We start from the raw sequence: 72,089 nt of genomic DNA, 5'->3' as shown, positions 1-72,089 counted from the left end.
AAATTCTTCGTTTTAAGTCGGGTTTCAGTGTTCTTTATATGTACGGAATCCTTGTGACATATACTGTAATTTGGTTAAGATTATTTATTGTAAATAATCTTCTATCAAAAAGTCATTTTTAACGCTTATTATCTTTAAATTGATTAGCCCGAATCTGTGGGTGTTACAATTATCTCCCACTTAGGATGATTACGTCCCGAAATCATCAACAAAACAAGGCTTGTATAATGACTCCATACTTTATCTTTTCATCCTACGAATTTGTTGGGTTATAAGCAAAACATCAATCCCATGGTGCACATGCAAACCCTAAAGCTTTGGATCTAGGTTTTTCTATTTGTACATCCAATAAGCATCCAAAGCTCTAAAACCCTAAACTAGCATACAATAAAATCGAAATCAACATAAATAAACTAGTAAGAATGTTACCTTTGATTGTAGCTTGAAGATCCTGAGCTTTTGAGAACCTAGCACCTAAAATGAGATGCCTATAATGAATCACAAATACCAAAGCAAATTGGATGATCTCGGAGAGAGAGGGGGAAGGCTCAAAATCGGCTCTATGATCTCTAGGATTCAAGTGGTAGCCGAAAATTGGAAGCCAAGGGGTTCCTTATATACGTGAGGAATTAGGGTTTCAGTCAAAGACCTCATCCGATTGCTTAGGCTCTAAGCAGCCCACAAGAATCTTCTAGAACCTAGCCCTTGGACGAAATCCTTATGGGCTCCCATATAATGACATCCCCCTATCATAAAATACTGAGCAAATCCTTAGCCATAATCTTGCATGAAATTCTCATAATCATATCACATATCATAATAAAAATGTATTGGTATTCTGGGAACTACGAACTTGAGCTCGACCGATTGCACACATCACACCCCTTTCTTTGATTAGAAATTCCTTTTTAATTAAATGTTTACTTTGTAAAAATCTTGTGACCAAATCCTCAGTTTGAGTTCAGGTACACCCGAAAGTATGTCAAATCCCTCAAACCAAGGCTCTGATACCAACTTGTAACATCCCAAAAATCGAGGCTAAAAATTTCATTTTTAATATATAGATTCAAACATCCTTGTACATTTATCCAAACATTAAGGTATTCCAAATTAAAATAATTATCAGAGTACTTCCCAAAATCATAAGTTACAGAAAAACATAGGTGTGTGCTTTGCGATCAAGTCGGTCCCTTCCCTTGCGAATCGGAAGTACCTGAAACCATAAACCACAAGGTGTAAGCACAAAGCTTAGAGAGTTCCCCAAATACCACATACCATACATAACCATGAGCCAGACATATCAGACACATCCAATCAATCAATAAAAGTGCTATGTGCCAACCATAGTCTTGACATTATGCCATAAGCCGCCTTGTGGTCTTCCTTGCCAGGCCGGGGGCCACAACCTTGGGTCTGACAGACAAGTGTCAGGATCCACCTCCGGGTCTTCCATGCAATCATCACAAAGACAACTAACATACAATATACAATACATAACTAATTAACTGTCAGAGTTCAGACTCTGGACTTGCATATAGTTTGCCAAAAGCCGCCTCCTGGTCTTTCATACAACTACCAAGGGTTATCCTCGGGTCTTCCTACTATACATAAACCAAATGGGTCGACATTGGTGCCTTCGACCCATATAACATAGAGGAAAATCACCTCAAATGCAGAAGCTCACTGAAAGAAACCCCTAGCTGCTGCCCTGACGACACCTTCGAGCTATCAGATCAAAATAACACCCAATTAGCAATTGGGTTCCATTATAAGGCCCATCATCCATACTTGGGGTAAAATGACCATTTTACATTTGACCCAATCATGAACCAAAACTGAGGCCCAAAACCAAAAGATCCATAAAGGCCCATTGATGGCCTAATTTTCCAAATTAGGCCCAACCCCATGTGAGCCTTATCCTAAGCCCATAATTTCTTTAGTTACAATTCAGATTACCACAAGTACCCCCTTAGGACATACTTGGTCAAAGACAAAATTCAAAAGTCAGGATCAACAATCCATGTTGACCCAACACGCCGTGTTTCTCCTTCAACTTCGAATCAGGAAAAACCAAGCCAATACGCCGTGTTTGCCTAAGACCCAATAGCTTAATGAGATCTAGACCAAAATAAGCTCCAAAGTGTCGTGTTTGCCTAAGATAAGTTGCCTTCACCGAATCCAAGAGCTCCAAAACTCAGATCATGACCAAAATGAGATCTAGAAGGGTAAAATTTCCAACTTTACCCCTAGGAACCACCGAGATGGGTCCAAACCCAAAACCTAGACTTAAAAGAGTGAGGGCTTAACCATTAAGCACTTAATATTCAAAGACAAAGCCTCAAAATGTAGATCTGACACCCTAGAGTTGGAAGACGATGTAAAGTTGCCAACTTTACATTCATGCATGCCTAGAAAAAGCTCAAATGCTCAAGAAGGGCTTAATAAGGGACTTAATGCATATATGAGGCTTATAATCTCTTAAAGCTTGCACCTTTTTTCCAAAGGAGTCTATGAAAACCCTAAATTTGAAAGGATAGGTCTTTGGGATGTCCTAATCCCAACATCCATCCGAACCATGGCTAAAACATAACAATTAAACCCAAAAGAGAGATCTAGGCATCTAGCAATCTGTTGGGTTTTATGTACTCTAACATTCTTATGGTGTACATACAACCCTAATGCTTTAGATCTAATTTTTCTCTAATTATACATGTAATAAACATTTTCCAAAGCATGAAGCCTAAACTAACATGCAAGGTGATATTTGAATCATAAAAACTAGTTAGAATATTACCTTGTGTAGTAGCTTGAATAACTTGGCCTCAAGAAAGCTTAGCAACCCAAGTGTGATGCCTCAAATGGAATCACAAAACACCAGGAACAATTAGGATGAATACGAGAGAGGTTATGGAGATTAGAAATCGGATTCTACTTCTTGAAAAAATGCAAAGTATAACCGATTTTAGCTTATGAATATATATATATATATATATATATATATATATATATATATATATGTGTGTGTGTGTGTGTGTGTGTGTAGAATATCAAGGGTCATGTGTAACCCTAATCCATACCCATAAGCTTATGATCCACCTATTTGATTTGGATAAATACTTCATGGATTAACCCATAAGCTCATCACAAATCAAAACATGGATCATTAGCCCAACTCATATGTATCAATTTAATTAGTCTCTTTTTATCACTAAATTAATCCTTAAATTAATTCTTGATCAATACTAATTAAATAATATGAATCCTCAATTAATATATTATACTTATAATATATCAATAAATCATAATTAACCTCTTACTCAAATATCTTTCCTAACATATTGCTTTGATGAATGCAACCCAAATGAACCATGCTACTATCGGGTCAAGTACATACCAATTATAGTTATGGGCTTAGACACCTTTTCCAATAGTCTCCTACTTGGATAAGTCTAATAACTATAATTGGCAATGTGACTTAAAATCCTATTAGCAATCGTAGCTCTCAGAAAGCCGTTGTCGAACTCTGACGCGTCCATTCGATAAGGGATCATATATTCCTCCATTCTACAAGATATCGTATGAACTGAGGCATGGATTATAATCATTCTCTCTGTTCATGTGTTGTTTCCCGATTCCCGATTTATAATGACCGACTAATTGAACAAATCAAATCAGTCCACGCTTGTCCAAACGCTTAGGGTTGTCATCACTAAATCATCAAGGGGCCCACACATATCACTTTTATTCCATATTGGGTAAAAACTAATATGCTTGTTGTACTTACTCATCCAATCACACACGACAACACGTTTTATAACACCGAGTTACTGGTGCGTTTACGCATCATCAATATGCAATCGACATGTAAAATACAACTCACATGTCCTGGTTTCAAGAATATAAGATATTATCGTCTCATGATCACTCGTGATAAAATCCATGAAGTGATTCAAATGAGCGTGGGTTTAGTCCAATACTCAAATCTTATTACATGAGTACTCATGAATATTGCTTCAAACTTGTTCTATGTCTAAACACCTTTAGACAATCTACAGACCCATTTAAATCATCAAGGGGCCCACACATATCGCTTTTATTCCATATTGGGTAAAAACTAATATGCTTGTTGTACTTACTCATCCAATCACACACGACAACACGTTTTATAACACCGAGTTACTAGTGCGTTTACGCATCATCAATATGCAATCGGCATGTAAAATACAACTCACATGTCTTGGTTTCAAGAATATAAGATATTATCGTCTCATGATCACTCGTGATAAAATCCATGAAGTGATTCAAATGAGCGTGGGTTTAGTCCAATACTCAAATCTTATTACATGAGTACTCATGAATATTGATTCAAACTTGTTCTATGTCTAAACACCTTTAGACAATCTACAGACCCATTCATGACAGTGTAGCTTCAATACCTACTTCCAAAGTATGATCGGCTGTGGATAGTTTGAATAATCTAGTTATTCGGGAAGTCAAAACATTCAAAGTGAAGCAAAAGAATAATCGAATCCAATATGGTCTCAAAACTTTTGAAAATAAATAAAACACCTTTTATCTAATCACCATATTGACTACACATTATTCATTGTATATTGTTTCGATTAATCAACTTAATACTTGAATTAAAACAATGGTTATACCATGCCCCAAGTATGCACACTATGTTTACCTATGGTCCTTTCTTTGTGAAATAGATCAATTGAAAACATTTCCAATGATGCTCATTTCAGAATTCCAAATCCTTATCATAAATGTAAGAATACCAAATTCTTGCCATTTACTGAAATCTGTTAGATTCTAAACTTATATGCAATGATCCTCTTGTAATGACTGTGCAAAAAAGTCACATAGATTTGGAAAAAGACATTACAAAGCATTCCAATGGAGAGAAATTCCATGGAAATGAAGTCTTATATTCAAAGTGCATTCATTTGAACATCCTTCTTGCATTAAGTTTTCTAATCTTACACATATTTAAAGAATAACTTCCACTTATGGAAACATTTCCATATTCCCATTTTGAGTATCACATCTGAACAAGAGTTACCTCTTCTCAGAGTATGTCAATATGGTTCTTCCAAAATTTACACTATACTTCCAACTGTCCATAAGCAATCAATCTTTGGTAAACCTCAGACATTTCCATATTCTCATTTTGACTATCACTTCTGAATAAGAGTTACCTCTTCTCAGAGTATGTCAATATGGTCCTTCCAAAATTTATACTATACTTCCAACTGTCCATAAGCAACCAATGTTTGGTAAACCTCAGATTGTCCTCGATAATTGCTTAACCATTTTAGTCACATCTCGTTCTAGTCCTTGTTCCCTTTAATGCCCCATGCATTTGGAAAATTAGAACAGATTTATTATAGCATATGCAATCGATCAAAAACATGATACTTTACCAGTCTCTTGCTATAACATTTCCATATATAGAATTTCCTTATGTCAAATCTTTTCAACATGACATTCATATATATCCTTGACTAAATTTGATTAAAATATCAATCTAAGCTTTTAGATTTGAAATGAAGTATGAACTCCTCTCCCTTAATTATAGCAAAACAACTTTTCAAACCCAGCAACTTTGCGAATTAAAACTTTTGTTTTCTATAATTAACATTGCTACCTCGCAACACTTAACGTAATAATTGTGCTCCTACTAGCATAATAATTACGTTCTTACTAGCACAACACTTATGCTCCCACTAGCTTTGACATGTACCCAGAAATCAGCTGGACTTCTAGAAAACAATACTTATTGACTTTTATTACCAAAGTTCAGATTTCTGATACGAGATGATTCGATAAGACTTTATCCAGGCTTCTCAAAATCATACACCTTTCCTTAGGTAACTCATATGGGTGTCTAAACAATTTTAGAACTTACAACAATAAGTCTCAAATGTTTAGACCTTTTGCCATTTCTCATAATTCGAACTATGAAGAGGGATGTCGTACTCATAACCGAATTTGAGAATGCAAATATCACAATTGCTATCTCCTTAAAATCTAATCAGTGAAAGTGTTTCCTCACAATCATTTTCATGAATTGGAGAGAAACCTTATGATACTTAGATTTTATGGTGTATGTGTTCCTATCCATGTGAATTTTTCATAACCATAATCGCAAGACAAGGTTAGTGACAAATCCAAACTCATATGGATTGAACTTGTTCAATCTTAATTTCTTGCCACCTGGAAGCACAAGGCCTACCATTTCTTCCAAGTTGTTGAGTAGACCACCCTTATTGATCAATGAACTTTCACCGATCAAGATGCTTTGCCTTATGCAAACAAATGAGAACTCATAGAACTCACCTGCATAGTCAATTTTAACTAGAATGGGCACAAAAACAAGAATATGTCAATGTGATAGGTTACAAACCTCAACTGCTGCTAGTGATTAACAATAGGTTTATTCTTGATTAATTCTTGAAGCTTTTCAAGGTCATTAAGACTCCCACTGTCCTCTTGACATATAAGATTTTTTGGTAGGAAACATTCCTTGACAAAAAAATATTCAGGAGTTAGTGTGGATTCTTATCAAGAATAACACTTCATATATTTGGTCTTAGTTGGTCTTCGTTTTATCTAAAACATCACAACTACTAATTTTAAATGTGCATGAGCATGAACCATTTCTTACTCCATATTTCATGATGTGTTCTAAACCTACTTAAGATATGTCACTCAAGTCACAATCTTGGAGTATGACTCTAAGACTTGATTTTGGAACGAAGTATGATTCACCTTTTGATTTAACCATTTCAACAATTCACGATTTCTCTTCTTAGCCATATAAATGCACTAAGATGTCCTTAGAGGATCAATTGTGATATGTTTCATAATCACTAAGATAATCATAAAACCACGATACTCAAGTACTCTCCCTTCCTTTCAGATTGGAGAAACTTTTGTCTTTATACCTAATTTGATTCTTCTTATTCATTCTGCTACACATTGAAACTATTTTCAACGATTCAGAGTTATACTTAATCTTGTAAGTTTAACCATATTTACTAAACTTTTAGTAAATTATGACGAATAGTCTTATCGTTCTTTGTGGTGGACCTGACCAATGCACAACCAAGTGTACCCGATCCCCTAGTCCTTCACTTGACTCACATATACATGTGAATAAGGAATTAGTCTTAATTTCCCAAAGATGAAGATTCTCATTCATCACACAATACAAGTTACACGATTCCAAGTTTCTATCCAACTGAAACTTTGGGTGATGAGAATCTTTCCTTATTTGGTAAATTTTAACATTACCACAAACGAAAGAATCAAATCCATTGCTTAAGAATAAAAACATACAAACATCAATTTTCACAAATACTATTGCAAGGATAAATATAAAATAAGATAAAAGTTAAATTTTTTCTTTATTTATAAAATGTGGAAAACTTGTCCTTACAATGCAATTCCAAATTAAAACTATGTTATTACATATTCCTAAGCAACCTATCATAACTCCTAGTAGCAGCTCACATATCTGATCATCGAACCATGCGATCGAAATCCATCTCTTCACGACCAGACTCAACTTACTCTTCCTTTAAGCTTCCTTCTTTCTCTTTTGTTTCTGAAGTGGAACCATACAATTTGATTCTACCATCTCTTAGATCTCTCAGGTAGTCAGGGCAGCTTCGCTTCCAGTGTGCCTTTTCTTGGAAATATAAGCAAACAGACTCTTTCGGAATGGTACATGGGACAATCTCAGACTTAGTCTTTCCCTTTCCCTTGGAAAGAGAAAACTTTTCTCGACTTCCAATGTTTCCATTGTCAGTGTCCATGGAAGTTTGGGAAGTAGATCTTCCAATCAGATTTGCTTTACAAGTGCGCCAATTTATTGCTGATTCTGCAGCAATAAGCAAATAGGTAATATCGATAAGGGTCACATCGCGGTTTGTCATATAGTAGTATTTAACAAATTGACTATATGACTCAGGAAGTGACTGAAGAACCAAGTTAACAGCCAACTTCCTTGGGAACCTGTCAGTATGCAGTTTCATGTCCAAGACGTGAGCACATACAGACTTTCCATCTTCATGTTTACTTGCTAATAGGGCTTGAGTGACCTTGAACTTTTCAATTCTATGAACATGTGGGTCAGGAAGAATAATTGGAGGAGGTGGAGGAAGTGAAGTATGATTTCCAGATCCTTGATCAAAACATGGAACATCATATTCATGTGGAAAGCTTTTTCCACAAGATTCAGGAAGACCATAGTTGTCTGAACTAGACATCTACACGGGAGAAATTCAAGTTTAGTTGATTTAAGTCCTTAATATAACACCCAAATGAAAGATTAAGGCAAGGACCCAACACAATAATTTACAATTCGGAAGAGGAATGCCGTAATTCAATTGCAAATTATTTGAAGGTAGGTAAATGACGATTTACCAATTTCCACCATGAAAAACGATAATGAATTTTAGGTTTTAAACGAATTGAAATTCCTAGATTCTTTGAGATTCATTGAACTTTTCAATGGCATGTTTAATCTCGATTATGCCCTTCAAGTTTGTGACTGGAATGTCGAGGATCACAAACAAGGTGTGAATAACCATGCAAATTAGCTTGGTACTCTCGATGTTACATATCACCTAATCAATGTGTTGGTTAACCACACACGCTCCATTGATCCATGATTAACATCAAGCTACCCTTTTCCACACATTGTTAGTCCCAAATTAGTGTGTCAGTTAACCACACACGCTCCACTAACGACTTAACAAGATGCAAAGTGCAATTTCATGGGTTAGCATCAATTCACATTTTTCCTAAGTAACTAAGATTGAGAATTTATAAGCGTTTAGTTACTTAGTATTTCATTATACTTTTAATGCAAGTTTAGTGTCCTATCCTACCCGTTCGGCTAACGACCATCCACCAGTCAAGGAAGTGGTGGGTGAGAGTGGATACCCATTAAATCACCATTTTATAGGCAGTAACCTTATACCCCTCTTATAGACAGGCTACATACGTGAATGAGGCCTACTAACGGTAAGACAGACTTTTTAATTATACATATATAATATATTAAACTTTTAATTTTATATAGTATAACGGTGTATTTTAAACATTTAAAATATTAGGTGGTTTAACTATTAATTAAACTAGACTTTTAATTTAATTAAACCCAACCCATATAATTTTGGATTTATTAATACAATAATACTCTTTAATTAATCTTTTAATTAATTATCAACAAAGCCATAATTAAAACTTTTAATTCTAAACTTAAGTTATGAAGTCAAAAGGTTTAATATTTACTATTTCACAATTAAAACCTTTTTAATCAAATTTTAAATTCCAAAACTTGAAGGGAAGTTTTGAAACTTTTGAAAAACCCTTGAGTTTTATAACTTATAATTTACATTATATTAAAAAGACTTTCCAAGTTCCATAACTTGAGGACAAGTTATGAAACTCTTCAAGACCTTTAGACTCCAAAACTTGATGGCAAGACTTGTAACCATCAACACTCTTGAATTCCATAAATTAAAGAAGTTAATTTGTTTTATGAGTGAGGCTTTTCATATCCATAACTTATGGAGGTTTCATAAACTATTTAGATCAAACTTTTAAACTAATAAAATAATCAATTAATTTTATCTTTAACAAATTTGACCCAATTCAACTCATATATCAAAATGATCCTAATTTTACAAATAATTAGTTTTTCACAAAATCAAATAATTATCTTAAAATTTGACAATCATCATGTTATTGGATGGGGATAAACACTACCATATCAGAAAAATCTGTCACACCCCAAAACCACGAACGGCGGAAACGTTCAGGGGTGGAGGACATCATGTATAGTATCACAACAGTGTAATATAATAAACAAGCAACAACATCATCCATTGAATTATAGGTAAAGTTTAATACATGTGTGTTCTTTCATTGTAATAAGACACCAAAAATATACAATCAAAATAAAAGACGAGACTTGTCTGCTTCGTCTTCTCAAAACCTGGCCTCCGTACCTGTCTACTGATGACCTGAGAATACAAGTTATTTTGAAAGCGAGTATCAGCTTTAAAGCTGGTGAATTCATAATTATATAAGTGTCATTGCCTTGTTTGTGAAAATCTGTTATGAAAGCCATGTAAACCTTTAAATGAAAATGTTGTGTTAAGTATGAAATCCCTAGAAAAACCCTTATTTTCTATAAGTATGAAATGTAGTCTTCTACCAAGACCCGAATGTTCTGTACGTATGAAGTGTAGTCTTCTACCAAGACCCGAATGTTTTGTTATGACTATGTAAAATGATAGTTTTTCCTTTCTATTGACTAGTACCAAAGTACTTAGTCTAACTCCTCGTTTATGTGAAAGATATCACAAAATAAAGTAAACAGGAAAAATATAATCATGTAAGTATTAGCCGGAGGTACTGGTGCTAACAAGACGAATGTAAATGTTGACCCGAGGTACTAGGGCTAACATATTACATATAACCTAATGGACATCCGAAGATTGTCCAATTGTCCTCTGTAGCAGCAGCAGGTGGAAGGAAGGGTTAGTCCCTGTAAAGGTACTCCTAGTATAAGTAATAACCGTAGGCATCCGTAGATGTTCATTACCCACTGTTGCTAACAGATGAGTTCCAGAATGGTTAGTCCCATACTTATATCCCAAGGTACTGTGGGATAGAGGCCCATCTAGGTTTCCCGAGGTACTAGGGATAGGGTCCTGTCTTAGATATTCCGAGGTACTGTGGAATAGGCAGGAAGATTTACACAGAAGGTACTAATAAATCATCCTCGCAATTCGAGATACAAGTATTCATGTTAATGTACACAGTTAAGTGTATCTACGTAAAGGTACTCATGTAATGCGTTCATGTAAACTTGTTCATGTATCATGTAAGTATATGTAAACATATTCATGTATCAGGTAAACATCTGTAAGTACTCATGTATCAGCTAATGTACTAGTATAGACTCATGAATGAACTGACTCTTGTGTGACTCCTTGTAATAGAAGTAATGTTTGATATCTTCAAATTATCCCTATGATAATCTACTGTAATATAACTAGTTGAACATGTAAGTTTACCCACTCTTACTACTCAAGGGTATGGGAAACTAAAGGAAAGATGCAAACTATAACATCAATACATATATAAGAATATAAGTGTATATGCATAGTTGAGTTCAAGAATGAAAAATGGTTTTTGTAAGACATATTATGGGTTTTGAACAATAATTAACAATGAATTGATGTCATTTTAATAAACATTTCAGAGGTAAAACATTTGGTAACAATGTGCTTTTAAGATGTAAAACCATTTCATGTATCACATTTTGTAGCATGTGAAATCTGTTAAATGACAAACACAGTTATAAAATACATATCAATGATTTAATAACATGTTTGTTTCTACTTGTATTCCCCCCCCCCCCATTAAAGCATTTAAAATCATTTAAAACATTGATTAGGGGTATGAACTCACCTGTAGTTGGTGATTGGAATGAACTGAACGGTATAGGATGGCTAGGTGTCAAGCGAGGACTTGTGCACACACTACGATCCTAACGAACATATAATCACACATATATACACTCAATTAGACTCAAATGACTAATTGATAATGTTTAAGATATCCTAGACATAATTAACACTTTATATAAGTGTTTTAAGCCTTAAGGATTTCATCTAAGCTATTGTGGGACAGGGTATTTGTGTTTAGGGTTGCCAAAGGACCCTATATGAGAGTTTACTCTCCATAAACCATCACACATGGAGTTTACGGTTGTAAACTCTTGAGTTTATGGCCGTAAACTCCCAAACATGTGTGTTTGGTGTGTTTTGAAGTCCCAAATGCTTTCTAGAATTATCCTAACTTAGTGGCTAAGTCCTTGGAAGGGTTTAAGGTCTAGAAGTACTCCAAATAGGAGTTTACGGCCTCAAGGCCATTCCCCTTGGAGTTTACGGCCGTAAACTCCCTTGGGGTGTTGTTTTTGTTGTTTTCAAGCCTCTTGCTTTTGAAGGACATATTCTAGACAATTGTTTAAGGCAAATGAGGACCCTAGGCACACTTTGGTGCCATTCTTTTGAGTTTACGGCCCAAGAGCATTCTCTTGGCCGTAAAATCACTTTGATAATTGATTTTGGTGTGATTTGGTCCTTCCATTAAGTGTGTAACAATTTCTTGTAAAGGTCTAGGGCTTTAGGTGTCATGAAAACACCCTTTTGTCCATTTTAATGGAGTTTACGGCCTAAGATTCACTTGGGCCATAAACTCACTTTTGTTTGTGTCATTTGATGTGTTTAATACCTTACACTACTTGGGAAAATAGTCTAGATGCAAGCCTTAAAGTCCTAGAGTCCTTAAATCACCATTTAGTGTTAGAAAATGGAGTTTACGGCCTATGAGAGTCTTGGGCCGTAAACTCCCAATCTTGGGTGGATTTTGGCTTGTTTTCTTGTCCCTAACATGCATACATAAACATCTAAGGCCTTATCATAACACAAGTTTCGGTTTTGGCTTCGTTTCGGGAGTTTATCGCCCAAGAACACCTTGGGGAGTAAACTCCTAGATCTAATGATTTAGCCATCTAAATCATGTTATAAGCATCTAATAAGTATTCTAACACTACTAGAAAGAGTTACTCACGTTTTGGTATAAAACCCCGAAGATCCGTCAGAGAGAAAATGGCTTTTCTCTAGTTGGAAATGTGAATAATGAATAAATTTGGTTCAGAAAACTATTTATAGTCCTGAAATATTTTGGCAGAAAATATTTTTATTCCAGAAATGATCTCTAATATAATAAAGTGTTGGAATAATAGTGTTGCACAAAACCCTAGTGCACCCACTCTCCTGATATTTCCTGAAGTGTAAACCTTGAATTACTCAAACTTATGTGAAAAAGTCTGAAAGTTAACAGTGACACTATAACTTCTATTGAAGTGATATAGATTGTACATAATGGAAATTTCGGGTTGTCACAAAATCAAATTTTATGAACCAAAATAGTTTGTGGTAATAATCCTAATCCAAAACATGCCAAAAACTCGAAAAATATGCGAACATGCTGCCCAACTCGTCGAGTCTGATAATGGACTCGTCGAGTTTATGAACTTATGAGCCAACTCGATGAGTTCATTCATGGACTCGTCGAGTCCAGCAGTCAGACATCATTTTTCTTATTTTTTTTAACTTTAAAAATTAACATAGTTGCATCAATATAATAGAAAACAACCCATGGCTCTGATAAAATTGTTGGGTTTTATGTACTCTAACATTCATATGGTACACATACAACCCTAATGCTTTGGATCTAAGTTTTCTCTAATTATACATGCATAAACATTTTCCAAAGCATGAAGCCTAAACTAGCATGCAAAATGATATTTGAATCATAAAAACTAGTTAGAATATTACCTTGTGTAGTATCTTGAATAACTTGGCCTCAAGAAAGCTTAGAACCCCAAGTGTGATGCCTCAAATGGAATCACAAAACACCAAGAACAATTAGGATGAATATGAGAGAGGTTGTGGGGACTAGAAATCGGATTCTACTTCTTGAAAAAAGTGCAAAGTATAACTGATTTTAGCTTATGAATACATACATACATACATACATACATATATATATATATATATATATATATATGTGTGTGTGTGTGTGTATGTGTGTGTAGAATATCAAGGGTCATGCGTAACCCTAATCCATACCCATAAGCTTATGATCCACCCATTTGATTTGGATAAATACTTCATGGATTAACCCATAAGCCCATCATAAATCAAAACATGGATCATTAGCCCAACTCATATGTATCAATTTGATTAGTCTCTTTTGATCACTAAATTAATCCTTAACTTAATTCTTGATCAATACTAATTAAATAATATGATTACTCAATTAATATATTATACTTATAATATATTAATAAATTATAATTAACCTCTTACTCAAATATCCTTCCTAACATATTGCTTTGATGAATGCAACCCAAATGGACCATACTACTATCGGGTCAAGTACATACCAATTATAGTTATGGGCTTAGACACCTTTTCCAACACAATCAAGATAAGAACTTGTGTAACGCCCGTAAATCCGGGCTAGTCAATTTAGAGATAATAGGGGTCAAAAACGAATTTTCGACAAAAGATTATTTAGAATAAATAATATTAACCAAGTTGTAGAATATGTCTCAAGGGTTCCGTACATATAAAGAGCGCCGAAATCCGAGTTATAACGAAGAAGTTATGACCCGTCGAAGTTTCGCGACGGAACCGGCACAACACCGGGAAGACGTAAATAGTGAATTTATGATAGAGCGACTTTTAACCTTAGTAATCTAAATGAAAGTCATAGAATATGTTAATCTGAGAGTGTCCATAAAAAGAACGTCCAAATCTGACTTTGTATGAGGATGTTATGATTTTTCTAAGTTTCGGCTTAGTAGTGTACAACCCGAAGTTCGAGTACTAGATCGAGCGGTTTTTAGCCGACACAACCTAAACGAGAATCGAAGATCTCATTATTAGTAGCGTAACGATAAAAAGAAAAACGAAAATGCACATCAAATGAAGAAGTTATGAGATTTTAACGGACCAATCCTGTCCCGGTCAGTTAAAAATATAACTTTAAAAATAAAGTCAAAACCAGCCGACGGAGTCTAAACGAAAGTTGGAGATTACGTCTCCACCTACACGTGGATATAAATAACGTCAAAAACGGAGTTCGTATGAACGAGTTACAAATTATAATAGCATATTAATGTATTAAAATAAAGTATAAATCATATATATATACACACACACACACACATATATATATATATATATATATATATATATATATATATATATATCATTAGAAAGGTATCGACGATGCGGTCATTATAAGACTAATGTTGAGTTCTTTCGACATTAGTTTAGTACAAATATCGTTAAATCTATTTAAAATAGTATTATAAATGAGTGTTTAGTTGTTTATATAACTATAAGGTCATTAAGTAATTATGGAGGGTAGTTTTTGAAAATTCAATTACTATAAATAAGAGGCTTGAGCTCTCATATTTCTTGCACCATTCTCTTGATTCACGAGTCTTTCTCTTCTTATCCCCCGAGCATTTTGGTCCCTCGTGATTCGACTTCTCTTTCTGTAGTTTTAGTATAGTAAGGTGAGCGCTGAAGTGCTACACGAATCTTTCTTAGAAAGATTCAGCGACAAAGTTCTGCCCCTGCAGAGCCCGACTCCTAGCTAAAATCCCCTTGTAAGTAAGTTATGCTTACCCTATTTTAAATATAGTTTATATTTAAAATTAGTATTGTTATTATGAACTTATAATAAATATTTGAGCTATTATTATGACTTATATTGTAACACCCAAAGTTTGGAAAGCCAAGAAAAGAAAGGAAACCCCAATTTTAAGGGGAGACTCGGCGAGTCCAAGGAGGGACTCGGCGAGTCCGAGCGGGATCCGGGTTGACGTATAAGCGACCGACTCGGCGAGTCGGCCAAGGTGACTCGGCGAGTCTGGTCTGAGCAAGGAAAACCCTAAATCCGGGACTTGGAGCTTATTTAAACGTCTCATTCTCTCCCCTAGGGTTCCTTTACTGCCTCTCTAACACAGAACACTAAACCCTAGCCGCCATAATCGTTTTGGAGCAAGATCTACCCTTAGTGAAGCTTTTGGAGCTTGAGAGAGAAGTTAGTATTTGTGGAGCAAGAAATGGGCCTTGGATCCAGAGTTGGTGGATCATTTCTAAGCATTTAAAGGTAATAAATCGTTACCTTCCCTCTTTTGTTTAAATAGATCAACCTTGGCTATGTGATTTGGGGATTTTATGCCATGCTTAAGAACTATTTCGAGTTAGAAGCCTAGATCTGAAGTTGCTACTTCAGATCTGAGTGTATCTTGGCCTAGAAAGTCATAAAGCATTTGTTCTTGGGTTGATAGTGAAGCCTCTTTGTCTTAAACCCTAGTTTGGATTGTTTTAAGCCTAGATCTCTTGATCTACACGTAAAGTTTGCCACTTTACGTGGGGGATAGGCCTTAGAAGTATGGATCTATGAGTTGGAAGCCCTGTTTGGCTCAAAAAGCCACTGCATGGATTAAGGACTGAATAGACTCGGCGAGTCCTTCGAGTGGACTCGGCGAGTAGCTTGAAGATGAGAAGGAACTCGACGAGTGGGATGAACAGCTCGTCGAGTCGGATGAAGTTAGGCATGAACTCGGCGAGTTGGAAGAACAACTCGACGAGTTGGTTGAAGATTGCCTTGGGCTCGGCGAGTCTATTCTTGGACTCGGCGAGTCAGGTCGCGAAACCTCAAACGCTTCGAGTTGAAACTCGAATCAGTGAGTCGGGTGGAGACTCAGCGAGTTGGACAGGTCAGGACTCGAGAATAGTTGACTCGGCGAGTCATGGACTGACTCGGCGAGTCGAGTCGCGAATAGAAAGACCCTGAGCATATGAACTCGGCGAGTTATTAGGTGGACTCGGCGAGTAGGGTTGACCTGAAAGGTTGACTTTGACCAGGAGTTTGACCTTGACTAGAGTTGATTTAGTTGACCTTTGGAGGCCAGTTGGACTAAGTATTATATTGATATTGGTAGCTCGAGGAGCTAGTGGAGCAGCAGTTCGGAGTCAGAGGTCAGGTAGCAGTCGAAAGGATTAGCAGCATCAGTTCAGCAGTCTCAGGTGAGTTTCCTTCCAGTAGGAACGGGTCTAAGGCTACAATGCCGGCCCGTTTAGCTAGTAGTAGTTTCCGGATTTTGATCTGATGCAGTAGTTAGTATGTTTGATGCCTTCGTGGCTCAGACAGGATTTATGTTTTATGTGTTCCAGGCTACGGCCCGATGTAGTATGCAATATATGTGTGTTCATGCTAGTTGATATGTTTATGCTATGTTCTGTTCAGTTAGCTCGGACTTCGGTCCGATGTAGGGGATAAGGTCCCAGTTAGTCTGGACTTCGGTCCGATGCAGGGGGAAGGCCCCAGTTAGTCCGGACTTCGGTCTGATGCAGGGGGCAAGGCCCCAGTTAGCCCGGACTTCGGTCCGATGCAGGGGACAAGGTCCCAGTCAGTTTCCGGACTTCGGTCCGATGCAGGGGACAAGGTCCCAGTCAGTTTCCGGACTTCGGTCCGATGCAGGGGGCAAGGCCCCAGTTAGTCCGGACCTCGGTCCGATGCAGTGGGCAAGGCCCAATATGTGCTTTATATGTTATTGCATGGTATGTAGTAGATTGGGGGAGCTCACTAAGCTTCGTGCTTACGGTTTTCAGTTTTGGTTTCAGGTACTCGGTTTTCAAAAGAGGAGCTCGGGAAGATTGCAGTGCACACACCATAGTCAGTTAGCCTGGGAATGTTTGACTCTGATAATGATATTATGTTTTGAATTAACACTCGAGAAATCATGTTATGACTTATGATACAGTTTTTATAAATATGATTTAAGTAATGTTTATAAAGAAATTTTTTAGATGTAATTTTTGGGTCGTTACAAGTTGGTATCAGAGCCTTGGTTTGAGGGATTCGGGCACACTCCCGAGTGTGACTGAACTCAATCTAAGGAAGTGGTATAGAGTTTTCAAAAGAAAAACCATGGTTACAAAAGAATTTGAGAAAAGAAAACAATTTTAGAAAAATTATAAAGAAAAGAGTTTTAGAAAAAGAGAAAAGAGTTTTGAAAAGAGAAAAAGGGTGTGGTGCATGCAATCAGCCGAGCTCAAGTAAGTACTCCCAAATTACCCATACAAGTTATGTTATGATTATCAGTATCAGTTTCAGTTTCAGTTTTAGTTTCAGTTTCAGCTTCACTTTCAGTAGAACAACATGCTAGGATAGCACTAAGGATCTAGGATGATGCCTTATGTGCCTGCTTTATGTGTTTCAGCTTGATAAGAATTTCATGCTAGTAATGAGTAGACAGTAGTAGGAAAGCATGTGTAGGTTATGCCTGATAGTATGAGCTTAACATTGTATGCTAGTACAGTTTCTTGTTAGGAGAATAGTTTTGCCTGAGTATGTTTCCTTTATCCGAATGCTGCTTGCTTTGTGCTTTGTGGGACTCTGAGTGATGGGAGTTAGCCATTAGGTGAATACGTCACACCACATGTGATCAGGGTTGAATAATCTCATAGTGCTGGATTTGGCCCTATTGCGCAGCTCTTGTTTGAGTCCAACCATTGTAGGGATGAGTCTTTTACTTGAAGGATTATCTGAGCCTCGTCACATGTGATGGTAATCAGGTGGTGGCTAATTGGCATTACAAGGAGGCCTTCAGCAGCTGAGGATTGTTTGGGTGGAGTCAGAGGTTCCCTAGGGCAAGCCTAGGATGAGAGTAGCAGAGATCAGTAGAAGAGTAAAGGGGACTTGGTGGAGTTGAGGTAACTCTTGAGGAAAGTACGGATAGATGTGGAAGGTAGTATGGGCCCGTACTACTAAAAGCAGAGGATCCGTACTCGATTCAAGAGGGGCCAAGGCAAAAACCAGGGAACTAGTAGAGTGTGTGAGAGATTCCGCAGCAGTAGTGTGTAAATTGATCAGGAATTGTTATATTTTCAGCATGGTGACATTGCGCGAGCTACCAGTTAGCAGTTCAGGCGTCGAGGAGTGATCTGGCTCGGGCTTTGGAGCCGGGCAGCTTGATGATCAGATGAGGGATTTCATTTCCGCAGAGATCATGCGCAACATCATTGATCAGACTCTAGTGATTTTCGGTTCGGTTAGAGAGGCCATTGTGGAGCTCATGGACAGTCATCTTGAGGCCTTTAAGGCCGGGATAGTTTCAGGACAGATTGGGGCTCGTCTAGGTCCCGATTCTTATGGAGTTCAGGGATCCATCAGGGAGGGAGATCCCATTTCTAGTTTTTGCCATCAGGGGATAGCAGTGGGTGGGGCATCCTGTCTCCAAGAGAGACCTCTGCGTGATTGGATAGTTGAGGAGGTTTCGCGAGCCGTTCACGAGGATCTGCCCGACATGGTCGTGAGGATCACTGATAGATTGATCGGGAAGCTCCAGGATCAGACAGCTGTTGTTCAGTCGACGGGCGATGCCGATGGGGTAACGCAGGAGCGAGAGATGGGCAGGGAGTCGGAAAGGAAGAGGAAAACGGATGAGACTCAGGTAGCCACAGGTTCGAGTAAGAGGCTCAAGGGTTCAGATTTGAGGACGAGGAACTATCAGAGCCGCAGTCGATGCGGGAAGTGTGGTAGGTCGCACTTGGGTGCGTGCAGGAGTGGTAGTGGTGGTGATTTGTGTGACATCCCCATTTTCACGGCCAGAAAAGACCGATTTTTGTTTATGCTTTATATAAATCAGAGTACTTCATTTTATAAAAATGTTGCGGAATTTGTTCCCAGAAAAACATGGTAGATACGTTATTAAAACATTTTCGAAGAGACGTATTTATTTCATTTTAAAACGTTTGGGATGTCATCGTTAATACAAAAACATAAGCATAAACAGAACTTACAATTATTTACACTAGTGATCTACATCTCTTTAAATCTCTTAGTGTAATGTCACTTCATATCAACACCTGTGATATAAATGAACTGAGTGGGTCAGGTTGGGAAACTTGGTGAGCACATAGGGTTTTCAACCCACAATAATATAATTATTATTTTCAAACATCAAACAGTCAACCCAATTACCCATTCCCGTTATCCTCACATTACGTCCCTAAAACATCTAACACAAGGGACCTAGTCAAAGGACTATCATTGGGATGGAGTATACCTGGTGAGCACACAGTTCACACAGTTCGAATAAACACACAGTTTGAATAAACACACAGTTCGAATAAACACCTACAGGTTGCGAGCCTGCTAGTGTTCCACTGGACTGTATAGAATAGTCCGTGGTCGTCATCTATACTCCGCTAGATGACTAGATCATCAAGAACAGCTATAACGAGGCCTCTCATTGTTTTATTTTGTCACACAACAACTATTACATCTACCCATGTTTTACCCAACACATTTTGTAGATATAAAATACATATACAATTTAAATCTTTGAAAACATGTATAAAACGTTCATCCAGCATAGATAGCAAGTATACAGATAATATACACACACAACACGTAATTTGTATAAAATACTTCATATCTATGTGTAAGCTGAAAGTAACTATGCACTCACCTGAGTAGGTGGTGACTCAACACTTGAACAACGCTTCGATACTCTCAAAACGATATTCCTTCGATAAAACCTAATACCAATACCACTAGGGTTTAGTCTAACGATAACCGCGACAAATTAACTAGTCTGACTATTATTAAGCGTTAATAACATTCAATATAACTCATAATAATAGCCCAAATAATTATTTTAAGGACCTAATAACATTCCAATAATTATTTGAAAGCTATATAAAAAATTGCGTAATCGTAGCACACTTACAACGAATTTTATCGAAAACCGGAACTTAATTGGAGCAGCGTTTCGAAACCGAAAAACTCTTTTTTCTTGGGACTCCGGGAGCCTCGGGGCTTCCTTCGGGTGCTAGGGGGTTTACCTAGGCTTTAGGGGGCTTAAGGAGGCTTAGAGAGAGAGACTAGAGAGAGAAAGTGAGTTTGGGAGGTGTGAAGAGAAAGCTAGACCCGACACCTCTATTTATAGTGCAAAAATCTGATGGACTCGCCGAGTAGGGGGGACCTACTCGCCGAGTTGGTCCATGTGGTGGCCTTCTGGTGGTGCCACGTCACCCCCTATCGCGTATCAGCCTTCGAACTTAGAAAAATCATAACTCTCGCATACGAGCTCCGTTTTCGACGTTCTTTATATCCATGCGTAGGTAAAATCAAGATCTACAACTTTCATTTAGACTCCGTCGGCTAATTCTCGACCGATCTCAAATTTAACAGTAGGAGGCGTTTAGACTGTTAAATGACCACGAAGAATTTGTAACTCCTTCATACGAACTCCGTTTTCGTCCATCTTTTAACCGTTGAGTTCCTATTAATGAGATCTTCAACTCTCATTTAGGTCACGTAAGCCAAAAACCGCTCTAACTAAAATTCGAGTTTCGGGTCGTGCACTGCTAAGCCGAATCTTAGAAAAATCATAACTTACTCATACGAAGTCATATTTGGGCGTTCTTTTTATCGACGCTCTTAGTTTAACATATTCTACAACTTTTGTTTAGATTGCTAAAGCTAAATCTCGCTCTATCGTAAATTCACTATTTACGCTTCCCGGTGCCGTGCCGGTTTTGCCGTAAAACTTCGACGGGCCATAACTTCTTCGTTATAACTCGGATTTCGGCGTTCTTTATATGTACGGAAACCTTGTGACATACTCTAAAACTTGGTTAAGATTATTTATTCTAAATAATCTTTTGTCGAAAAGTCGTTTTCGACCCCTATTGCCTCTAATTTGACTAGCCCGGATCTACGGGCGTTACAATTTGGGCTGCTTCAGATGCGGCCGAATGGGTCATTTCATCAGGGATTGTACTACTACCGTCGCCCAGGGACTTGAACCGATATGTTTCCATTGCGCTCAGAGAGGCCACAAGAAGGCCCACTGTCCAGGTGTGTATGCAGCAGAGCAGGTGATAGCTCCTGCGTCTATGTCTTCGAGTACCACCAGCGGTTGCCGGGGCCGGGCAAGGGCGCCCATGGCTCGAAGCAGATTGTACCGGTTGATTGCAGCTAGGGTTCGAGCAGCGCTGGGTGTTGGAGGTATGTATCTTTTACCTTCCTGTCAATTATTATTCATGATATTATTGTTATGTTGCTGCAGCGATATTTATAAGCGTATGTATTGGGGTATCATATTACCTGCTTGTGACTGAGTGTTATGCCATCTGCATACCTTGGAATTAGAATGGTGAATTGGAGGTCATTCCATCTAGATCAGGTTACTTCAGATGCGGTGACTGTAGCATGTATGTGTAAGATTCAGTAGTGCCTTACTACCTGCGGAAGGCGTTAGTCGGGTAATGATCACTTATATTCTCAGTAGTGATAATCTAGAGTTTTTAGTGGAGTAGCTAGCGGTCAGTAAGGAAGTGGGTTGGGGATGTGCACCCCAAACGCAGGTTCTCGGGATGTAGTCCCTAAAGCAAATACAGTTAAGGATCGAGGGGTGCTCAGTCAGATAGCAAGAAGGGTGAGGATCTGGTAAGAGTTAGTTGGAGCGCTGGCAAGGGTAAACGTCGGCGGACAGCATATTGCCCTTTTAATGGAAGGAAGGTTGGAAATCCTTTCGACCAGTGAGCAATAAGGAGCTAGCCAAATCCAAGTGGGGGAGAACCCTCCGAGTACACAAGGATAAGAGCCACGTAGACCCAGAATGAGTGCGCGGCCTCTGAGAAGAAATGATAGTAGCATAGTGATGGATGGATTGAGAAGTTCAGAATTGGGAGTTCGAGGACCTTCCCAACAGTTAGTTCATGTAATCAAGATGGTTAGAAGCTGGTTGGGAATCCAGGATTGGAGGACCACCTGTAGGGGCTCAAGTGAGTCGGAATGAGGATCCTGAGAACGGTTAGCAAGAGATGTTTTCGTATTAGTAGCCAGTGACAGAGTCAGCATGCAGGATTGTGTAGATTCAGGAGTTGGGAGTTTGGAAACTTCCCAACAATAGCTTCTTGTATCCGGATTAGTAGACGGTTGGTTTGGGAACCAAGCCGAAGAGTTCCTCGACGAAGCGCTAAGTATATCAAGGATATAAGATGTCGAGGATGATGCAGTATTCAAAGACTGAGGGCTGGTTTTGAGAAAGCAGGATGAGGAATCGCTAGCGGGACTAGGGATAGTCAGGATGTCCTCGGGGTAGTAGTAGAGTGTTGTAAGTCTGCGGGGGTAGCCGTAGCATTCACTAGCAGTCAGATAGTAGTAGAGTGTTGTAAGTCTGCGGGGGTATCCGTAGCATTCACTAGCAGTCAGATAGTAGTAGTAGTGTTGTAAGTCTGCGGGGGTAGCCGTAGCATTCACTAGCAATCAGATAGTAGTGGTAGTGTTGTAAGTCTGCGGGGGTAGCCGTAGCATTCACTAACAGCCAGGTAGTAGTAGTGGTGTTGTAAGTCTGCGGGGGTAGCCGTAGCATTCACTAGCATCCATATAGTATTAGAGAGTTGTAAGTCCGCGAGTGTAGCCGCAGCCTTTATCAGATTGGTAGGTAGCATGAACGCGTTGTTGGACGCGGGAAAGCAGTAGTACCCACCAGTTCGGGTGCAGTAGTGAGGATATGGGAATCCACGGGTTAGACTTCGGATTTCCAAGTATTTCAGTTATGGTTAAGTCGGCGATTTGTCAGTAGATCGTCACCTCAGTTATGAGATCAGAGTAGTAGTGGACCGTTGGGGTTCGGGTATGTTAAGGGCTACCATCAGTCTAGGAGCCATCATATTGTTAGTCGTGGAATTGATGATGTCAGGATGTGACGTAAGGACCTGATCGGTGGATCGGGAGGTGGTTAAAGTTGCAGTGCCAGGATGACTGGTGGAAACTAGTTCCAGAGGAAGATTCCGTTTAGAAGTTGTGGGAAGCAACCATTCAGCCAGTTCAGTGATTCAGCCAGTTCGGTGTTTCAGTCAGTTCAGTGTTTCAGTCAGTTCAGTGTGTTTCAGCCAGTTCAGCGTTTCAGCCAATTCAGTGTTTCGGGTAGTTTAGTGTTCCTAGTAGTTCAGTATTGCAGGCAGTTCAGTGTTTGGATAGTTTCAGAGTTTTGGACAATATTAGTATTTGTGTTGGAATGCAGGTGCTGACGGTATAGTTGGTTGGTTTGGAAACGACAAATCCCTCTCAGCAGAATCAGTTGAGCCCTTCTGCCAAGTATAAGTGATATGTAAGGATAGCTAGGCAGGTAGCTTTTCTATCAGGATGAAAGGCTTGAGTTAGTAGGAGTTGAGTAATCAGGTGAGAGATAAGCAGGCTGGTTCCAGCAGCATCGATTCAATATGGATGGAAGAATGGATAGAACAGTTATAAATAGTCGAAGAATCTTGCGGAGTCGCTGGGAGCGACTAGGAGATTGCAATGGAGTGTAGTGACCGGTAGGAGTCCGGTAACTCAAATATTGACATAATAGTTGGACCAGGGAGGTCTCAGTGCATCCGGTAGGCGGATGAGGGGTAACCGAATTCTCATTCGGAGGAAGTAACGTTAAGAAAATTATGGAAAAGAGAAGGATTCAGTATGTACCAACAATAGTGACCAACACTGTAAGTGGCTGGAGTGATGGACAAAGGGGGGTGTTAGATTTCCCAGGCAGAGAGTTGGAGGCAGTTCGCAGGACAGTTGGTCATAGCAAACTTCGAGGACGAAGTTTAATTTAAGTGGGGGAGAGTTGTAACACCCAAAGTTTGGAAAGCCAAGAAAAGAAAGGAAACCCCAATTTTAAGGGGAGACTCGGCGAGTCCGAGCGGGATCCGGGTTGAGGTATAAGCGACCGACTCGGCAAGTCGGCCAAGGTGACTCAGCGAGTCTGGTCTGAGCAAGGAAAACCCTAAATCTGGGACTTGGAGCTTATTTAAACGTCTCATTCTCTCCCCTAGGGTTCCTTTACTGCCTCTCTAACACATAACACTAAACCCTAGCCGCCATAATCGTTTTGGAGCAAGATCTACCCTTAGTGAAACTTTTGGAGCTTGAGAGAGAAGTTAGTATTTGTGGAGCAAGAAGGGGGCCTTGGATCCAGAGTTGGTGGATCATTTCTGAGCATTTAAAGGTAATAAATCGTTACCTTCCCTCTTTTGTTTAAATAGATCAACCTTGGCTATGTGATTTGGGGATTTTATGCCATGCTTAAGAACTATTTCGAGTTAGAAGCCTAGATCAGGAGTTGCTACTTCAGATCTGAGTGTATCTTGGCCTAGAAAGTCATAAAGCATTTGTTCTTGGGTTGATAGTGAAGCCTCTTTGTCTTAAACCCTAGTTTGGATTGTTTTAAGCCTAGATCTCTTGATCTACACGTAAAGTTTGCCACTTTACGCGGGGGATAGGCCTTAGAAGTATGGATCTATGAGTTGGAAGCCCTGTTTGGCTCAAAAAGCCACTGCATGGATTAAGGACTGAATAGACTCGGCGAGTCCTTCGAGTGGACTCGGCGAGTAGCTTGAAGATGAGAAGGAACTCGACGAGTGGGATGAACAGCTCGTCGAGTCGGATGAAGTTAGGCATGAACTCGGCGAGTTGGAAGAACAACTCGACGAGTTGGTTGAAGATTGCCTTGGGCTCGGCGAGTCTATTCTTGGACTCGGCGAGTCAGGTCGCGAAACCTCAAACGCTTCGAGTTGAAACTCGAATCAGTGAGTCGGGTGGAGACTCAGCGAGTTGGACAGGTCAGGACTCGAGAATAGTTGACTCGGCGAGTCATGGACTGACTCGGCGAGTCGAGTCGCGAATAGAAAGACCCTGAGCATATGAACTCGGCGAGTTATTAGGTGGACTCGGCGAGTAGGGTTGACCTGAAAGGTTGACTTTGACCAGGAGTTTGACCTTGACTAGAGTTGATTTAGTTGACCTTTGGAGGCCAGTTGGACTAAGTATTATATTGATATTGGTAGCTCGAGGAGCTAGTGGAGCAGCAGTTCGGAGTCAGAGGTCAGGTAGCAGTCGAAAGGATTAGCAGCATCAGTTCAGCAGTCTCAGGTGAGTTTCCTTCCAGTAGGAACGGGTCTAAGGCTACAATGCCGGCCCGTTTAGCTAGTAGTAGTTTCCGGATTTTGATCTGATGCAGTAGTTAGTATGTTTGATGCCTTCGTGGCTCAGACAGGATTTATGTTTTATGTGTTCCAGGCTACGGCCCGATGTAGTATGCAATATATGTGTGTTCATGCTAGTTGATATGTTTATGCTATGTTCTGTTCAGTTAGCTCGGACTTCGGTCCGATGTAGGGGATAAGGTCCCAGTTAGTCTGGACTTCGGTCCGATGCAGGGGGAAGGCCCCAGTTAGTCCGGACTTCGGTCTGATGCAGGGGGCAAGGCCCCAGTTAGCCCGGACTTCGGTCCGATGCAGGGGACAAGGTCCCAGTCAGTTTCCGGACTTCGGTCCGATGCAGGGGGCAAGGCCCCAGTTAGTCCGGACCTCGGTCCGATGCAGTGGGCAAGGCCCAATATGTGCTTTATATGTTATTGCATGGTATGTAGTAGATTGGGGGAGCTCACTAAGCTTCGTGCTTACGGTTTTCAGTTTTGGTTTCAGGTACTCGGTTTTCAAAAAAGGAGCTCGGGAAGATTGCAGTGCACACACCATAGTCAGTTAGCCTGAGAATGTTTGACTCTGATAATGATATTATGTTTTGAATTAACACTCGAGAAATCATGTTATGACTTATGATACAGTTTTTATAAATATGATTTTAGTAATGTTTTGAAAGAAATTTTTTAGATGTAATTTTTGGGTCGTTACATATGTAAGTGTCGTTATAATATCTTTCTAACTACTCGCGGTACGGGGAATCTGGTTTAAAGGGCCGCATAGGGTTGTTGGATTTCAGAAGTGCTATATGCCAAAATGGTCCTGCCCTCCGGTGTTTTATGTCTGACCCCTATCTGTACATAGTGGTTGGAAAATATTGTTTAAACGCTTATATAATAATAATAATAATAATAATAATAATAATAATAATAATAATAATAAGACTAATAATTAGTCACGGTAAATATTAGACTAAAATGTAAAATCTAGTGGTAATAATACTAGGTTTCGTCGAAAGAAATTATTTTAAAGTAAACGAAGCGCTGTCTGAATACCGAGTCACCACCTTATCAAGTGAGTGCATAGTTACTTTCATCTTACACATAGATATGAAGTATTTTATATAAACTACGTGCTATGTGTGCATATTATCTGAATACTTGTTGTCTATACGAGATGAACATTTTTATACATGTTTTAAATAATTTAAACTGTATACGTATTTTATGTATACAAATATGTTGGGCATGACATGGGTAGATGAATGATGAGAGATAAAAGATGATGTGAGTAAACATTGGTAGCTATAGACTTAGTGCCTATTGGACAAACACTGGTAGCTATGAACTTAGTACTTGTTAGGAATTGGTAGCTATGGACTTAGTACGTACTAGATAAACACTGGTAGCTATGGACTTAGTACCTGTTAGGAATTGGTAGCTATGGACTTAGTACCTATTAGATAAACACTGGTAGCTATGGATTTAGTACCCAATGAATAAACTATAGCAGCTATGGAATTAGTGCTTTACGAACAAGCATTGGCAGCTATGGATTTAGTGCCAGTCCTATAACCCTGGAAGCAAGGGACTTCGGAATAGACGAATGTAGGATAAATGACTCTTAGGATAGATCTTTAAGAGTAAAGAAGATAATGGGGATGAGTAATTGGGTTGATTGTTTGATTGTTTAAACATAATAATTATATTATTGTGGGTTGAAAACCCTATGAAGTCACATTACACTGAGAGATTAAGGAGATATAAATCACTAGTGATAATGAATGTAAGTTCTGTTTATGCTTATGTTTCTGTATTGACGATGACATCCCAGATGTTTTAAAATGAATAAAAATACTTTTCTTCGGAAATGCTTTGATAACGTATTTATCATGTTTTACTGGGAACAAATTCCGCAACATTTTTATTAAAAGAGGTACTTTGATTTTTATAAAGCATAAACAAAATCGGTCTTTTCTGGCCGTGAAAATGGGGATGTCATAACTTGATACCTCAAACTCCTTACAAAATGGATAGTGGTTCTGGATCCAAGACTTCATTCTCGAAGCTTATAAACTTCAAGATCTTCTAACTCCTTCACAATGCACAATATGAACACCAAACTTTTTTCCAATGCTCAAATGCTTGACAATGGAGGCTACAACTTGTTTTAGGGTTTTGATAACAATGGAGGCTGATAAGTAGGCCAACCAAAGGGACTTAAGGCCTTTAATTAGGGTGCAACACCCTAAAAATTAGGGTTTCCTTCCCAGCTGCCAACACGCCGTGTCGAGACACCTTAACACGCCGTGTTGTGGTGTTGGTTCATTAAAATCCATGGACAAAAGCATCTCGACACGCCGTGTTGAGGCTTCAACACGCTGTGTCCCAAAGAGAAACTTAACAATTTGGAATCAACTTCATATCGGATATCAAACGTTACAATTGGGTCATGTGCAGCTGCTCGCTTTGCCCCTACTCTGCATCCCCATTGAGGTTATGAAAGTTATAGAGAGTGATTACATATATGGTGACTTTGCAAGCCACATGCTAACTCTGTCAAGACGAGAAGAAGGGTAATAGGAGACGGTTCTCGCCAAAGCAACATGACCTTTTGACGGTGACCAGAGATTGTAAGGTTCGAGTTTTAGTTTTTAATGTTTTATGTAACTTTTTGTTAATTTATTTGTAAGGTTTTATAGAAATTATAGTACATTCAATAATGGTTAGAATTTGTAGTATTTTTGGATTAAAATATAATAATATATTAAACTTTTTTTTATCGTATTATTTAATCTAATGCTAGTGGTTAGGATTTGTGAAGTATTTATTTTTTGGATTATTATATTCATAGGTTTTCTGCCATTCATGCAATCATTTTTTAGAAAAAAAAACACAACAGCAAGGTATAAGTTTTCGAGTTGGGGGTGCAAGATAGTTAAGCTTATTTACATATAAAAAATTAATATATAAAATTTAATATATATAAAATTTATTTTGGGGATTTAGTTGTACACCCAACGCCAAAACTAGCTCCGCCATTGCCCTTACCTACAACATCCACTCCCATCTCCGTCCCCTTCTTGGCGACAACTAATCATATCGTCCCCCTCCCTTGTATTCACTTGTTCATGAACTCGATTCTTTTTTTGCGTTGTCTTCATCATTTTAAACATATTTATTCTCAATTGATGCACACTTCTATACTAATAAAACATCTTTAAATTCAGTACCAAACATCTTACAATACATGGCTACAATGAAACCAACATAGGAACAAACAAATTGCTCCTTATTTAGATCAATAAGAGAGGCAATACAAACATTACATAATCCATACTAAAACACAATCCAAACTTCTTTGGTGTTAATATAAATAATTAAACGTTCCAAACTTGTTCAACTCAAAGTTCTTATGCTTTCGTGTGATGAACCCATCAGCTTCACTATCAACGCTTTCCTTATAAACTTTTTGATTTCCAAAGTTATCAGTCGATTCAATAACCCTCTCATCATGCTCAACAAAGTGGACTTGCTTGCGTGGCTCTATTGAGCCATGTCGGTGATTTTTATGCACGGGACTAGCATGATGTTCCTCAAACATAACACGATTCGGGTAGCCAACAATAGGACGCTCATGATGTTCCTGAAAGGCAACACGATGCGGGTAACCAACTACAGGTCGCTCATGATGCTCCTCAAAGGCAACACGATGCGGATAGCCAACAATAGGGCGCTCCTCCTCAAACATGACACGATCATCATCAAATACCAAGTGGATGTTGCTGGATTGAGGAACATCATAGGTGACTATAGGATCCCTACGCATGTTCATACGGTTGTTAAAACCATAACCATGGTTTAAGCTTCTAGACATTGTTTTTTCTTGTTTGTGTGAAGTATAATTGTGTTTATGATAATTCTAAGATATTTATAAACACTTGAGAGTATGTAGTCATTGCGAATATGGTTTGGAAAAGACGGGTTGTCACTATTGAATCGAATTCTTTTTATATCATATGGTGGTATGGCAATGGAATAAATTGGTTGGACATGAGTGGTAAATGATATGCACGTTTATTCCTTTTGTTGCCTTTTGTATTGCGTTATCTTGATTTCGAAGCTATAATATATCATGTATACGTATTATCCAATAAAAGGCATCCGTTTTACTGTAAATATTTTGAAAATAATTATTGTTACTTGAAAATCGGAATTAGATGTAGGATTTCCATGAAGGGTCCAAACACCCCCTAAAGATTCGAGCTTTAGAAATTACAATTCTTGTCTTTCAAGCTTGAAACAAGAAAGGATAATGGCTGTTGCAGTTTCTATCTCTCCCGCCAAAATAACCACCACAAAACCTATAATAATCACCCAATTCCCTGATAATCCTAAACCACTGATTCTTGAACAATGCAAGACTGTAAGAGACCTCAACCAAATTCATGCCCATCTCATCAAAACCCGTTTCATCAGCAGTCCGTCGGTGGCGGAAAACTTCCTCGAATCCGCTGCCATCCTCCTGCGTCACCAACCTATGGATTACGCCATCTCTGTTTTCGAGAAGTTAAACGAGCCCAATTCATCTGCATACAACATCATGATAAGGGGCCTGACTTTGAAAAATTTCTCTCATGAAGCTATTCTTATGTTCAAGAAAATGAAGGAAACGTCGGTGGAGCCAGACGAGTTTACCTTTCCTTGTGTTTTAAAAGCTTGCTCAAGATTACGAGCTTTGGAGGAGGGGAAACAGATTCACGGCCAGCTTATGAAATTGGGATGCAGATCGTCTGGGTTTGCCGAGAATGGTCTGATCAAAATGTATGCAAACTGTGGGCAAGCTGGGATTGCTCGCAAGGTGTTTGATGAAATGTCTAAAAGAGACATTTTTGCATGGAATGCTTTGTTTTCTGGTTATACAAAGAGTGGATGCTGGAAAGAAGCTGTTGATTTGTTTCACTACATGCTTGAAACAGATACGAAGTTTGATGAGGTCACTTTAGTTAGTGTTTTGACAGCATGTGGACGTGTTGGTGCTTTGAAGTTAGGGGAATGGATCAAAGACTATATAGAAGCAAATGGGCTCAAAAGGAATCCCACTTTAATCACTTCTCTTGTTGACATGTATGCTAAATGTGGGCATGTAGATAAAGCTCGAAGTTTGTTTAATCAAATGTCACATAAGGATGTGGTTGCTTGGAGTGCAATGATATCTGGCTACAACCAAACAAATAGATGCAAAGAAGCACTTTCCCTATTTCATGACATGCAAAAAGCTAACATTGAACCCAATGAGGTCACCATGGTCAGTGTCCTTTCTTCATGTGCTGAACTTGGAGCTTTAGCAACAGGTAAATGGGTCCATTTCTATATAAACAAGAAAAAATTACCACTTACAGTAACACTCGGAACTGCTTTATTACATTTCTATGCAAAATGTGGCTCTATTGATAACTCAATTGAAGTCTTTAAAAAAATGTCAAGAAAGAATGTATTGTCATGGAGTGTACTCATTCAAGGTCTTGCAAGCAATGGACAAGGGGACAAAGCTCTGAACTACTTTGACCTGATGTTGACCAAACATATACAACCAAATGATATAACTTTCATTGGTGTTCTTTCTGCTTGTAGCCACTCAGGTTTAGTTGAAAAGGGTCGTGAGTTGTTTTCAAGTATGATTAAAGATTTTGATATAGAACCAAAAATCGAGCATTATGGTTGCATGGTTGATATGTTAGGGAGAGCTGGATTATTGGAGGAGGCTAATCAATTTATACAAAACATGCCAATGAACATGAAGCCAAATGCACTTATCTGGAGGACATTATTGGCATCATGCAAAGTTTATAAAAACGTTGGAATTGGAGAAGAGTCATTGAAGAAGATAATGAATTTGGAAACTGTTCATAGTGGAGACTATTTACTTCTATCTAGTATCTATGCATCAGTTGGTAGGTTAGAAGATGCATTTAGGGTAAGAAGAGAGATGAAAGAAAAGGGTGTTATTAAAAAGAGTCCAGGGTGTAGCTCAATTGAAGTCAATGGTGTCATTCATGAGTTTTTTGCTGAAGATGATGCGAATTTTGAGTGTGAGAAAATATATGCAGCTACTGAAAAGATGATGAAGAGGATAAAGTTGGCTGGTTATGTGATGAATATGGAAGATGCAAGATTGGAGGCAGAAGAATATGATAAAGAAAAATCGGTTTCTCATCATAGTGAGAAATTGGCAATTGCTTTTGGACTTATTAAGACTTCCATTGGTACCCCTATTAGGGTTTCAAAGAATCTTCGGGTGTGTAGTGATTGTCATGAAGCAACAAAAATGATTTCAAAAGTTTATAACAGAGAGATAATTGTTAGGGATCGAACTCGGTTTCATCATTTCAAAGATGGATTGTGTTCTTGCAAGGATTACTGGTGAAAAAAATAAAAAAAAAATTGTGAGTTGTGACACTTTATTTCACATATCTTTTGTCAAAAACTTGTTTAAAATGGTAAATAGAGAACCAAAAAAGACATCAACATGACAATATCTATATCATATAACTCAGAGCTGAATAATTTACAAGATGATAAAGTTAGCATTTTTCTTAGAAAAACACCACAGCGTTTATAAAAAAATACACGTTCAGACTTGATCACCTTGTGATTTGGGCATTAATAGCACTGGTTAAAACAGAAAAAGAAACCTTTTGGCTTATTATGTTCCATTTCTCTAGGGGTATCCCCTGTAAAATTGCAGACTGCCATTAAAGCACTTGTGCCTGGAGATTCTGGAGACATGGGGGCATTTTCATTTACAAAAAGGCGAGAAGGAAGTATGGGTTTGGAGGGCAAAATGGTCGAAAAATAATGTAACAACATTTGTATGATTTGACTGAAGTTTGGTCGAGCATCTGGATCCTCCATCCAACATGAACTCAGAATCATTGCTAAATCTTCTGGTAGATCTTCCAAACTTGGCCTCACATTCTGAAAAAAGATAAAAACCAAGTAAGTATTTACTATTTTGCCCTTTAGGAGAAATAACGAAGTTACTATTTTACCTTGAAAGCTGCAGCATAAGCAGCTTGGAGGTTGGACATACCCTCAAAGGGTAGTCTGTTGTGTAAAAGTTCCCATAATACAATTGCGAAGCTATAAGCATCTACTTTCTGGTTGTAATGCTTCTTTTCTCCTTGCCTTAGTGTCACAGTGCTATATAACTATTGACAAAAAAAAAACATTTAAAATCTTTATCTTTGATTAAAAAAAAAAAAAGATTAAAAAAATTACCTCTGGAGCCATCCAACGATATGTCCCTGTTTCAGCTGTCATCATCTCTGTAACTGTCTCTTCTCTTGCTAATCCAAAATCTACAAGTTTTAGTGTTCTTTGATCTTTTGTCAACACCAAGTTTTCTGTAGAAAATTAGAAATTAAATTAAATGTAGGATTTAAATTAGCCATGGGTATGTTTAGTTCCATGGAATGTAATGGAATGGAATCACCAAGGTAATGGAACGAGTCATTACATTCCATGATCATGTTTGGTTGGCTTGTCGGAATGAAATGATTTTATATGAAAATTTTTTAATATTATAGAATTTTATATTTTACACAAACATGATAAAAGGGATAAAAAAAATATTTTTCTAGTAATTTTTTTGAAAAATAAAATTACAATTTAACTAAAATCATGAAATTATTGAAAAGGATTCGTGTCATTAAAAGTTTTATAATTCAAAACGAGTTAGGAATCATTTCCGTGATCAATAATTCATTTGATTCCATCCAGCAAAATAAACAACTTTTTTTTTTCATTTTATGAAAAAAAGGGTTCTTTTACAACTTTTCAATTTCATTCCATGTGGAACGAAAAAGAACACCTCCCGCTTGATAAACGAAGGAATCATATTTCCTTCGGGAACGATCAATTCCATTCCATCAGACAAAACAAACAGTTTTTTCTTTTTTTTCAATTCCAACGGATTCAAAACTTACCAGGCTTTAGATCGCGATGAATGATTCCATGAGAATGCAAACACTCCATAGCACGAGCAATATCAAGTGCAAAACCAATAGCAACATGCATATCCAAACACCCCGGTCTTTTATTCAACATATATTTACGTAATGACCCTCCCGTTAAAATTTCGGTAACAATAACCATCATAGGCTCTTTACATGCCCCTATAAACTATTTAACACCAAAAAAAAAAAAAAACAATTTGTCACCTTTTTTTTTATATTATTCTTTCCTAAACAAAACTCAAAAAATATAAATCAAAATCAAACCTTTGCAAGATTCTTGTGTTGAACTCTAGACCATGTAGCAACCTCTCTCACAAACCGAGCTTCCCTCTTCACGATTTCTTCGGGTGTGTCACCTCTATGAACGATTTTGATCGCAACATTCTGGTTTTTATATCTAAATGAGAATTGGAAATTACCCATTTGCCCATTAGTCATATAACCAAAACAGATAATCAAGATTCAAGATTGATTGATTGATTGATGAAGGTATGGGAATCTTTTTACTTACTTTCCTTCATAGACCTTTGCATGAGCTCCTTCACCAATTCTTGGCCCAACAAAAAGATGCTCGGGATGAATCAACCATTTGGGATCAAATCTATACTCATCAATTGAAGAGAAACTATCCATGCTTCCCATTTTTCTTTTTTTCTTTCTTAGATATGCAAGATGAAGTCAACACAAATGCACCATTTTATTTGTAACCTTGAGACGTTATATATATATATATATATATATATATATATATATATATATATATATATATATATATATATATATATATATATATATATATATATATATATATATATATATATATATATATATATATATATATATATATATATTCTCTCTCCCTTTTTCTCTCTCTTTTACATTAAAGCCACATGGGATGATGCAACCAAAAAACAAAGGACAGTATTGTACTTTATTGTACTCAGAAAAAGGCAACAGCACTCATCATAAGTCAATGATGCTAAGATTAGATCCAACACTTGGGAATGGGTATGAAATTAGATAACCCGTTTTGATATTTTTTTATGTCGAATTTTCTTTTTTATATCGTATTTTTGAGATTAAAAATCGAAATGTATCTATTTTTTTATAAAGTGTTAATGAAAATTGAGGGTAAAGAAATTGATGAGTTGTTGATTGGGAGACAAAATCATTGAAGACGTTGGGTGATTGTCTTTTGGAGGAGAGAAAACAACAAAACAGGGCACGAGAGTGGGAAGTTATTCTGCAATGAATGAATAAATTAAAAGAGTTGCACATGGGAACTGATCCCTTTAACATGTGGGAGGAGATAGCGACTTTACATAAATGCCCCTCGGCTAATTACCTTTCCCACCCCCTTAGTTTAGACTTGTAACGATATACGAAAGAAAAGTTGTGTAAAAAGGGTGATAGTTTTAATTAATTTTATAATTAATAATTATAATGTAATTCACATGAAATTGTGGAGTCGGGAGTTATTTGGGTGTATAATATCAGTATTTTGGGGTATGATTTTGATTTTTAATAGTTTCTTAAATCTACTAAGAATGACAATATTCTATATAAAGTCATTGAATTATTAAAATCTATATTTCTTCTTTTTTTTCAAAGTACATGTGCTTCTTTATTGTTTGTTACGATATATCATATATTTAATGTGATTTTTTATTGTTACACAAGCAATCAAAGAAAAGCAATAAAAAGATATACATATATGTAATGTGATGTTTATTGTTACACAAGCAATAAAAAAAATCAATAAAAAACGACACCGAACGTGGTTTGGTCGATTTGACCTACATCCATGGGCAGGAGTCAAAGACTTTGCTATTACTTGACAGCTTCAGATACTTATAACCGTAGTCACTAGTAACTATAGGACCATACTCGGTATAACAGAAGGTGCGATTTATTATTTTTTTTATAGGACCAGACTCATATACAAATAAACTCGAAACAACTAAATAAATCCATGTTGTTGCCATAGGGGTCCCATACCCCATGGGCTAAGTGTTTGTTGTGTACGTCTTCGGGCCTAACGATCCTTAGTCTACTCCAAACACTTATCTCTTCAAAAATCACCATTCGGGTTTCTTCATTTTGTTTGGGTTGGATTATTTATTCGGTTCATCAAATTTCATGTCACTCACTAATATTATCCACATTGACTTGAATTGTCTTTAAGCATCAAAGATTTCCAAGATTCATCTCCTTCTTGTCAGTTTGCCCCGAACGGACATACATCCTGAGAACACTCTCCAAGTCCCAAATAATGCTTAAACATCTTTGTTTGTAACACCTTTGTCTACATATTTGTCGGGTGTTTCAATATATATCTTCTCATAACATGTCTTATTTAAGAACATCATGAATGAAATTCAATCGAACATCAATATGGTTCGTATTCCAGAATAATCCCCCTGATTGCCACCATACAAAGTAGGCTTCTGCATCTTCAACTCAAGACTTTGAACAAGGCCATGTATCCATATGCATTCCTTTATCCCTTCGGTTATTGACATGTACTCTACCTTGGTTGTGGACATGACAATTATAGGTTGTAATGTTGCCTTCTAAATAACAACACATACAAACAAGGTAAAATACAATATGTAAGTGATTTTCTCTTCACCAAGTCTCCATCGTGATCCAAGTTTGCACAACCAACTAGCCCATCGATATATTTTCTAGCATTATAAACTAAACAAAATTAGGAGTTCTTTTTAAGTGCAAGAGGATCCTTAAAGTTGATTCCCAAAGTGATTTGCTTGTCCAATGGTACTTATTGCTCTTCTTCGCATAGTCTGCTTGATTGCTTTCCAATGAGACTTTTCTATATTGCTCATAAACTTGCTTACCAAACTAATGACATGATCTAACTCAGGACCACTACAGACCATAACGTATATGAGGCTTCCAACAACGTGTGATATGAAACACTGCTCATGTAACACATCTCCCCATTTGTGTTGGTATTGTGTTGTAGTCTAGTTTAAACTGTGCCGCTAAAGGTGAAACATTGGGTAAGATTGATCGATATAGAATGCCAACAAGACTTTCTCAATATAATTTTGTTAAGAACCCACTCTTTTATCCCTCAAAATCCCTATGCCTGATATCTTCTTTGTTGCACTCAAATCTCTAATCTTGAACTCACTTTTCAGTAAAGTTGTAACATCCCAAAACACAAGGTAAAAATTTTCATTTTTAAATCAACCAATTAATCCATTACTTCCAAAAGATAGTTAGAGTAATGAAAGGTGTTTCAAAGTAACAACAGGGTAATAAAAAAAATCATAAGTGTGGAATCTCTAGTAGATGTGATGTAATCATGTCAAGTCCTTCCTTTTGGAACCAGAAGTCCCTAAAACATTTAAACATAAATCGTAAGCACAAAGATTAGTGAGTTCCCAAAAATACCACATATCATACATAACATATAGAACGTGTGAATTCTATGGTCCTCCCATAGTCTTCCTTACGGTTGCCATGGTCCTCGCATGGTATTTCAATGCAACTTCCATGGTCCTCCCATGGCCTTTCATACAAGTGTCATGGTCCTTCCATGGTCTTTCATGCTAAAGTCACAAAGACAAACTATCAACCTACATAGTATAGTGAGAAGACCCACCTCACAAATGCAGTCGACAACTAACAAGCTCACACAGTCGAGAAGTGGGTGCTAAGCACCACCTACCGAATCATACAAAGTAAATACTTAGTCTACCTTCTAAAACTAGCAATTTGGATAAAAGTCAACCAAGTCAAAAAGTCAACGGTAAAAGTCAACTCCAAGTGATCTCCATGTCATGACCAATCCATGGCCACGTCTTGGACATCCGATTAAGTCGCGATCCAAATCCACTCCCAAGTCGTGGCAAGCATGCCACCATATCGTGGCGTAGTCCAGGCAAAAAAATCACGACATTCTCTATGCTCACACTTTCTAGTAAGCTTCTTAGGACTCTAATGGTCATACAAATCCAACTTTATGGACATGAATAACTCATGCATGTCCTTCGCCTAACTAGGTCAAAATGAAGAGCAATTTGCCAAAAACTCATGCATGGCTCTTAAAGCTTAATCAACTTCTAGATCCTAGAGATATAGTGACCAAAGGACCAGTGTGAGCTATAAAGTTGCAAAACATATCTCACCAAACCAAACCAAACTCAAATATGATCCAAAGCAAGCAATAAAACCAGGATCTATGAAGGAGAGACCAAAAAAGTGGAAGCTTGATGACTTATAATGGATCCAAAAGATGCATACAAGGAATAGAGATGGGTTGTTTGTTGGATCTAGGCACTATAGCTCCTTCTTCTTCCTTCCAAAGTCACAAAACACCAAAGATGAGACAAAAGCATGCAAAGGGGGATATGGGTTGGATGCGAGCCATTTTCAAAGAATGGAGGTTGCTAAATGAGGCAGCCCTGGAAGTTAGTGCCTTTAAATATGGGACCAAACTCGTAATCTAGGGTTTTGCATATCTGTCGTCACCACGGCGTGGCCATTGCATGACCACGTCATGGTGATCCTGGTCACCATGTCGTGGCCAACTCAAAATCTCAAAAATGAAATCATGAAATTAATACCTGGAAAACCGGATGTTACAAAAGATTTGAAGTCATTAGTTTTAGCCATATTCTTAGTTGCAATTAACATAAAATCCATGTGTAACAACATACATACATACATATATATATATATATATATATATATATATATATATATATATATAGGAACCATTTGACAATTTATTCAAGTAGACACAATTATCAAATTGAAATCGATCATAGCCATGATCACAAATGAATCAACAATTATATAGCACTCCTTAGGGACTGTTTCATACCATAAATAAATTTTTTCAACAAATACACATGATATTTCTTGACATCAGGGAATCGATTTGGATGAGACGTAAATCTTTTCTTCTAAATTACCATCTAAGAATGCAATTTCGACGTCAAGTTACTCAAGCCCCAAATTAAACGCACGTACCAGGGCTAATAGAAACTGAATTGTTTTGTGTTTCACAACAGGTGAGAAAACATCATGATAGTCGGTCCTTTCCTTTTGTTAGAGCCCTTTTAACACTAACCTTGCTTTGAATCTCGTCAATTCAACCCCCATAATTCATTATTCCCTTTAAAGACCCATTATCATACTAGTTTTGTTCCATTTGGTAATGGTAACCTATTACATGTACTAAGTGTCTCGACTTTTTTCCTTTCGATTTTTAACCATAGTCTTCCACACCTCAAACCGCCCAAACACCTTGTCTCTTGTTTTAAGAAAATACAACCATACTTCATGGAGAAGTCATCAATAAAAGTAACAAAATACGAGCATCCACCATGTGATTTTATTGAAAATGGACCCCATAAATTTGAGTGAATATATTCTAGGATTTCTTTGGTTGTATGTTAACCATAAATAAGTTTCACCCTTTGTTGTTTTCCCTTGACATAGGCTTCATAAAGTTTCATTTTCCCAATTATGTCTCCACTCTCCACCAAGAAATCCATGTTTACTCAAGTTTGACAAATCCTTCTTGTGAATGTGATCCAAAGCAATCAACGATGCCATAATTATGATTTATCATCATGCTTCTCCAAAGATTAATTAAAAGCTCTCGTTCATGTCACTAAATGTCACACCCCAAACCAGAACGGTGGAAACGTTCGGGGGTGGATGACGTCATGTATAGTATCACAACAATTGCATCATAGTAATCAAAGTAAACACAACCATTACATTGAATATATAATAAGTATTTACATCTATTTGCTTCATGTTTTTTTACATCAAAAGTAGCAAAAAGAAAGACGAGACTCTATACGATCCGTTTTCTCAAAAGTTTGCCGAGGTACCTGTCTACTGATTTCCTGAGAATACAAGCGATTTTTGAAAGAGTATCAACATAAAGCTGGTGAGTTCATAAGAATGTTATTGTTGTCCAAACCAGTCATTGAATTCTGTAAAAAAATGTATGCATGTTTCCCAAGAAAATCCAATATTTTCTAACATGTATGTTCGTCATTGTGTTCTGTAGTAGTGCATAATGTATTAGTTAATATGTCTGGTTACCACCAGTTGTATTGGATATCTTGGTTTTGAATGAAAAACCCCTTCGTATGAAAACCCTAGCTATCACCAGTAATGTATATAATGTTCTGTTTGAAAACCATGGTTACCACCAATATGTATAGTAGTTTTATTATTTAAAATAAAACTAATGAAGAATGAAATCCCGTAAACATTAAGATTAGTTTATACTATTGTGAGTCATATAAACATGCTTGATATGACCTAGTGACCTTTACGACGTTCTTTAAGTGTCGGATATATGACATTTGTCACCCTAGGCATGCCTGCCTAATTGTAGCTAGCAGTTCAGGTGTGGGATTGTCATTCCCGAATAGATCTATTCACAAATCTCACGCTCTCCCTCCAGGAGTGAAACATCCCAAAAATACGACCCAAAAATTTCAATTTTTATCATATCAAAAACATGAAACCAAGTATCACATAACAAAATCATACGTTGCGTGTTTCAAAAACTATGATAAAATACTGAGAGAAAGAAAACTGTATCACAACTGTATCCAAACATATCAACTAACGGAATCAACTCCCAGGACAAAAATTGAATCTGTGGTGTGTGCGATGCCATCATCCCGAGCTCTTCCCTTTGCTTGCGGAAGTACCTGAAACCAAAACTGAAACTGTAAGCACGAAGCTTAGTGAGCTCCCCCAAACTACCACATACCATACAATACATATAAAGCACATACTGGGCCTTGCCCACTGCATCGGACCGAAGTCCGGAACTAGCTGCATCGGACCGAAGTCTGGAACTGACTGCATCGGACCGAAGTCCGGAACTAACTGGGACCTTGTCCCCTGCATCGGACCGAAGTCCGGAACTGGCTGATCATGGCATAGCATAACACATATCAACTAATATAAACACATATACTGCATACTGCATCAGAACAGAGTCCGGAACACATAACACAATCATGCTTGAATCACAAAGACATCAAGCACTCTAACTACTGCATCGGACTAAAGTCCGGGACTACTGCTAACTAAACGGGCCGGCATTGTGGCCGTAGACCCGTTCCTACTGGAAGGAAACTCACCTCGTGAACTGGCTGCTGTGTGAATGGCTATGGAAGCTAACTGCTGCTGCTCCGGTATCCCCCCGGCTACAAATCCATAAACACACTCAATCAAATGCTAATCACTGCACTGGGGTAAAATGACTCTTTTACCCTTGGTCAAAGTCAACCCTCCCGGTCAAAGTCAACCCACAGTTGACCTGACTCGCCGAGTTGGGCCGCCAACTCGCCGAGTCTCTAGTCTCACTTCTCAGCCCTACTCGTGGCTACTCGTCGAGTATGGCATCGACTCGACGAGTACCCTCTCGATCCAAGAACTCAGACAATCTGCATCCAACTCGCCGAGTCATATGAACAACTCGACGAGTTGTTCTTGAGCTAAGAAGATTGCCTTGGACTCGCCGAGTTGTATGAACAACTCGTCGAGTCCCTCCATTACTGAGTCTGCCCTCCAACTCACTGAGTCCACTCTACTACTCACAGGCTCCCACTCGACATCACTCAAAAGGGGAAAAACGGGACTCGCGACTTGACTCGCCGAGTCGTTCTTACGACTCGCCGAGTCACATCCATGCAGCTACTCTAAACTCGATTCTGCTTGAATCCAGCGTCTAAAACTTATAGATCTGTGCTTCCTTAGTTCGATTAGCACGTAAAGATTCTATCTTTACGTGCCCATAAGCGACCAAGCAGATAATAAGGCTCAAAAAGCATAATAAAGGCTAGATTTAGGGTTCTTATGCAAAGCATCTTCAAAAAGGCAATAGATCCGGGCTCTACAACTCCTAAATGAACAGATCTAGGGATATCTCGACCTATTAAGGCAACCATACAACTATAAGGTTTGGAAAATACATCAAACTAGCCCTAGAAGTGTTCTAATGGAGGTCTAAAGCATAAAACAGAAGGAATCCGAGAAATACCTCAATGAACTCTGATTTTGCCCTTGTATCTTTGCTCTACACCTCTTCTCTTTGTTCCTTTCTTCTTCTTCTTCAAGCCTTCAAAATCCACACAAAAACACTTAAAACAATCAAGGGATGGATTAGGGTTTTCTCACAGCTCTCTGAGGGTGAAGGAGGCGAGTTTGGGGCACATAACATTGCTTAAATAGTGAGCAACCCGGGGATTTAGGGTTTCTTCCTGGCAGGCAGACTCGCCGAGTCGCCGACTAACACATGCTCGAAAACTCGACCCTACTCGACGAGTCAGGCCATAGACTCGCCGAGTCCCTCAATAAAACTTCTAAATAAATGCCACGGAAGCAACATACCAGAGACGGGGCGTTACAAGGAGACCCTGGTTATACTAAATGATAGGATTTATTATGTACCCCGAAGGGTACAATTGAAGAGATGTCTCACAATCCTATATTAACTAGTTTACGTGTGGTTCTGAATTGTTCTCTTGTGTTTGCATCCGTTTGTATATTTGTAATGTAACAATAATTATACTTAAATAATTATCTAATGTTGTACCCTTGAAATCCGAAAGTAGTAATGTATGTCATAAACTAAACCAGTTATAGTTTATATGTTTGTTAATGTATAAGCTCTGAATTTGTAAAATTGTGTATTGAAATCCCAAACTATACCTATTATAGTTTGCATGTATATTGTGTACTTGGCTCGTGTATTGATCTGAAAACTATGCAATTATGGTTGTACGTTGAAAACGTCCCTTATGCTCGGCATGTTACACAAGGGACAAAATATCTAAATATTTTGTAGATCTTTTGGTTGTATCAATTACATAAGTTTTAAACTTGTGGAAATTCTTTTGTATAAGTTCACAAAAATCATTTGTGTTTGGCTTGTATCCCCCCCCCCCCTTCTGAAAACATTAAAAATAGTAAAAGCATAGGGGTATGAACTCACTGCTAGTTGCGTGGAAGTGTTGGACAATGAAACTGGGAATGAAGACACTCAAGTTGATGTACGCGACACTCAACAGGATCCTAATAACAACTAATACATATATGTATCTAAATTAACGATTCCGTTAGATAAAGTGTTAGAAAACACTTGCTTTCGGTTAAGGAATGTTACCGCGACTTGATTGAATCGAGGAAAATGGATTTTTAGTCTAATTCACCACTTAGGGAGGGTTTGTGGCCGTGAATGGGGTTTACGGCCATGAACAGCCTCTTGAAGGGTTTACGACCTTTGAAGGTTTTAAGTGTATACGGCCGTAAACTCAAGAAGAAGTATGATGGATTCGATGAAAACGTGTTTTAGATGCTCCTAAACAACACCCGAAGGTGGTTCTTGATGATTTTTGGGAGAAAAGAGGGTGTTTTGGGGTTTACGGTTGAGAGGTAGAGAGAGAGAATGAGAGAGTTTTCGGCCAAGAAAGTTCAAATGAAGGTGGGGGTCCTATATATATATATATATATATATATATATATATATATATATATATATATATATATATATATATATATATATATATATATATATATATATATATAGGATGGGGTATGGTCGGTGGTAAGGGCCACCTGACACTGGTCGTAAAGGGGTTTACAGCCGTAAATGGGCTTACGACCGTGAACTCCATTCATGCCGTGAACTGTTGTTTTGCTCGAAGGAAAACTCGGAATTTCGCGTGGTTTTGGTCCCGACTCATAAATATAAAGTTCAATTATATAACTAAATGATTTTCCAAACCAAAGGAATTTGATGGGACTCAATAAAGTTCAAATTTTATTAATGAAAATTGGCTAACGGTAACGGAAAAAGGTTCGGGTTGTCACACTAAACTACCTTCTATAAAATAAATTACATGTTGTAATTTCCCTTTCATTACCACGAGAGCACCATTGAAACCTTTACCTATTCATTTTCACCAAAGTAATAGAGTCCATGTTTGGCTAAAGTTCCAAAAGAAATCAAATTCTTCTGAAGATTATTAACATACCAACAATTCAAATTTCTTACCATAACGTCATGCATTTTAATCTGCACCGTGTCAGTGCCCATGATACGTCGTATCCCATTATCAACTAGCTTTACCTTACAATTCCATTTCTTGAAAGAAATGAATAAATCATGGAAAAATTCATATGATGAGATGCACTTGTGTCCAAAATCCAGGTGTCTACAATACTAGTCATACATATAGTTAAATAGTCACCTATGTCTCCTTCATCGGAATTGTCTTGAACCACACCATCACTGTTATTGTTACAAGATTTTTCATTACCATTTGCCCTCCTCCACTGTGGATAATGTCTTTCAATATTCCCTCGTTCTCTACACCAGTAACATTTAACTTTACTGGAAGCTTTAGACTTGGAACGTGACTTCCCCTATTTCCATCCTCTCTTCCTTGTGTTCTACCTCTGCCAACAAGACTTGAATTGAAACCATCTTCATTACCATAAACCCTACGTTTCAGTTTCTTGGACTTCAAGGCATCCTTCACGTCTTTGACAATAAACGTTGTTCTACTATACAACATGGTATTAGTAAATTGTAATATGAATTTGCTAGAGAACACAACAAAATAAGAGCTTGATTATCATCTATACTTTTAATGTTAACACCTTGTAGATCAAGAATAATACAATTAAAATTGTCCACATGATCTTTTACCTGAGACATCCTGTCATCCGGATGATATATAAACATTGCTTATGATACAACCAATTTGTGAGAGAGTTATTCTGATACTTGTCACAAAGCTTTTCCCATAGCACAACAACAATCGTATGATCTAAAACGTCCCGTAAGGCCAGTTAGGCATAATAGAATGCACTATGCATTTTTTCCAGAATATTTGACTTTGCATCCGTACAACTTGTTAAACCAAAGTGCCTTTATCTTCACATTCCACAACATGAAGTCAGTCAGTCCATTAAACTTTTTTAAAGCGAACTTGTAAGACGTCCCTTCAATCAACAGATCTAGCCACTTCAATATTGTTAAAGGTATTTGTTCCATAAATCATACAAATAGAAAGTGTTGGTAATTTTAGTGTAGTTATTAAGTTTGAGATATGTTAAGTTCTATTTATTTATTGAGGTTGGAGGTGTGGGGTGCATACTCGAAGTGATAAGTGTGAGCTTGGGAATATAAGGTTGCATAGGCATTGCCCATGGTACATGGTTCTAAGGGGCAACGCTCTTGGCGAGGTCTAGGGGAAACCTAAATGGATTTCTATATCAAGAAAGAGTTTGGACATGTATTTTTCTGCCAAAAACAGGTTGTGACATCATTATGATGTAAGAGTGGATTATGTGTTATGACTATATTTCCAACCACCATTCGGCGCCAAAATGGATGTAACGACTGTTTAACTACTTTTCTTCTTCCATGTATAAGAACAAAGTGAATGTTCCGAAAAAGGTTGGATTTTCTCATACTCGAAAAGTGATCCTCAGATTCTCTCCATCTTTCAAAAACGCAAAAATAACAAAGTACTTTCTAAAAGTGATCATCGAATTCTCTCCATCTCTCAAAAACACAAAAATAACAAAGTAGTTTTTGTATTTCGAATTTAGAAGTGGCCTAACTTTTAAATTGTTAAGTTTGAATTTTCCAAAATCAAATTTCATAATACTAGGGGTGACAATTTATGACACGACACGACAAAAATACACGACGCGAAACGAAATTGAGACGAAACTGAAACTGAATTTGTGTTCGTGTCGTGTTCGTGTTAACTGTAAAAAATACGATGTCATGTCGTGTCGTGTTCGTGTTCAAAATTTGACACGAAATTGACACGATTTAGTAGTTCTTTATCGTGTTTTTCGTGTTTGTCGTGTTATATTTAATAAAGTATTCATTAAATAAGCTAGTTTTTAGTATATGTTATATTTTTGTGTCGTGTTTGCCTTTTTTTTAATTCGTTCGTTTTCGTGTTAAGTTAAAAAAACACGACATCATATCGTATCGTGTTCGTGTTACATAAAACATTGTTGTGTCGTGTCGTATCAGACAGAAACACGAAACGATATCATCACAATTTGTCACCTTTACATAATACCTTAGAATCTAACAAAAAGTACATCCTACCTAATAAATGAAAATAATTTTGCCACATGTCACTCGCTCATTAACTTGGACACATGTCATTTTTTGGTATTTTTGATTAAATGTTTTTTCCATTTGTCATTTTCTTATTTTTTATCTTTTCTTAATTAACACATCATATTTACACCTCAATTAATAATTACCTTAATTCAAGATAACCAATAAATTATAATATTACTACTCATATAATATTTAATATATTTCCTTTTAAATTCAAATTTTTAATTTTAAATTTCAAATCTAAAATTTGAAATTTAAATAAATTTTTGTTTAAACTTTCATATTTAATTTTTTGTTTTATCGAACCCGTATAACATACGGGTTTCACACCTAGTTAGTGTTATATAAGAAAATGGATGGAGTTAAGTTACGTTATTTTAATACATAATTGATAATCATATGAAACTTAATCCAACGTTAATACAAAATAAAAATCAATATTACACACCGAATCACGATGAACACAAACTTAAATTTAGAATTTCTGAAGAAACCATCACACTTGGTTTCAATCACCAAACTGTAATTAAATATTTGATATTTGGAATTTTAAAAGAGGTCCACATGGAACGGATTTTATCCGATCCGGTTTGGTTTGATATCAAAGAGGATGTTGTACGGCAAGTGTTCAGAGTTGAAAACAACTCAAATTAAATGTTGCCCAAATTCATGCACCCAAGGCCAAAGGTGCTTTACATGTATACCTTATTCATATAAATGTACTTAAGAAATATTTAATGAACAAAATAACAAAATATTTCAAATAATCAAAGCAAGCATATACACAAACAAAAACCCATCTTATATTACAAACAACGTCATATAATGCGAGCATACAGCATCAAAGTTCCATAAACCAACATCAACCCCACACATAATAAACCCACACATAAACATTCTTCATTATTCACCAACACACACATAACACACACACATAAAAAAAAAACCAAGTCTTGATCCACTTCAATTTATTTAGATAATCATCACTTAAAAAGCGACTTCTTCAAATCAAGCTCTCTCTCCATTGATGAGATCCATCACCACACGCTTGATGCTTCCATTGTTCTTCTTCAAAAGCCTCCTGTTCGCTTCCTCATCAACAAAACCCTAAAACAGACAACACAACATATTTATTTAATATCACACAATCATCAATCAAACATTTAATTAAACACAGAATTCAAAACACTCACCATTTCCTGCAACTCTTCAAGCATCGGATCCCACTCTGAAACACCACAAAGATCATCAACTGATTTCTCAAGATCATAATTGTTCATCCTCAACACCTCCTTGTTCAAATCCAACTGCTTAAACCCCATTGCTTCCAGCTCCACCAGCAGATTCTCCTCCTGAAGAAGATGATCCTCACTTCCCTCCTGAGCAGATCCAGATGGGTCCACCACCGCCACCGGAGACAAGGTGGCACCAGTAATCACAGGCGGCACTTCAGAGAAGTCCACAGTAGGATAAGCAGGCGGCTCTTTAGAAACAATAGCCAAAGCATTTTCCACCTCAGCAGACCGGAAAACAGGAGAGCTAGCAGTGGGCCCCACCGGTGGTGCAACAGTAGTAGAAGTAGTAGTCATGCCATTACTGGTGATAATCAAGGTGTCATTGATTGGAAAATCCATGTCCTGATTATTAGCAGGAGGTGTATCTTCAGTAGAATCATTGACCTTGATCAAATTGTTTCCAGTAAGAATGGTGTTTTCATTGATAACTTCAGGCTCAGGGATAGGGCCCACAGGGGGGTTGTTCATCTTGACAGGTGGCAGGTTGAGATTGATTTGGGTTTCACCCATGTCTTTCATGGAGGAATCCACCTGGATTAAGACCCAAACACGCTGTCCAAACTTCTGTCCAGATGGGGATGCCATACGCCAGTAGGAAATGTATCGACCTGGAAGCTCAGGGGCATTAAAGTCAACTGCAATGTCAAGCTCCTGCTCCACACCCAACCCATCACTTGGAATCTGAGAGAATCAAACACAGGAATGGAATCAGTCATTACATTCCATTATCAATATCATGTTTGGCTGGTTTGAAAGAACGGAATGGAATAGAATAAAATAATGGAACAACAAAAAACAAACAGATTCTTTCTCATTCCTATGGAATGAACCATTCCATTCAATTCATGATTCCATCATTACCAAAAATACTAACTAAGAGATTTAATTTAAAAGAAAGAAGAAGGTAGTAATAGTATAGCTACAAACCTCAATGTCAACAGAGACAGAATTGCTCAACCTATCACCTCCAATCCATTGAAGCTGTGAGCCACATGGCCAAATAACAGTCCCATTGTTCCTCATCCTCCAGATTTTAGTAAAATTAGTGAAAGGCGCCATGGTTGTTCCATCAAGAACATTCACATCAAGAATGAATCTGCTATCAAGCTTTGCCCTTGGCAACTTACTTCCAGGAGCCCTCAAAGCATGAGGCAAACCAGGGGTTGGAATACGAACAGACTACCAAAAACCCAAAAAAAAACACTCAATATCACCATATAAAAACTAAATATAATAAGAATAAGAAGAATAAAAAGAAAAAGAGAACTACTTACAGGATCATGGTAACCTCTGAAAGGCATATGATGCCTAACAGGATTAGTTGGACGATCCATTCTTATGTAATCAGAAACATTTCCCATTCCAGCAAAACAATCACTGCATAAATCATAATCTTCCTTCCTGTAAAGGGTTAAAAAGTTAGGAAAAAAAAAGATGGATTTGAATTTAACAACAAAGATTCATGAATTGTTTAACAACTTACACTTTGGATTTGAAACGGGGCCCGGTTATCGGGTGGACTCCACAACCATCACAACGAACACCTCGATGGAATACTAGACTTCCTAAGCCATTTCCATGGCCATATCTTTTCCAATGATGATGATGACCATGTCCACGAGAAGGATGATGATGATATGACTCATTAGGTAATGGCATCCCTGAAAATGGGCATTGATTAGTTGCATTCAACATCCCCTGAGCCCATCCGGAATCTTTCTTGTTCTCCACACCATCAGTAGTGTCTTTGTTTTTCTCAGCAGAGGAATTCCCATTATACCCTTCCACAACTGATGGAAAAGCTTCATAGTCGAAGTAAGGAGCATTAAGATCCATGGGTTTTGGTGGTTGAACAACATCTTTAAACTTCACACCTTCAGACGTCTTTTCAACCTTCTCTTTGTTCTTTGAGTTTGAACTTTCAGCTTCAGGCTTACTATTCTTCACAGTTGATGCCTCACCACTAGAGGTGTGGGCCCTTGGTGGTGTAGCCATGGAACCAGAAATTTGATTCAGGTATGCATGTGTCATCTTTTCCACAAGTTCAGATATCATAGGGGTAGAGGGTGTTGCTTTGGATGCCAACTCGAGGGGCAGTTTTGTAATTTGATCACGCAGGGGTTCAGGCATAGATTTAAGAAATTCAGACAACACATTTGGAATTGGTCCAAAAGGGATCTGGGGTTGTGATGTTCTCAGGGGGAACGTTGTTGTTGTTGGTGTTGGTGTTGGTGTTGGGGTTGGGGTTGGGGTTTGGGTCCCAGATGATCCACCATTGCTGCCATTTTCAAGCTTGACAGTGATCCTTAAAGGGTTCAGAGACTGTCCAACAACATCACGAAGATCATCATCATCAGCAAGAGTGACTGCATCTCCATCTTCATCAACGTATGTGAGAGTAAAATCAACATCAGGATTGAAGTTGAAGAGACTACGTATCTTTTCCCTCAAAGCAACAGTGTCAAGAGCAAGATTATTGTCATTGACGGATGCACTGAAGCGCCTGAGAGTTTTACCGAACTTAACCTGCAAAAAATTCACAAATATATCCGGATATTTAAGCTAAGATTAACCAAACTGCAGATAAGATGCATGAAACTTGCATGAGATACATGGTTTTCTTTTAATTTACATTAACAAATGGATAACGAGTATTTTCATACTTAGGGTTTCAACCTGATGAGTTACTACCTTCGCCCTTCAATACACTGTATATGATGATAGAAATCAATAATAACTCGAAATCAAACCCACTTAGAAACAGGGCGATATAAGGTTTCAGAAAAACAGAACCAATCGTCCTCATCACAAACGGTTAAACAAAAACCCTAACCCTAGCTCCAAAACAGCACCCAATAGCGTTCAATTCGCATAATAATTTATCTTTAAAAACAAAAACAAAGAAATTTTTTCCCAAAAAAATAAACGAAACACAAGAGAACACAATACTAAAATCTGGCTCGGATTGAACTAACATAGATATTAAGACATAAGGTTATACAATTTAACCGATAACGAAGCGTTAAGAACAAACCTTGATCACGATCGACGAAGAAGCCATGTGAGAGACTGAAGTGATAACAACCCTTGAAAGAAACAGAAACAACGCTTGCGAAAACGAAGATAAAATAGCTCCGATTGATTATTAACGATAAGAAAGAAAACCCAGTTAGATTGGATGATAGAAAATTGATCGAAACGCGTAGCCGTGAGCCGCGAAGAGAGAAGCGATTTCAATCGCTATGAGGTTATGAAAAAGGAATGAATTTTGAGTCGGGTATATAAAGAACGGTGTGAAGAGGTAGAATTTCTTTCTTTCTTCCAAAGAAATCTTGGAAAACTAACACATTAAGGAAAAACCAAAAGTCATATTTTTCATGTATACAAATACATCACCATCATATTAAATTTGTAAATTCAGTAAAAATATCTTTACAATTTTAATAAGAACGAAAAATTGCAATTGACTTATCATCAAATTATAACAATACAAGTATCTCATGTGCATATACCTCGATGACGGTTATAGAAACGGGTGTACTTAGATTAACATGGTACGATATTTGGTTGAATATTTTTTTATAAGAAAGATGAAAAAAAAAATTGAGTTATCAATTTTAAATTATAGTTTAGCATTATATATAAAATAATGCCTGTAACAATTATATAATAGGGAATTTTATCAAAATCGTAGTTTTATGGATAAGGGGTGAATTTGTCAACGACTTTAAGGTGGGCGTGGAGAGAAAGTTTGGGTAGGCGCCATAAGTGTGAATCAACCAATTATAATAAGTAGCTTTTAATTTAGAGAAAAAAAATTAATAAAAAAAAAACTAAAAATCAAGATTACGATCCAAAATATATAGCCAACGAAATCATAGACCTTGCTGCAATTTTGTTAGAACTGATCATTATTTGATCATTATTTGGATAAAATCGAATTGTCTAATTGGACAATTTGGATTGAAATATTTAGTTCGGATATTCGGATTTTTGGATTGGTTTTCAACAGAACCGAAATTGGTTTTGGTTTATAAAATAAGAACCAAATAGTCAAATACAACCTAATAAACATTTATTTTATATATATATATATATATATATATATATATATATATATATATATATATATATATATATATATATATATTAATTTTGTAATTTATTTTTTCAAATAAGTTCCAAATATTTCACCCGATAAAAAAACATTAATATATATTTTCTCTCAAAAGTTTTCTATTTATAAAATATTTAACTATAATACATCTTCTTAGTAGTTGTTTATAAATTTCAAATCACAACTAAACAATTTGTTTTCATTTTTTGTGTAAAGTTGGATAATATTATAATTATATGTCGTTTTAAAATGTTTCGATTTTTGAAAACCGAATTATAAAAACCGATCCAACCGAATTGTAATCGGATCGGATTTGAATTTAATTTGGACTATTTTGATCCATATTTTGAAAACCGAAATCAATTTGGATTCACTTGATTGGATCGGATCAAACCGATCCATCCAAACAAACACCCCTAAATTTTGTTATAAGGTTGTGAATTCGTAACCCATCAACCTCATATATTTAAACTTAAGAAAAAATTTACACCATTTTCATATTTTTCAAGTTCTAGAAACACTCACTATCAATTGAAGTTGCATCTCCATCTAATAATGTTGTTATATGTGATTTAATCTTTAACTGTATTAGCAAGATATTTGTTTAAAATGTCATTTTTTTAAAGGCATACATCAAAGTTTACTAAAAAAAGCTAGTTAGATGCTAACAAAAATTAAAAGGAAAAAGGAAATTACATAACGAGATTTATAACCCAAGGTGTCTAATTATACTTAGCTTTACATTTCTAAAGCTGAACCAATTAAAAGCGAACGCACTATAATATCGAATAAATATCCCTTACGATATTTCTTTGAACAAAATATAAGCGAATTTTGATACGACCATAACATCCAAAGCACAATCATAAAAACTAAATCCAATATACTCTTCTTCACTCCAACACACAGTAAGAGTTTAGCCATTGAAACATATCACCAATACTAGTGAGAGAATGAATGTCGATATCCAACCATCGTTTCAGACGTTGTCACACTTCCATCGCCAAATCACAAAAGTATAATAGATGGTGAGTTTCCTTCACATGTATAGAGCATATCAGACACAGTAGGGTCAATATCCATTCCCCCTTTCTTATTTAAAGAACCTTGTAACTAATGCTTTAAAAAACTTGTATTTTACCTTTCAAAACATGTATTTGTAAAAGAGGAAATCAAAGGTAGCATGTCTATCGTAACGTCCCAAAATAAATGTCATTCAAAAACATTCATTAATTGGTCTGAATCCATACAAATCATACTATTATATCATCATAGTACAAATTATTGCAAATGCAAAAACCGTGATGGGAGGATGTTGTGCTATCACACCGGGTCCTTCCTTTTGTAACTGGAAGTATCTAAAACCATAAACAAAATCTGTAAGCATAACGCTTAGTGAGTTTCCCAAGTACCAAAAACCACACATGCAAAAAGATAAATGATATGGGCCAAATCATAGTCTTTTCATTCAGTGTCGAGGGCCAAATCCCGGTCTTCCATATAAATGTCAGGGGCCGAATCCTTGTCTTTCGTATAACTACCAAGGGCCAGATCCTAGTCTTTCATACAAATGTCAGGGGCCGGATCCTGGTCTTCCATATAATCAGCACACAACATTCAAAATTCTACACCACAAACAATGGACCGATATTGGTGTCTTCGACCCATGGATCTAATGAGGAAACTCACCTCAACTTTTGAAAATCCCAGATACACACTCGGGTTGCTGGACTTGAGAAAACCTCGTGCTAACTAAACAATAAAGCCCCAATTAATAATTGAGACATAAAACAAAACTAAAACCTACAACACTTGCCTAAAGTCCAAGGCCAAGCTAAGCCTATTAAGCCCAATAAAATCCTAGGCCCAAACCCAAGGATCATCCAAGGTCTAATATGGGACCATCATCAGAAGTAGCCCATTAATAAGAAGGTCCATGGTCCAACCCAATAACAAGCCCAATGATTAAGGCCCAAAATTCCCCCAAGCTGAACCGGGTCGTACGCTCGATGTACCAACTGGTACGCACAACGTACTCAACCAAAGCAGAAGGATCGCGACTTGGATGCAGTAAGCGCGGTGTATAGGAAGTTACGCCCAGCATACGCACCCCTCATGCAAAAATATGCAAAGTGTCTTAATGTCTTAAGACCCTATGACCAAAAATTATATCTGAACCTACTAAGACCCCTAAGGCCACAAAGTTGCAAACTTTATGTCTTTACATGGCTACAAGAAGCCCAACACTAAAAACCTAGCCTATTTTCACCTTTTTCTACACTCTAACTCTTGGATGGGGACAAATCAAGGTCCAAGCTTGCATCTTTATGACTTGAGATGCCTTAAAACGTTTGAAAAAACACCTTGAAGGCTTAGGAGTACCTCATACTCATCAAGCCCTAAACTTTTGGTACAAAAAGGAAGAAAACAGACCTTAAATAAGATCTACAGAAACACAAGCTAGGTTTAGAACTTTATACCTCCAAATGGTGCAAAATGGAGAGGAAATGTTGGATCGAAAGTCTTGAGGGAAAAGCTTTCTCCTTGAAGATCCTTCTTCACAACCAAGGAAGCATACAATCACTCCAAAAAGCACAAAATGCTCAAAATGAACTAGGGTTTGCAAAGTGGGTTGATCTTGGGATAGAGGCTGATAAAGGGGAAAGTCTTGGGGCCATAATGGGGTTTAAATAGTGCTCAAACCCTAATTATTAGGGTTTTCGTCTGAACCACGTATGCTCAAAGTTGTAACGTCCGTGTTTCTAGGCTAAGCATTAGTATAATGGTATAATAGTTAGGGTCAACAACTATAACCTACTTTGATGTAATAAAAAGAAATTATTTGAATATTATGTGAATTATGTGATTTTATGTGCATTATACTTATTTATAAGATATAATAAGTTAAGAATAAAAATAAGCGTCAAAAATAAAATAATAGATAGACCCAATATCTATGAAGAAAGTTGTAGTGGTCGATACAAGGATTCCAGAGATATAAAGAACGCCAAAATCCGAGTTATAACGAATAAGTTATGACATGTTGAAGTTTCGCGACAAGACCAGACAAAGGTTACAGACAAATTCAGAGTCGGAAGAAGAGTTACACTGATAGGCTACGTTCCAAGTTAGAGTTTCAGGTTGAGGATATGGTTATATTGAAGGTATCAACCTGGAAGGATGTTATACGCTTTAGGAAGCGGGGAAAGTTGGGCCCCCGATTTATCAGACCTCTTCGAGTGGTGGCTAGGGTAGACAAGGTCGCCTACCGGTTGGATATGCATGAGGAGCTTAGTCAGATTCATAGCACCTTCCATGTTTCTTAGCTTCAGAAGTGTCTGGTTGATGATACAATAGTGGTTCCATTAAACGACATTTAGGTCGATGAGCGCCTAAATTATATGGAGATGCCGGTGACAATTTTAGATAGGAAGATGAAGGCCTTGGAACAAGGTGGTGCCCTTAATCAAGGTTCAGTGGCAACATTGTAAGGTTTCTGAGTGGACTTGGGAGCCCAGTCGGAGATGCGTGAGCACTACCTAGAACTATTTGCAGATGTGGATTTCGAGGACGAAATTTAGTTCAAGTGGGGGAGAATTGTAACACCAAGTTCTAGGTAACCATCACTTTTGAGTTTGTCAATTTAAGCCTTGAAGAATGAATTTGTTGGCCACGACGTGAACATGCGAGTGTCACGATGTGGCGATGCCCAAGAAAGACACGCATCTCACTGGATGTCACAACTTCACAACATGTTAGTCACAACGTGACAATCCTTGCATGCAAAACCCCTAATTTCGGGGGTCACCCTCAGCCTCCATCGCATCCATTTCACCCTCAACATAAACCTTAGCGTCAATTTTTCCATTTGAGAGTTTTTGGTGGTTTTTTGGTGCTTTGAAGAAGAAGAAGAAGAAGCTCTTGGTGCATAGATCTAGCAAGCTAACCTCCTCCGCTCATCCTTGCTCATATTTTGGACTTTTGTAAGTCCTCAAGTTCTAAGCTTTATGTTTAGTGCCTCGAGATCTAGGCTTCTTTTCCTTTTTCTCCATGATTATGAGAGTTTGAATGGGTAGGTTTCGTAAAGTTGGTAACTTTATGGATCCTTGGAGTCCTTTTGGTGATATGTATTATGGATCTAGAGTTCTATGGTATATTTGGTCTTATGCACAATTTTCAGTTCATTTCTTCCATGTTTTTGACCTACAATGGAAGAGACATGCATTAGACATTCATGTCCATAAAACACCAATTTTTATGATGCATTGGGGGGTAGGAAATCCTTATAGAAAGTATGGGTGAATAGCCTTAGCGATTAAGAACTTAATGCATTAAGAAGGCCATAATAGTTCTTACAACGTAAAGGATTGGCCTTCACGATGTAAGAAAAGACATTCTCCACGACTGCTTTGTCTTGAGACCCCCACGATGTGACAAAAGCTCGGTCATGTAACGACCCAAATTTTAGAAGAAAATTTTCATTTTTGATTAATCAAACACATTTGCATAAACCATGAAATCCCAAAACAATTTGTAACGACCGAAAAATACAACCAATTTTAAATTTTTCAAAAACAACTCGATTCCATTAAATCATTACAAAAAGGTTTTCAATACAAAACATTTAGCGTATTCCCAGAATCACATTACTACAAAATCATGAGGAGCGGTACGATCACGCCTTCACCTTGCCACGGTCTCCTGAAGAACCTGAAAAAACACCAACTGTAAGCCCGAAAGCTTAGTGAGATATCCCCAAAATACCAATCACTTATACCATACACGCATAACATGCCACAACATATATGATCACAGAACAGCCATGCACTTCGGGTCTACTGTGTGATTGGTCCGCCACACCGGCCTACAGTCCACCTGCTCCACCCTCTGGGTCTAGCCATAAACCTCGAGTATACAGTGTGATTGGTCCGCCCGCACCGGGCCTTCAATCCACCTGGTCCACTCTCCGAATCTAACCACATACATCGAGTCTGCAGTGTGATTGGTCCGCCCGCACCGGGCCTTCAATCCACCTGGTCCACTCTCTGAGTCTACAGTATGACTGGTCCTCCCGCACCGGGCCTTCAGTCGGCCTGGTCCACTCTCTGAGCCTCGGCACGTATGGTCCGCCCTCTTGGGGCCTACAGCCTATCCGGACCGCTCTCTAGGCCTTCGGAACAACCGGTCCGCCCTGGGTATCTTGGCCTACAGCACAAAGCAGGACCCGCCTCAACCCAACTCCAGTCCAAACAACCATGTGCACATATACATACAATCATATAGCAATTCACAGTCAACAAGCAGATCAAACAGATCACATAACATATCATCATCCTAACCAGGATACCGACCTAACGGGTCACTAGCATAGCATCTCCCTATCTCTCAAGATACCGATCTCAATCAGGTCTCTAACATATACCATCCTAGCTCTCAGGATGCAAACATATCAAAGCAGTAACAGAACAACAACTACCCGGATCTCAATCCGATAAGGGTCGACCTTGGTGCCTTAGACCTTGTTGATATAGTGAGGATAACTCACCTCGAAACTGTCGGCTAAAAGGATAAGATCCCGCTGCTCCAAACTCCGACACGGACTCCTCCACTGAACACCAAAACACTCAACTCAATAAATACCCTTAATTACCAAAATACCCCCGGAAGACAATTGGTCAACCCTTGGGCAAGGTCAAAGTCAACCCCTGACTGACTCTACTCGCCGAGTCAACCCGATGACTCGCCGAGTCCCCAAGCTCAGGACTTCCCTCAATCCGCGACCTAACTCGCCGAGTCCAACAACTCTGAGTCCAGTCGCACACCACTCACCGAGTCATCCCTTGACTCACCGATTCTCGACTTGACCAGAAAATATTGGGACTCTTCGACAAAACTCGTTGAGTCCAAGAACAGACTCGCCGAGTCTAAGGCTATCTTCAACCTACTCGCCGAGTTGTTCATACAACTCGTCGAGTTCCAGGCCATCTTCATCCAACTCGCCGAGTTGTTCTTCCAACTCGTCGAGTTCCAGCTCATCTTCAAGCAACTCGTCGAGTCCACCCATGTGACTCGCCGAGTACCACCGGTCTGAATCCATACAGAAGCACTCCAAGCCATGCAATTGATCCAAAACATAGATCTAGCCTCCTACAACCCATCCATCACGTAAAGTGGCAAACTTTACGTGAATCCAAAGAGATTTAGGCCTTTAACACTTTAGGGCTAGGGTTTGGGACATTATAGCTTCACTACACACTCAAACACAGGGACTTTCAGGCATTCCAACCCTTCTCCATTCCAGATCTGAGGTAGCAACCTCATATCTAACCTCTAAACTCCAAAACACCAAAAGATAAGCTCCCCACAAACCCCATAATGATGAATCCATAAGAATAACAGCCCAAGGACGAGATATTACCTCAAAAGAACGCCCCAAGTGCAATGGAACTCGAATCCAAGCAAAGCCCCTTGCTCCAAGCCTCCTACCCTTCAAGATTTCCTCAACAATTGCTTCTCCAAGCTTCCCAATGCAATATGATCACTCACACACGAAGGCTAAGGGTTTCTGGACTTGAGGATGAGTAAAGAGGCTGGGGGAATGAATGTTATGTTCTTTATATAGGGCTCAACCCCGAGAATTAGGGTTTTCTCCACTCAGCGCCTACTCGCCGAGTCCACCTTACTGACTCGCCGAGTCGGCCACTTAACACGCGACCAAGTTGCGACTCTACTCGCCGAGTCCACCCATGGACTCGCCGAGTTCCCCTTCCAATTTTACTCTTTTAGCCCTTCAACTATACTCTTTGCTATTCCGGGATGTTACACAATTGTTTTCAAATCCATATTCATTACAACTTTATTTAAAAACATCAGAGTGTCCCATAACATATCAGTAAGAAAGAGAGTGCACGCCGCGCCATCACGCCTTGCCCTTGCCCTTGGGCTCAGATGTACCTGAAACAAATCTACAAACGGTAAGCTGAAAGCTTAATGAGTTCCCCAGAGCATACCCACACACAACCACATACAACATATCATACTAGCTAAAACAACTATACATATCACATAAGCCATGCATACAACATATAAGGAATCCCTAGAAACCCTCTAGGGTCTTACACCTAGTGCCAGTGTGCCACTGGAACCCCCAAGTGGTCTTACTATCTGCCATGGGAACCCCCACATGGTCTTCCTGCCATGGGAACCCCCAAATGGTCTTCATGGCATGAGAACCCCCACATGATCTTCCTACCAAGCAAATAACATGTTGGATTAGTGTCTAAGTCCATAACTATTTTGGTATGTACTTGACCCGATGGTGCATGGTCCTTTTGGGTTGCCTTCACCAAAGCAACTTGATAGGATGAATTATGGAGAGAAAGGATTAAATATGATTTATTAATATATTATGAGAATAATATATTAAAGGAGAAATCATATTGTTTAATTAATATCAGTCAAGAATTAATTGGTAATTAGTTTTGTGACTAAAAGATATTAATTAAACTTAAGGGACTGGAATTGTAATTATAGGATAATTGCAATTTGGGCTATGGATTGTCTTAAATTAAGGAGTGGACGAATTCTATGGGGAAACCCATAAGGAAATCGTCCAAGGCCCTAATTAAAGGAGTCCATGGGTTGCTTAGGGCTTAAGCATCCAAATTAGGGTTTCCTTGTTAGATAACCCTAATAGACTCACTATATATAGACCCCTTAAGGACCAAAAACGTGGACAAGACTCCTCTAGGGTTTGTAGAAGTTTTTGGGCAGCCTCCATTCTCTCCCCTCTTCATCCTCTTGCTTATGGTGTTTGTGAACCATTAGAGGAGTGACATTTGTGACTCTAAGCTTTCTAAAGTCAATACAAGGAGATTTGGGATTGTTATTGCTACATAACAATCAAGGTAACATCTTAAACCTATTCTCATGTTAATATGATTACTTGAATGCTAGAATTAGGGTTTATAGTCTTGGATAACTTGCATGTACAATAGAGAAACCTAGATCCAAGCATTAGGGTTTGTATGAGCACATAGGATGTTCTTAGGACCAAAACCCATCAGTGGTATCAGAGCCTAGACTGGTTTCTATTGTATTGATGCTTGATATGTTTGAAAAATTCGATTTTTTGGTTTCTGGAGGCTGGACTCGCCGAGTCCATGCAGACTCGACGAGTCCATGCTTGACTCGACGAGTCAACTCGTCAGATGGAGTAAACTTCAGGATTTCTTGTTGTTTTTGCTTAAGGATAGTTGCCTTATCATATTAGATCAATATAAATCCGATTTTATGATATATTTGACTATATTCTTGATTTAATTGAAGATATTTATCAATTAATAAAATATTTGTTTCCTTATGTGATAATTGATTAATTATTTTGATTAAATTGGTAAATTGTTTTGCAAGAAATCATTAAATAAATCAAATATGGATAATTATGTGATTAAATGTTAATTTAGATTATTTGTTATTTGATCCTTGTTGTTATGAAAAGTTTCATGTTTTCCCCTTTAGGTTTTATAGTTTAAATTTGAACCCAGAGTTTTGCTGTTTTGAAATTTAAATAGTTAAAACCCTAATGTTTTGGAAAAAGTTTCAAACTTGCCCTCAAGTTTTGGAATTTAAATTTTGATTAATTGTTTAATTTTGATGTATATTTAAATTCTAAACCCTAATGTTTTGAAATGTTTCAAAACTTGCCCTCAAGTTTTGGAATTTAAAAGTTGATTAAAAGGTTAATTAGGAATGTTAAATTCTAAAACCCTAGTATTGTTTTGAAAAAGTTCAAATCACACCCTTATGGTTTTATTAATTAATTAAGGAGTATAATTAAAAGAGGTTTAATAAATCCATAAAAGTTTTGGTTTACAATTTAATTGAATTAAAAGTATAATTGTTAAATTTGACCACCTAATATTTTAAAAGTGTAAAATACACCCTATACTATATATAACATTAAAAGTCTAACATTATATATATATGTATGAGTAAAAGTCAGTCTTACCGTTAGTAGGCCTCATTCACGAAGCTGGTCTATAAGGGGTGTTTAAGGAAATTGCCTATAAAATGGCGATTGAATGGGTATCCACTCTTACCCACCGCACTCTTGACTGGTGGAGGGTCGTTAGCCGAACGGGTAGGATAGGACGAAACCTTCCATTATAAGTATAATGAATTACTAAAGTAACTAAATGTTTTTCAAATTCCCAATCTTAGTTACTTAGGCTAAAGTGAATTGATGCAATTCCATGAAATTACACTTTGTGCCCTTGCGAAGATGTTAGTGGAGGTGTGTGGTTTACCGGCATACTAAATGGTTCTAAGCAAAGGTAGCAAAGGGTGACTCGATGTTTGTCATAGTTCGGTGGCGCGTGTGTGGTTTACCGGCACATCGAATATGTGATTGTAACATGTGAGGGCACCATGTAGTTTGCATGGTTATTCACACCCGCTTTGTGATCCTCGGCATCCCAGTCACAAACAAGAGGGGCATATCGAGATTTAAACATGCCATTGAATTGTTCAATGAATCTCATAGGATCTAGGAGTTTTCATAGATTTAAAACTTAAATTTCTTTTTCGTTTTTCGTGGTGGAAATTAGTGAATCGTCATTCACTTACCTTCAAATATTCTGCAATTAGAGTTACGACATCCCTCTCCCGAGTTGTGGAATATTGTGTTGGGTCCTAGCCTTAGTATCTCATTTGGGTGATTTACTAAGGACTCAATCAATCAACTAACTTGAATTCGTTTTATCCCGTTTTGTAGATGTCAAAGTTTGACAACTATGGTCTTCTCAAATCCCGTGGAACAAGCATTCCACATGAAGATGATATTCCACGATTCGATCGAGGAACAAGAGATCATACTTCACTTCCTCCTCATCCTCCAATTATTCTCCCTAACCCACAAGTTCAAAGGCTTGAAAAGTTCAAGATCACTCAATCCTTTTTGGCAAGTAAACATAAAGAAGGAAAGTCGATGTGTGCACACGTCCTAGGGATGAAGTCACACATTGATAGGTTAAGAATGTCGGGATACGTTGTCTATGAGGAAATGGCTATTGATTGGGTTCTTCAGTCACTTCCTAACCCATATAGTGAGTTCGTAAGAGAATACTATATGATGAACCGCGACGTGACCCTTATAGATCTCACCTATATGTTTATTGCTGCTGAATCAGCAATGGTTTGGCGCAATAGAAAAGCAAAGTTGATTGGTGAATCTGCCTTCGAGACCTCTATGGATATAAACAATGGCAACGAAAGACATGCTATGATCGAAAAGTTTGATCATAAAAGAAAGGCAATGTTTGAAGTAGTTCCATGTCATGTTCCAAAAGAGTCAATTTGCTTTTATTGCCAAGAGAAAGAGCATTGGAGACAAAGCTGCCCCATTTACCTAAGAGATCTAAGAGATGGGAGAGTCGAAACGTATGGCTCTAATATAGGTAAAATCCATTAACTAACTCTTTTAAGCTTCTATTCTAGATTCTTAATACATAATGTGATAAGATTACAATTGATGTTTTGTAGGATCGAAGAAAAGAAAGGAAACTTAAGGGAAGAAGTGAGCAGAATCTAACCGTGAAGGAATGGATTTTGATCACATTTCTCGAAGATTAGATTCTTGAGCTACTACTTAGAGTTAGAATTAGATTGCTAAGAAAGATGTATTAACATAGTTTTTTGTAACATCCCAAAATTCAAGACCAAAAATTTCTTTTTAATAAAACGTTACTTTAACCAGAGACATCATTCCAAAACATAATCTGAGTATAAGTTTTCAAAACACATGTTTATTATCAGAGTAAACATTCCCAGGCTAACTAATCTATGGTGTGTGCCATGCGATCACCCCGAGCTCCTCCCTCCGCTACCGGAAGTACCTGAAAACAAAATTGAAAGCCGTAAGCACGAAGCTTAGTGAGTTCCCCACCTTACCACATACCATGTAAAACCACATACTGCACATACTGGGCCACGCTCGCTATCCTGGGCCTCGCCCTCTACTTCGGGCCTCGCCCGCTACAACGGCCTCGCCGCTCTAGGCCCCGCCTGGCTTCGAGCCCTGCTCGGATACATATATGTTTCACTTAGGCCTCGCCCACTAACATATAATAGCACATAAACATATCACATAACATTACATAAACTAAACATATACTAACAACTCTTGCTCTAAGGCCTCGCCTATCTCCGGGCCCCGCCCGTGTCCTGCTACTGATGAGTCATGGAACCTCGTCCATACTCGTGCTGATAGTGAGATACGGGCCCAACCCACCCTCACTCCTTTCCTGACTTGGGCCTCGCCCCTGCTCTGCTGCTACTGAGATGTGGAACACCATCCACACTCTGCTATTGGTGAGATACGGGACCTCGCCCAAACTCACCTCCCTACCAGGCACATACAAGTATCACACAGACAACAAGTATAAACTATCACATAAACCGCTCCTTGGGCACCCGCCCTCTATCATTGGACCTCGTCCGAATATCATACTAGCATACTGTGCCTAGGGCTAACCCCCGGGTCTTCTACTCATAACTACATGGGCCGGCATTGTGGCCGTAGACCCATTCATACAAAGGGAAACTCACCTGATACTGCTGAACTGCTGCTGCTAACCCCCTTTGACCGCTACCTGACCACTGACTCCGAACTGCTGCTCCGCTAGCTCCCCGAGCTACCAATATCAACATAACACTTAGTCTAACTGACCTTCAAAGGTCAACCAAGTCAAATCTGGTCAAAGTCAACCTTCCAGGTCAACCCTACTCGTCGAGTCACCCTACTGACTCGCCGAGTTCATAAGTCCAGAGTCCTTCCACTCGCGACTCTACTCGCCGAGTCAGCCCCTGACTCGCCGAGTCTACTGATTCCCGATTCCTGTCCTGTCCAACTCACTGAGTCCTGGCTCGACTCGCTGACTCGAGACTTAACTCGAAGGGTTTGGGACCACGCGACCTGACTCACCGAGTCTAAGAACAGACTCGTCGAGCACACGGCAATCTTCATCCAACTCGCCGAGTTCATGCTAATCTTCATCTGACTCGACGAGCTGTTCATCCCACTCGTCGAGTTCCTCCTCATCTTCAAGCTACTCGCTGAGTCCACTCGAAGGACTCGCCGAGTCCAATAAGATCTACTTACATGCAAAGGACTTCCGAGTCATGCATGAACTCCAAACAGTAGATCTTCCCTTCCCAAGCCTATTCCCCACGTAAAGTTGCAAACTTTACGTGTAGAGAGGGAGATCTAGGCAAAATGCACTAATAACTAGGGTTTAAGACCAAGAGGCTCCAAAATCCACCCAATGGCTGATACTTTACGGGATTCTAAACCAACACAAGCATGGATCTGAGGTAGCAACCTCAGATCTGGACCTCAAGCTTGAAATTGATCTTAGGCATGGCTTAAAACCCCAAAACTCATAACCAAAGAAGATCTAAAGGAGGGAAACAAATTGATACCTTCCAATGCTCTGAAATGCTCCCCAAACTTCAGATCCAAAGCCACTCCTTGATGCTTCAAAGATTCCCACTTCTTCTTCTTCTAAATCACTCAAAAATGGCCAAAAGCATAAATCATCACAATGGAGGCTTAGGGTGCGGCGTTCTGGGTGTGAGAGGCAGTAAAGGAGCCCTAGGAAGAAGATTGAGACGTTTAAATAGGCTCCAAGCCCCAGATTTAGGGTTTTCCTCGCACAGACCAGACTCGCTGAGTCCACTTGGCCGACTCGCCGAGTTGGTCACTTACTCCTCGACCCGGATCCTGATCCGACTCGCCGAGTCCTTCCTTGGACTCGCCGAGTCCCTCCTAAATTTAGGGTTTCCTTTACTTTCTTAGCTTTCAAAATCTTGGGTGTTACATTTTTCAATGAATTGCATTGTAAGGACAAATTTTTCCGCAATAAAATAAATTTTGATTTTATATTATTTATTTATCCTTGCAATGGCGTATATGAAAAATTGATGTTTGAATATTAGCAATAATGGATTTGGTTCTTATTATGTTATTTATGGAAAGTTGAGAATTTACCAAATAGGGAGAGTTTCTCATTGCCCAAGTTTCAATTGGACAGAAACTTGGAATCATGCAACTTGGTTGCACGATGAATGAGAAATTTCATATTTGAAAATTAGACTAATTCATTGATAAAGTGTCAAGTGAAGGACTAGGAGATCGAATACACAAAGTTGCGTGTTGATCAAGTCCCCCATAAGAGTGACAATGATATCCGTCATGATTCACTAAAGGTTTAGTAAATATGATTATACTTACAAGATTAAGTGTAATTATGAATTGATTGAAAAAGTTTAAATCAATAGCAAAACGAATAAGAAGAATCGAGTAGGCAGAAAGATAAAAGTTTCTCCATTCTAAGAAGAAGGGAGAGTAGCTTTTATGCTTTATGATAAGTCTTAATGATTAAGAACCATATCTCAATTGATCCTCTAAGTGAGTCTTAGTACAATTGTATGTTTAAGAAGAGGAATCAAGGATTGGAGAAATGGTTAAATCAAGAGATAAATCATACTTCGTTCCAAAACAAGTCTTAGAGTTAAGATTGCGACATTGAGTGATAAGTGTTAAGAAGGTTTACAACATTCATCAAATGTGGAAAGTTGTGATGTCTTGGATAAGATAAAGACCAACTAGGACCAATTTATGAAGTGTTTTGATAAAAACTACACTAACTCTTGAATATTTGTTTGTCAAGAAATATTTATTGACAAGAGAATCTTATATGTCAAGGAGTCAGTGGGAGTATTAATGATCTTGAAAGGTTTAAAGAACAAATCAAAATAAACCTTATCGGTCATCACTAGCACGCGAGTTGAGGTTTACAACCCATCGTGTTGACGTTATTTTGTTTCTATTCCAATTGAGTTAATTATGCATATGTGTTCTATGAGTTCTCGTTCGAATGCATAAAAGGCAAGAACCTTGATCAATGAAGAGTACATTGATAGGAAAGGGTGATCTGCTTAACTGTTTGGAAGACGTGGTGGGCAGCTGTGCTACCATAAGGCAAGAAATCAAGATTAAGAAAGTTCGGTCCATATGAGTTTGAATTTGTCGTAAACTTTGGTTTTGAAAAATTCACATGGATAGGAACAAATACACCATTTAAATCTAAGTGTCATAAGATTTCCTCCATCGTGAAAATGATTGTGAGGAAATGCTTTCACTAAGAAAGATTTTAAGAAGATAGTGATTGTAAAATTGCATTCTCGAATTCAATTATGGTTACGATATCCCTTTCCATGATTTGAATTGTGAGGTTTGGCAATTAGTCTTAATTGTTTAGACACACATATGAACTATCTAAGGCAAAGGTGTATAAGTTCAAGAAGCCTTGATAAAAGATTATCAAAGCACTAAGTATTAGAAACATGGACTTAAGAAATTCAATAGGTATTGTTTTTCTGAAAATTAAGATGTTTATGAATACATGTCGAAGCTAGTGGGAGCATAAGTGTTATGTTTATAATAAGCATCATGATAGTAAGAGCATAAATGTTATGATTGAATGATTATTAAGGAAAGTGTTTCAAGGTTAGCAATATTAATTATAGAAAACAAGAGTCATACTTTGCAAAGTTGTAAGAGTTAAAAGGTTGTTTTGCTATAATTAAGGGAGAGAATATTATGCTTCATTTCAAATCTAAAGGCTTAGGTTGTGGAATGTTAATAAAATTTAGTCAAAGGTACATAGTGTGTTCTTAAAATTTCGATTATGATTACGACATTCCTCTTCACTATTCGATTTTTGAGAACATAGCAAATAAAACATTATGCATCGTGTCCCATACGCTTCGGGTATAGGATCGATTGCAAATGCTTTAATGTTTGACCATTCTAAAATTTTCCAAATGTCTAGCGCATTTAGAGGGAAAAGGGACTAGAATCGGTTTTGACTAAAATAATTAAACAACTATCAAAGGACAATCCAAAGTTCAACGAGGATTGGTTGCTTGTGAGTAGTTGGAAGCATGGTATTGAATGGACCATATCGACATTATTATGAATAGAAAAGATTCTATTAAAAATGAGTTGTCATATGGAAAATATGGAAATGTTTCCATATTGGATGGACCATATCGACATTATTATGAATAGATAAGATTCTATTAAGAATGAGTTGTCATATGAAAAATATGGAAATGTGTCCATATTGGGAATTGAATATTGAAAATCTATGTCTAGATTAGAAACTTTTATGCAAAAGGATGTTCAAAGGAATGTTCTTTGAGTGAGAGACATCATATCTAAGGAATTGTATTATAACAATTTCCGATAGAGGACTTTGTAATATCATTGGCAATAGTCTTTGTGACTTTGGTGCAGTGATATTACGAAAGGATCATTGCATAAAATGTTAGAATCTAGCATATTCTATAAGTAGCAAGAATTTGATATTCTTTCACTAATGGAAAAAGGATTTGGAGTTGTGAAATGAGAATGATTGGAAATGTGTTCAATGTGATCTATTTCACGAAGTAAGAACCATAGGTAAACATTGTGTGCATGCTAAGAGCATGGGACAAGTGTAATAATTCAAGTAAGAAGTTGATTACCCGAAACGACAAATAATGAGTAATCAATATGGTGATAAATAAAAGGTGTTTTATTTATGCTCAAAGGTTTGAGGCCATATGGGATTAGTATTATTCTTGTGTTTCACATTTGCATGTTTTGACTTCCAGAATAATTGAATTTATTAAGAATAATCGAATTATTCGAACGGGCCACAGTCGTTCATATGTTGGAAGTAGATATGAATAAAGACTGTCATGAATTGGTGTGTGGATTGTCTAAAAGAGTATTAGACATAAGCAAATGTTTGCTGCAACGTTCATGAGTGCTTATGAATATGATTTGAGCATTGGATTAAACCCACGCTCACTTGGATCACTCCATGAAATTGTATCACGAATGATTGGTGAGACGATAACATCTTATATTCTTGAAACCGAGATGTGTGAGTTGCATCTTGCTAATCGGTTGCACATTGATAATATGTAAACGCACTAGTAACTTGGTGTTATAAAACATATTATTGTGTGTGATTCGGTGAGTAAGTGCAAGCAAGCATTGTATCAAAGTTTATCCGTTCCTTTTATCCAAAGTAGGATAAAAGCGATATCTTTGGGCCCCTCGATGATTTAGTGATGACAAACGTAAATGCTCGGCCGGGCTAGGGCTAATTTGATTTGTTCAATTAGTCAGTCGTCATAAATCGGGAATCGAGATATAGTACAAAGAGAATGATTTGAAATCATATCTCATATGATATCTAGAATGGAGGAATATATGATCCCTTATCTAAGGACACGCATATCTGATAGGATCATAGTTGACAACGACTTTGGAAAGCTACGATTTCAGATCAGGATCTGAAGTCATACGCATAATAGTTATTAGACTTTTCCAAGTGAGAGACTGTTGGATTAGTGTCTAAGTCCATAACTATTTTGGTATGTACTTGACCCGATGGTGCATGGTCCTTTTGGGTTGCCTTCACCAAAGCAACTTGATAGGATGAATTATGGAGAGAAAGGATTAAATATGATTTATTAATATATTATGAGAATAATATATTAAAGGAGAAATCATATTGTTTAATTAATATCAGTCAAGAATTAATTGGTAATTAGTTTTGTGACTAAAAGAGATTAATTAAACTTAAGGGACTGGAATTGTAATTATAGGATAATTGCAATTTGGGCTATGGATTGTCTTAAATTAAGGAGTGGACGAATTCTATGGGGAAACCCATAAGGAAATCGTCCAAGGCCCTAATTAAAGGAGTCCATGGGTTGCTTAGGGCTTAAGCATCCAAATTAGGTTTTCCTTGTTAGATAACCCTAATAGACTCACTATATATAGACCCCTTAAGGACCAAAAACGTGGACAAGACTCCTCTAGGGTTTGTAGACATTTTTGGGCAGCCTCCATTCTCTCCCCTCTTCATCCTCTTGCTTATGGTGTTTGTGAACCATTAGAGGAGTGACATTTGTGACTCTAAGCTTTCTAAAGTCAATACAAGGAGATTTGGGATTGTTATTGCTACATAACAATCAAGGTAACATCTTAAACCTATTCTCATGTTAATATGATTACTTGAATGCTAGAATTAGGGTTTATAGTCTTGGATAACTTGCATGTATAATAGAGAAACCTAGATCCAAGCATTAGGGTTTGTATGAGCACATAGGATGTTCTTAGGACCAAAACCCATCATAACATACAAGCTAATCATGCAAATATACTAGGATGCCATGGAAACCTTCCAAGGTCTTATACCAATTGCCACGGGAACCCCCACGTGGTCTTAGTCTACTACCACGGTGTGACAATCGTAAATTTCGAGTCAAGTCAAAGTCAGCAAGTCAAACCGATCAACTCGATTAACCCTTGTGTATTAGGGTTCACGTTATGTAATTGCCACTCAATGCGCTATTTTAATGAGAAAACATCATTTGGAGAATTTGTGTGTTCAATCTTTAGCCTTAAAAATGCTAAACATAGAGCCAAAGTGATAACACGCCATTTCACGCTCATCGGGAGTGTGTACGACACTAATTCATGGCTTAACGGGGTTTACGGACCTTGCTTTGCGAAGTCGGACACTCAAATATATCACAAACGAAACCTCTCTCAATCGTTTTCACTCTATCTCTCCCTATTTTAAATCTCTCCCAAATCTCTCTCAAGAGTTCCCGTAACTTTTTATAGTAATTCGGTCCATCCTGACCCTTAATCGGGTCAAAAACGGCTTGAAACGGGGTAAAAACGCGAAAACAACCTTGAGGAGCCGAAACTCCTCTTAGAGGCCGAGACCGAGCCTCACTATCCCAGCTGAGACCGAGACCCGGAAGCCGAAACTAAGAACCGAGACCGAATCTGGCAGCCTCTCGGACCGAAGCTGCGAAGGGCGAAGTCAATCGGGCCGAACCTCGCTCTCGGTCCCCCCCCCCCTTTCCGACCGAGCCTTGCTACTAACCACTTCTCGCACCCTCGGTTCATTTCCCACCCTCTCGGTCCATCTCCTCTACTTTCGGTTCCAAGCATCAGAAGCCGAACCTCTGGGCCAGGCTTCAGATTTTTGTCACTTTTCACCCGTTTTCAACATTTTTAACATTTTAAGCCCGTTTTTCATTATTTGAACGCGAGATTTTCTCCAAAAATCATATTTTAACATTTAAGACCCTAAATAATTATAAATTAAACATATTTTGTGAAAATCTTTATTAAAGGAATAAAATCTAGTGGGTGAACAATTGGTGGAGTGTTGACTTTGCTTTACCTTATGACACAAGCAACCACCCCCACACCCACTCTATGACCAGCCACACCTCCCCACCTTACCTAGGTCACTTCAATGTCCTTTCCACTCAATTATCAGCCCTCCCCACGTTCTTAGAGATGGAGCATCCATCCTCTCTCCTCATACTTCATTTATTCTCTCACCATAAATTGTAGAAAACTCGTACGGAGATGTGCAAGTAGTCATTTTAAAGCTAAAAACTTGAACTACATGCACCTAAAACATTTTTAAAAAATAAAATGTTTAAGTTGCCCAAAACAGTCCGTGAATGGGGTGTAACTTTTCTGATGAAATCTGTTAGAAGAATTTAGTTATGTTCTTGATGATTTATCTTGTATCCTCCTTGTGTTAATTACACCCCATTCTACACCAATCATAGATTGCTTACACAAATTCCATCATTTTGGTGTTAGATTCTCGAAAATCTTCAAGGCATCTTCAAGTGTTCTTGAGTTGAACACTTCCCTACTCCAACTTCCACCCACTGAAATCATTCAAGGTGATTTCATACCCCAACATTTTCATGTTTTCTTAAGTTTTAAGGGGGAGAATACAAGATAAATCATCAAGAACATAACTAAATTCTTCTAACAGATTTCATCAGAAAAGTTACACCCCATTCACGGACTGTTTTGGGCAACTTAAACATTTTATTTTTCAAAAATGTTTTAGGTGCATGTAGTTCAAGTTTTTAGCTTTAAAATGACTACTTGCACATCTCCGTACGAGTTTTCTACAATTTATGGTGATTTTTACAAAACTGTCTATCATTTCAAACATCAATCCGGACCAGTCTGTGATTATGGACTTATTCATACAAGTTAGAGGTCACTAAAAATCATGGGAAAATTTATGAACAAACTAGACTCATTTTTCAAACTCTATGAATTTACGGAATTTGATTTGGACATTTGATGATTTTTCTCGAATTTTCTAAGAACAGTTACAGAAAATGTTTTCAACAGAAAAATACTATAAATTTCATTTGACCTTGTAACATGTTGAGCAAGGTATATATCATTATGTGATTATGTGTTGTTGCAATATATGACATTTTTGTCTTAATTTATAAATATAGATCAGTTAAAAAATGGATTTTGCTAGATAAAGCATAGAAATAACAAAGTGTTATAATCAAGTACATCCAATACATACAAACGTTTGATTAAACTATGTTAAGTATAGTTTATATACATTACTACTACTACCCTTGTTTTGATAAACTATAATAGGTATAGTTTATGATACATTACACAATACATATATTTCAAAAGGGTACATTTATACAAAAGGGAACTTTCATTTCGTTACATGTAAATTCATTAATGACTTTGTGAGACATTCGCTTCGCATTACTTAAAAGTCCTCTATTGTAACCAGAGTCTGCTGGAGGGAGAGCATGATAGTTGTATATAGATCTATATTGGGTTTGACAAACCCACACCCGAGCTGCATGCAACAGCTAGACCGGCAGGTATGAGGTGACAAATGTCATAACAATTCTGACGCCTGAAGAACGTCGTTTTCAGGCCAACTAGGTCATAATATGGTTATAATAACTCACAGAGAGTATTAACAAACATAAGAATTTACGGGAAATTCATTGACATCATACGTGTTTATGTTGAATTAAACTCATATTATTTTCTGTAAATAAGGAAGGTTACTTATACGTTTCGGTCTTTGGATATAAGACTACATTACACATTTTTAAGGAAAAATATCGGAATTTTCTGGAACAACCGTACATTTACGAGACAAGGTTTTTCATAATTGCATACAAAAGCTTATGAACTCACCAACCTTTGTGTTGACACTCTTTCAAACAACTTGTATTCTCAGGAAATCACTAAACAGGAAATCAAGTGCATTTTGAGGATGGGACGTTAAGGCGTTAAACATTTCATATTTTGTCAACATATTGTAATTGATTTTGAAACATGTAATGCATATAATGATGTAACTCTTTCAATTATATATATATATATATATATATATATATGTATATATGTTGGTTGTGTTTACTTTCATCACTATTGCCATTGTTGTTATGATACTATACATTAAATCCTCCACCCCAGACGTTTCCGCCATCCTTGGTTTGGGAGTGTGACACACGGGAACCCCGCGGGGTCTTCCATACAATGTCATACTAACGTAACACATAACAAATCGACAATCCACATATCATAGAATGGGCCGACCTTGGTGCCTTAGACCCATTGGTATGGTGAGAAGACTGACCTCTGTCTGCTGAATGCGAAAGCTGCTCTGCTAACAGTCTATAACCTCCCATGCTGAATAATAATATTAATCAATGTTAGGATTTCACTTAATCAAAGGGAAACCCAAACCCTAAGTCCTTCCAAAAAGGCCCAATTATTCTTTCTTTGTTAATGGGCCCAAAGTCCATGTCCAAAATCATTAATGTGCCTCATGCGGTCATGCCCCAATAAAGCCCAATTATAACACCCATGGCC

The 72,089-nt window shown here is 37.8% G+C and overlaps 2 protein-coding genes and 1 pseudogene across 3 annotated transcripts; 1 reads left to right on the top strand and 2 right to left on the bottom strand.

Moving 5' to 3' along the window:
* Positions 1-28,875: 28,875 nt before the first annotated feature.
* On the top strand, positions 28,876-32,524 carry LOC145102546 (pentatricopeptide repeat-containing protein At1g08070, chloroplastic pseudogene; annotated as a pseudogene). The gene is made up of 2 exons (XR_013706188.1): positions 28,876-32,112; positions 32,392-32,524. The product of XR_013706188.1 is annotated as a pentatricopeptide repeat-containing protein At1g08070, chloroplastic pseudogene (transcript).
* LOC145102547 (serine/threonine-protein kinase STY13-like) lies at positions 32,197-34,400 on the bottom strand. The gene is made up of 6 exons (XM_079039965.1): positions 34,196-34,400; positions 33,949-34,081; positions 33,655-33,850; positions 32,948-33,072; positions 32,719-32,877; positions 32,197-32,644 (listed from the first exon to the last, which is right to left on the bottom strand). Exons 1-6 carry the CDS (start codon positions 34,324-34,326, stop codon positions 32,330-32,332), a joined length of 1,059 nt encoding a protein of 352 aa, XP_078896091.1. The 5' UTR covers positions 34,327-34,400; the 3' UTR covers positions 32,197-32,329.
* A 12,234-nt stretch (positions 34,401-46,634) lies between these two features.
* NBR1 (ubiquitin-associated (UBA)/TS-N domain-containing protein / octicosapeptide/Phox/Bemp1 (PB1) domain-containing protein) lies at positions 46,635-50,531 on the bottom strand. The gene is made up of 6 exons (XM_079039964.1): positions 50,183-50,531; positions 48,632-49,674; positions 48,423-48,549; positions 48,076-48,327; positions 47,047-47,829; positions 46,635-46,960 (listed from the first exon to the last, which is right to left on the bottom strand). The coding sequence occupies exons 1-6, from the start codon at positions 50,207-50,209 to the stop codon at positions 46,862-46,864; spliced, it is 2,331 nt and encodes a 776-aa protein (XP_078896090.1). The 5' UTR covers positions 50,210-50,531; the 3' UTR covers positions 46,635-46,861.
* Positions 50,532-72,089: the final 21,558 nt, after the last annotated feature.

The sequence above is a fragment of the Lactuca serriola genome, chromosome 4 (assembly GCF_051521515.1).
Source record: "Lactuca serriola cultivar US96UC23 chromosome 4, Lser_US96UC23_V15, whole genome shotgun sequence".
NCBI classification, from domain to species: Eukaryota; Viridiplantae; Streptophyta; class Magnoliopsida; order Asterales; family Asteraceae; genus Lactuca; species Lactuca serriola.
The sequence above is the reverse complement of the archived record's forward strand: the minus strand, read 5'-3'. Positions and strand labels throughout refer to the sequence as shown.

Excerpts from the sequence above, each read along its gene's own strand:
- LOC145102547 (XM_079039965.1), bottom strand. The coding sequence starts at position 34,326 with ATGGGAAGCATGGATAGTTTCTCTTCAATTGATGAGTATAGATTTGAT. Across the intron at positions 34,082-34,195 it reads GCAAAGGTCTATGAAGGAAA|ATATAAAAACCAGAATGTTG; the intron begins GTAAGTAAAAAG and ends ATTCTCATTTAG. Across the intron at positions 32,645-32,718 it reads CTTATGCTGCAGCTTTCAAG|AATGTGAGGCCAAGTTTGGA; the intron begins GTAAAATAGTAA and ends ATCTTTTTTCAG.
- NBR1 (XM_079039964.1), bottom strand. The coding sequence starts at position 50,209 with ATGGCTTCTTCGTCGATCGTGATCAAG. Across the intron at positions 48,550-48,631 it reads CCCCGTTTCAAATCCAAAGT|GAAGGAAGATTATGATTTAT; the intron begins GTAAGTTGTTAA and ends AACCCTTTACAG. Across the intron at positions 47,830-48,075 it reads CTGTCTCTGTTGACATTGAG|ATTCCAAGTGATGGGTTGGG; the intron begins GTTTGTAGCTAT and ends TGATTCTCTCAG.